This window comes from Microtus oregoni, unplaced genomic scaffold, assembly GCF_018167655.1.
Source record: "Microtus oregoni isolate MIOR12 unplaced genomic scaffold, Mior012 000016F_ref0000370, whole genome shotgun sequence".
In the NCBI taxonomy this organism is placed as follows: Eukaryota; Metazoa; Chordata; class Mammalia; order Rodentia; family Cricetidae; genus Microtus; species Microtus oregoni.
The window spans coordinates 18,411,938-18,481,741 of NW_024543075.1; the positions used below are offsets into that span (position 1 = coordinate 18,411,938).

The 69,804-nt window shown below is 46.8% G+C and overlaps 3 protein-coding genes across 19 annotated transcripts in view; 2 read left to right on the forward strand and 1 right to left on the reverse strand.

The window, feature by feature from the left end:
- Window positions 1-25,565: 25,565 nt before the first annotated feature.
- Atxn2l (ataxin 2 like) lies at window positions 25,566-38,392 on the forward strand. Of its 12 annotated transcripts, none has more exons than XM_041666012.1 (24): window positions 25,566-26,360; window positions 27,818-27,854; window positions 27,962-28,018; window positions 28,101-28,172; window positions 28,574-28,724; window positions 29,221-29,345; window positions 31,114-31,205; window positions 31,845-32,045; window positions 32,873-33,048; window positions 33,182-33,292; window positions 33,685-33,894; window positions 33,972-34,043; window positions 34,261-34,331; window positions 34,489-34,784; window positions 34,873-34,942; window positions 35,437-35,583; window positions 35,679-35,751; window positions 35,841-36,031; window positions 36,281-36,410; window positions 36,497-36,618; window positions 36,775-36,987; window positions 37,101-37,344; window positions 37,494-37,653; window positions 37,914-38,392. In XM_041666012.1, the coding sequence occupies exons 1-23, from the start codon at window positions 26,080-26,082 to the stop codon at window positions 37,646-37,648; spliced, it is 3,297 nt and encodes a 1,098-aa protein (XP_041521946.1). In that variant the 5' UTR covers window positions 25,566-26,079; the 3' UTR covers window positions 37,649-37,653; window positions 37,914-38,392. The 12 variants fall into 12 exon arrangements, with proteins under 12 accessions (XP_041521946.1, XP_041521945.1, XP_041521944.1 ...); XM_041666011.1 differs by having other exon boundaries at window positions 25,567-26,360; window positions 37,891-38,392; XM_041666010.1 differs by having other exon boundaries at window positions 25,567-26,360; window positions 37,494-38,392.
- A 946-nt stretch (window positions 38,393-39,338) lies between these two features.
- On the reverse strand, window positions 39,339-42,714 carry Tufm (Tu translation elongation factor, mitochondrial). The gene is made up of 10 exons (XM_041666023.1): window positions 42,556-42,714; window positions 42,257-42,451; window positions 41,624-41,790; window positions 41,298-41,402; window positions 41,045-41,209; window positions 40,796-40,928; window positions 40,604-40,708; window positions 40,343-40,494; window positions 40,124-40,243; window positions 39,339-39,677 (listed from the first exon to the last, which is right to left on the reverse strand). Exons 1-10 carry the CDS (start codon window positions 42,596-42,598, stop codon window positions 39,504-39,506), a joined length of 1,359 nt encoding a protein of 452 aa, XP_041521957.1. The 5' UTR covers window positions 42,599-42,714; the 3' UTR covers window positions 39,339-39,503.
- A 23,788-nt stretch (window positions 42,715-66,502) lies between these two features.
- The window catches only part of Sh2b1 (SH2B adaptor protein 1), an 8,132-nt gene continuing 4,830 nt past the window's right edge, over window positions 66,503-69,804 (forward strand). For 4 of the 6 annotated variants that reach the window (XM_041666688.1, XM_041666691.1, XM_041666693.1 and 1 more), the window contains exons 1-2: window positions 66,760-66,891; window positions 68,742-69,772. In XM_041666688.1, the coding sequence (XP_041522622.1) occupies window positions 68,831-69,772 (942 nt within the window). In that variant the 5' untranslated portion in view covers window positions 66,760-66,891; window positions 68,742-68,830. Of the gene's footprint in view, window positions 66,701-66,759; window positions 66,892-67,031; window positions 67,272-68,741; window positions 69,773-69,804 lie in introns of those variants that run through there. The other 2 variants (XM_041666690.1, XM_041666689.1) reach the window with 2 other exon arrangements.

Consider the following 69,804-nt stretch of genomic DNA (forward strand, 5'->3'; position numbering starts at 1 on the left):
TGGAGGCAGTAGCTGAGAGCTTACATCTTGTCTACAAGTAGGCAGAGAAAGACTTGAAACCTCAAAGCCTCCTCCCAGTGACACACTTTCTCTCAACATGGCCAGCCTTCTAATCCTTCCCAAACAGTTCTAGCAACAGGGTCCAGGCATTCAAATATATGAACCTATGGAGGCCATCCTTGCTCAAACCACCACACGTGGTTACAAAACTCATTTGTTTCTGGCCTTGTGAGACAGCATCATGGTGTGGGGCACATACAGCAAAATTATGGACTGGAAGACAGAAAAGGCAAGGGAGAAGGGAACAAAACTGTTGAAGGGCAATGCCCCAGTGACCTGAGCTTCCCACCACCTCCCAGTAGTCCCTAAGCTATGAATCCATTTATGAGTCAGACAGAGCATTCATAAACGATGACTTTCCAAGGGCTCTGCCTACAGATGCTCACTGCTGCACTAGGGACCAACTCTTCAGCACATGATTTGGAGGAGACAGTAAGATCCAGCCATCATCTCTCTCATTTGCAAAGTGCCAGGTTTTTTCCTAGCAACAAAAGGGAAAATAACCACAGTGAGAAGGCAACTCGTGGATGGTGTCCTCGTTAGGGTTTTTGATGCTGTTAATCACCATAACGCAAAAGCAAGTTGGAGAGGAAAGGGTTTATTTGGCTTACACTTCCACATCACTGTTCATTGAAGAAGTCAGGGCAGGAACCTGGAGGCAGAAGCCATGGAAAGGTGTTGCTTACTGGCTTGCCCCACCCCCATTCTGTTCCATTCTGTGTTGGAGTCCAGACATTTAAAGAGATGAAAGGTAAGATTGGGTACAATCATAGACCCAGTCTCTGGCGTACTGTCCTGGTTTTGGTGTATGAATGAAGGTGGTCCCTTTATGTCTGAGTTCATCTGGGCTTCCCTGATTGTGTTACTATACTGTCTGTCTTTGTCCATTGTTGTCTGTTAGGTGTGTATTTTCAAGCCTTGTTGCAGGGATGGAAATCAATCAGCACAGCCAAATTGCCCCTGAGGTACATACTACATTTTCAGGTTTCCCACAAAGTAGACTTGATCTCCCTCCTCGAGCTTCTCTGTCGCTGTTATGTTGCCTTGCTGGAGCCTACTGTTTAAGTCTGCAGGTGCATCAGGTGGTTCTCTACATTCTCCCTTTGAGATCCTTTCCTCGCCTCTGCTTCTGAAGGATGTATCTCCCAGCTGGACCCCTGCACTGTTGGGCTGGGCAGTGTGGGTTCCACTCCCTGCTGCTCACTTCACTGCTGCAGCTGGACCACACCCAGAATTTTTTTTATTTCTAATGCTTCTTTGTACTCCGCTTGCTCTGATTTCTCCCTCTGATTGCTCAATTTGGTTTTGCAAGGATTCAGGTCTTTTGGTTATGAATAATATTAAAATACTGTGTTACAAGCCGGGCGATGGTGGCGCACGCCTTTAATCCCAGCACTCGGGAGGCAGAGGCAGGCCGATCTCTGAGAGCTCGAGACCAGCCTGGTCTACAGAGCTAGTTCCAGGACAGGCTCCAAAACCACAGAGAAACCCTGTCTCGAAAAACCAAAAAAAAAGGAGTAAAATACTGTGTTACGACGTTCTAGTTTATTAAAAAGCCGACTCTGGAGTTGGGTCTATGGCCTCCTCTCGATCCAAGCATGCTCATTTAAAAATTTTCCTCAATCTCTGTCCTATGTCAGGAAGCCATCTTATTCTAGGGCAAAGGAAAAACAAAAAACAGCCCAAGAAAGACACTATGTGCTTTAATATTTTCTATACCTTAAGATTTATAAGCATATGAATACTTACTAAGCTTTTCCGGTTGTCTGAATCCATCTGTAGACACACACAAACAGATTATATAATAAAACAAATCTCTCAATAATAACACCAGATATGCTTGCTTAAACTAATCAGAGTTGGCTGGGAAGTGGTAGCGCATGCCTTTAATCCTCCAGCACGCAGGAGACAGAGACAGGTAGATCTTTGTGAATTTGAGGCCAGCCTAGTCTACAGAGCAAGTCTCAGGATAGCCACGGTTGTTACACAGAGAAACCCTGTCTCAAACAGAACAAACAAAAATCAGAGTTGGACTTCTTAAGTGTTAATATTCTTGCTGGGCCGTGGCGGTGCAGGCCTTAAATCCCAGCACTCCCAGAGTCTTTGTGAGTTCAAGGCCAGCCTAGTCTGCCAGAGCTAGTTCCAGGACAGGCTCTGAAGCTACTGGGAACTCTCTTGAAAAACAAACAAAAAAAGTAACATTCTTTCCAAGGATTGAGATAAGCAGGACACTGGACTTTCCCCTGGGCATTCAGTCACTCCTCTCAGTTGGTTGTATATAATCAGGCCGTATTTGCCTGAGGCCTCCAGGTTGTCTGGAGAAACTAGGGTACATTGGCTAAAAGCTAAGAATAAGGATGGGTCTACATGTGCAACAATGGAAAAGCCGTTATATATTGGGTAAAGGCTCCAAATGTTGTCTAGTACCCATTAGGAAAAATTTCTTAACACAAATGCTAAATTTATTTGTTATTGGTATGTCTCATGTTACTTTTTTTTTTAAGATGAAAGCATCTTTGATATTTATTTATTTATTTATTATGTATACAATATTCTGTCTGTGTGTATCCCTGCAGGCCAGAAGAGGGTACCAGACCCCATTACAGATGGTTGTGAGCCACCATGTGGTTGCTGGGAATTGAACTCAGGACCTTTGGAAGAGCAGGCAATGCTCTTAACCTCTGAGCCATCTCTCCAGCCCCTGTCTCATGTTTCTTAATTCTTTAGTCAAAAGGGATTTATATAAAAGTTGAGATGGCTAAATGTGTTTACAGATGGCTAGCTCTTTGACTTCTTCCTTCTTGGTTCATGTTTACAAAAAATGTTCCCCCATTCAAGATCATAGAATCTTGCTGAAATGGAAGCTTTCTCTTGATCTATAAGACCATTTCAGGTGAGAGAGGGCATAAAGGGACCTATAAATTACAAGCATAAAAGGGTAATTATTGCCAAGTGGTGGTGGCACATGCCTTTAATCCCAACACTTGGGAGGCAAAGAGACAGCCTTGCTTTCTTGATTTCTAACGTAAAAAAAAATTACTTTCTCTTCCCCGTTTTCCTCCCAGAGGCTTGTCTGCAGTGTTGTTTTTTTTTTCTTTTCTCAAATTTTAATAAAATTGGCCTTAAGTTTCCATCTAAAACCATTTTTATTTATTTATTTAAATGTCCTTTTGTTTTTGATTTTTGAGACAGGGTCTCACTATATAGTCTTGGCTGTCCTGGATCTGGCTGTGTAGATCAGATTGACCTCAGATTCATGGAGATCCACCTCCTGCCTCTTCCTTCCAAGTGGTGTTGTTAAAGGTGTGCACCATCACACCCACATTTGAAGGTTTATTTTTTTGTTTTTTTTTTTTTTTTCGAGACAGGGTTTCTCTGTAGCTTTGGTTCCTGTCCTGGAACTAGTTCTTGTAGACCAGGCTGGCCTCGAACTCCCAGAGATCCGCCTGCCTCTGCCTCCCAAGTGCTGGATTAAAGGCGTGTGCCACCACCGCCTGGCTTTAAAGTTTATTTTTTTAATAAGTATTTTTTAATAAATTTATTTCTTATGTATAGTGTTCTCCTGCATATATGCTTGGATGCCAGAAGAGGGCACCTTTCTTATAGATGTGAATCACCATGCAGTTGCTGGGAATTGAAGTTAAGGTTCATTTTTAGTGCGGGTGTGTATGTGCATGCTTCTGCAGATGCTCAAGGAGGCCAGAAGGGCAGACCCCACTTCGTTCCTGCCTGGAACTATAGTTAACAGGCAGTTTTGTGCCACCTGACATGGGTGCTGAGAGCCAACTCAGGTCCTCCGCAAGAGCAGTACAAACTCTACTGCTGAGCCATCTCCCCTGCCTCCAACCCTACAACACATATTTCTTTTCATTTTACATGCAAACCACAGTTCCCCCTCCCTTCCCTCTCCACCCCCACCCCCCACCTTTCCTATACCCAGCCCTCCATCATCCACTCCTCCAAAAGGGTAAAGCCTCCCATAGGGAGTCAACAATGTCTGGCATATCAAATTGTTAAAGGACCAACCCCCTCCCTGCTGTATCAAGACTGAACAAGGTATCCCTCCTTAGGGAATGGGCTCAAAAAGCCAATTCATGTACCTGGGATAAGTCCTGGTCCTACTGCTAGTGGACCCACAGAACTGTCGCTCACATTCAGAGGGCCTTGTTTGGTCCTATGTAGGTTCCCCAGCTGTCAGTCCAGAGTCAGTGAGCTCCTACTAGCTTGGATCAGCTGTCTCTGGGTTTTCCCTATCATGATTTTGACCCCTTTGCTCATATAATCCTTCCTACCTCTCTTTGGCTGGACTTCAGGAGCTCAGCCCAATGCTTAGCTATGGATTTCTTCATCTGCTTCCATCAGTTAATAGATGAAGGGTCTATGATGACAGTTAAGGTGGTCATCATCAATCTGATTACAGGGGAATCCCAGTTCAGGCACCCTCTCCACTATTGCTAGGAGTCTTAGCTGGGGTCATCCTTGTGTATTTCTGGGAGTTTCTCTAGTGCCAGTTTTCTCCCTAATCCCAGCATTAGGGAGGCAGAGGCAGATCTCTGTGAGTTCCAGGCCAGCCTGGTCTACAGAGCTAGTTCCAGGACAGGCTCGAAAGCCACAGAGAAACCCTGTCTTGAAAAACCAAAAAAAAAGAAAAAAAAAGAAAAAAGAAAAAAAAAGCGTCCTTGTTACCTAGCTTCTCAAGGGTTGTATATTGTGGGCCTGGTTATCCTTTTTTCCTGATTTTTTTTTTTTTTTGAGACAGAGTTTCTCTGTATAGCTTGATACCTGTACTGGAAGACTTGGTAGACCAGACTGGCCTCAAATTCACTGTCATCCTCCTGTCTCTGCCTCTTGAGTGCCAGGATTAGAGAGATGGCTCAGCCATTAAAGGCTAGGCTCACAACCAAAAATATCTTTTTCTTTATAGCTAATATCCACTTATGAGTGAGTACATACCGTGTTTGTCCTTCTGGGTCTGGGTTACCTCACTCAGGGTGGTTTTTTCTAGTTCCATATATAGTTGCCTGAAAATTTCAAGATGTCATTGTTTTTTTACTGCTGAGTAATACTCCATTGTGTAAATGTACCACATTTTCTTTATCCGTTCTTTGGATGAGGGGCATCTAGATTGTTTCCAGGTTCTGGCTATTACAAATAACGTTGCTATGAACATAGTTGAGCAAATGTTCTTGTGGTGTAAATGTACCTCCTTTGCTTCCTTTGGGTATATGCCCAAGAGTGGTATTGTAGGATTCTTTTTTATTTATTTATTATATATACAATATTCTGTCTGTGTATATGCCTGCAGGCCAGAAGGGGGCACCAGACCTCATTACAGATGGTTGTGAGCCACCATGTGGTTGCTGGGAATTGAACTCAGGACCTTTGGAAGAGCAGGCAATGCTCTTAACCACTGAGCCATCTCTCCAGCCCCTATTGTAGGATTCTTTAGGTAGACTGATTCCCAATTTCCTAAGAAACTGTCATACTGATTTCCAAAGTGGCTGTACCAGTTTGCACTCCCACCAGCAGTGGAGGAGTGTTCTCCTGACTCCACATCCTCTCCAGCATAAGTTGTCCTCATTGTTTTTGTTCTTAGCCATTCTGACATTTGTAAGATGGTATCATGGGAAACAGCCTTGAACACACTGGCACAGGAGACTCCTTCCTAAATATAACATCAGCAGCACAGACACTGAGAGCAACAATTAATAAATGGGACCTCCTGAAACTGAGACGCTTCTGTAAGGCGAAGGACACGGTCAATAAGACAAATGGCAGCCTACAGAATGGGAAAACATCTTTACCAACCCCATATCTGACAGGGCTGATCTCCAAAATATATAAAGAATTCAAGAAACTAGGCATCAAAATACCAAGTAAACCAATTTAAAAAATGGGGTGCAGACCTAAATAGAATTCTCAACAGAGAAACTCAAATGGCAGAAAGACATTTAAAGAATTGCTCCACATCCTTAGTCACCAGGGAAATGCTTACTATGGAGACCTTTGCCCTCCAAGTGCTGGAATTAAGGGCACGTGCCACCATGTCCGCCTTCATCTGTATCTGAGAAAAACTTACAGGCAGGTGAGATGGCTGAATGGACAAAGGTGCTAAACCTGACAACCTGAGTTTGATCTCTGGGACCAACATTTTTCGGGGAGAAAAACAATTCTTGCATCTTTCCCTTTGACTGCCACCTGCACACGTGTGTGCGCGCTCTACTCTGCGGCTCGCCAACCAGCAGATGGCAGCACTAGGCCAGCTCCCTTTGGAGGTCACACACGTCCTCACCGGGAACCAAGCGTGATGGTTAGTTTTGACTTTAATTTGGCACAATCTAGCATCACTTAGAAAGGCAGTCGTGGGGGGCTGGAGAGATGGCTCAGAGGTTAAGAGCACTGACTGTTCTTCCAGAGGTCCTGAGTTCAATTCCCAGCAACCACATGGTGGCTCACAATCATCTGTAATGATACCTGGTGCCCCCTTCTGGCCTGCAGGTGTACATACAGGCAGAACACTGTATACATAATTAATAAATCTTTAAAAAAAGAAGGAAAGAAAGGCAGTCACGGTGGTGGCACACGCCTTTAATCCCAGCACTCGGGAGGCAGAGGCAGGTGGATCTCTGTGAGTTTGAGGCCAGCCTGGTCTACAAGAGCTAGTTCCGGGAGCTCTACTGTGCTGCCCAGGCAAGGTACTGAGGCCACTCTCCTGAGTGCTGCAGCTGGTGAGGGGCAGGGACAGCCCTCCCATCCTCATGACCCCAGGCTCAGCTCCTCCACCCCTCTCAGGTGTTGTTGGGGTGGTGCCTCCCAAGTTGGGGCTTAAAGGCATGCACCACCACACCCGATGGATGTCGGTTTCTTTAACTAAACATTATAATTTATCTTCTGACTCTGACTGAAGAATCAAGGATGGATTTTTAACTCAGGTCAGCTCCAAACAGCAGGTGAAAATTACAACAGAAGCTACTGGGCCCAAGAGTATTCTGGGTAATTTGATCAAGATGACTATCACAATCTTTTATAATTGGATTTGGAGGCCATAGAGGGGGAAAGACGCAGGCTGAGCCCTACGCCTTACCAGTGCTCCGTGAGAAACTGACCTAGAACCCGGATCAATGCTTCTAGGGACTAGTGTAACTGCAGCAGACCCAACACTCCGAAAGGGCTGTTCACGGAGGAAACCTTGGAAAGCTGTCCATCCTTGAAGGTAAAGAACCCCAAGAGCAGAGGCAACCCCACAAATGGTCCCAATGGGCGGAAGTACCTGGAACTACTAAACGTCATCACTTTACAGGGGCCCTGGGTGACAGACTAGAGGGGACAAGCGTTCTCCAGCTGGGCACTAAGCCGCATACTAGTTTTTGAGCTCTAATCCTGGCCACATCTTCTCAAACTGTGACTGTGGTAGGCATTCCTGGCAGGCACTTTTCTATGCCACCTCTCAGTTACAATGGGAGAGTACTTTTTCCTGTGCCTTTTTTTTTAAAAAAACTTATTTCTTTCTGTGTATATTTATTTTACATGTATGAATGTTTTGCCTCATGTATATACGTGTACCACTTGCATGCCTAGTGCCTGTGGAGTCATAAAAAGGTGTCAGATCTTCTGGAACTGGAGTTCTGGATGGTTGGGAGCCACCGTGGGAGTGCTGGGATGGTCCTCCACAGAGCAGCAAGTGATGGTAACCACCGAGCATCGCTCCAGCCCCTCTCCTGTGTCTTTCTGATTATGCCAGAGGCTTCTTCCCATTTCTGGTGCCCACTTCCAGTCTAGATTAGGAAGCTCAGGACTGGCTAGATGACTCAGCTGCCCTTTCCAGCAAAGCACCATCCAGTGCAAAACACACAGCAAGACACCCACACACATACATCTATGAGTAAACTAGATGGGTCTATCCTTATAGCCCCTGGGCTGATGTGTCTGTCCTTGATCCAGGAAGACATTAACCCTGAGGTGTGGCCAATGAAAGAAGCAGAAGAGCGAAGGCAGCTAACCCTGTACAAATTGGTCTCAAAGATCCTAGTCCCTTTCTCTACCAGAGATAATATTCTTTGAGATGAGGTCCCAAAAAAGCCTGCCTCCAGTAGTAAACAATTTAAATTTTTGAAATCTTTGAGTGCCATGCAACAGCCCATGTAGCTCTTCTATATTGGGAGTCCAGAAGTCCAATGGGAAGTGATTAACGAGGCTGTAAGCCCATCCACTCTGTGGTGCCCACCCCCACACAGCTAGCCCAGACTCTGGAGGGAGCCCTCTGGATAGAGTTCTTGATCCAGAAGACTCTTGAAGAACTGCCCTAACCAGAGCACTGGACTTAAGCAAAAGCTTAGCTTAAGGTCACCCTCTAGACACTCCTCCTGGTTCTACACGGGCAAGCAGCCACGTGGAAGGAGGGTGTGGTTTGAATAAGAATAGCCTCTATAGGATAATATATTTGAATGCTTAGTTATCAGGGAGTGAAGCGTTACTCTATTCTTTATCAATAAACATCCAGGAGTCAGATATTGGGATAAGCTCCGAAAGATCAGAGAAGCAGAGAAGCCAACAACCCTCCCTACTTGCTGTTGCTTCCTCCAAACAGCGAGGTCGATTCCTTTCCACCTGCCTTACTACCTCCTGTCCTATCTGTCCTGTCTTCCAAAACCTCTGTGGTTAAATTTGGCTGGCTAGTAGCTAACTCCAGCCTCTGACTGCAAGCAAGCTTTGTCAGAAGACAATCAAAAGATCACGTTAAGGGAGTGACACTACTTGGAAGGTTTAGGGGTATGATCTTGTTAGGGTAGGCGCAGCCTTGATGGAGGGAGTGTATCACTGGGGAAGCACACACTGGGGATGGAGGCTTCCAAAGCCCAAGCCAGGTGCAGGGGTTCTCCTTTCTCACTGCCTTCAGATGGGAATGCAGAAAACTCTCAGCTCCAGCCCAGCAGTGGAGGCCCACACCTTTAATCCCAGGACTCAGGAGGCAGAGACAGGCAGATCTCTGTAAGTTCGAGGCCAACCTGGTCTACAAAGTGAGTTCCAGCACAGCCAGGGCTGTTACACAGAGAAACCCTGTCTCTAAAAACCAAAACCAAACACAGAGAAAACCTCTCAGCTTTTTCTCTAGCACTGTGTCTGCCAGTGTACCACTGTGCTTTCTGTCATGCTGAGAATGGACTGAACTCTGAAACTGTAAGCAAGCCTCAATTAAATGCTTTATCAGAGTTGTCGTGGTCATGGTGTCTCTTCACAGCAATAGAACGCTGGCTAAAATACAGAGATTGGGTTTCCCATGGATATCACAAATGAGACTCTAGCCATGGCTTTGCAGCGGCTCTGCCCTCTGGCAGATACCCACAAACACCTCACACATTGTCTGTGACTTCCTACCCGGATTGTGAGTTTACACCAAAGAAGTGCTACACCCACCTTCTCACCTGCATCCCACTGGGATCAGTCTGGCCTCACCTCTTTCTGTAAACCTCCCTCATCATCAGAGAGCTGTAAGAGACTTCCGTTTCTCTGACACTCTTGAGAGCCCATCAAGCTGTCTGCCTCTGGAGGTGGGGCCCGAACCCTCTTCAGAGCCTCTGCCATGCTGTTACCACTCTCTACATATGCCCATGTTTTATCGACTCCCCCGACAGATACCTTCCTCCTCAGTTAATTGTCTTAGTGCCCCTTTTCACAGCCACCCCTCATAATGATGTGGTGACCCTGATCCAACGCCACTGAAAAGGGTTACAGTTCAGTTCGGGGTCTTCGCCCTCCTCTTAGCGCTGTCTTTATACCCAACACAGGCCTTCATCCTCTCTGGTGAGTTTTTCAAGTTTTTGGGACACCTGCCAGTCTCTGGGCCAGTTACAGTCTCAGCGCTGGGCTTGGTTCGGGATCAGCCCAGACCGTACATTGTTGGAGGACACACAATGTTATCTTTGGCCTTGGGGCTCGAGGACCCTGGGGCCTCCTGCTCTTCTCCACTTTGTTCGTTAGTGCCATTCCTTCTCAAATACCTAAGGTCTCTTCCTCTCACACGCCTTTTTTTTAAATTTATTTATTATGTATACAATATTCTTTCTGCATGTATGCCTGCAGGCCAGAAGGGGGCACCAGACCTCATTACAGATGGTTGTGAGCCACCATGTGGTTGCTGGGAATTGAACTCAGGACCTTTGGAAGAGCAGGCAATGCTCTTAACCACTGAGCCATCTCTCCAGCCCCGTCTCACACGCCTTTTATACAATCTCAAAATGCTTTGTCCCAGGACAAAATCTGGCCAGTCTCAGAGGTCTTAAACGATCTGTCACGTCAAAGTCCTTAAGGACTCAAAAAAAAAAAAAAGGTTAAACAAAAGCAGCAACTGGCATTTCCTTACCTCCCTCCCCTCCAAAACCTTTCATTAAACTGCCCCTCCCTTTGCCAGTCTCGCTCTGCTTTTCAAGTTCTGCTACTCCATTAAAAACAAATAACTTTGCCATTGCTCTTACACACACACACACACACACACACACACACACACACACACACACACCAGCACTCTCCGTCGTGGCCGTGTTTCGCACAGAGCACTAACTCTCTGGGTGGCATCCTTCCCTGCAGGCGCCTGTCTTCGGGCCCGAGGACAGGCCTCAATCTCTCCAAAATGCTGTTTTCGCGGTACAAACCAGCTCAGAAATCCGCTGCGGACTCCCCGACCCAAGATCAGTTCACCCCAGACCTCCTCGCTTGCCCGCGTGCCTTGCGCTTGGCATGGCCCTTCCACCGGCCCTCCACTCCCGGCAGTCTTGCGTTCCAGCAGGTCTAGTCCGACGTCGTCCTCAGAGCACAGCCTGATCAGCCCGCATCAACTTTCTGGATGAGATTCTCTCTCCCACTGTGCCTCCTCAGCACCACTGGCACCGTGGCTCCCGTCTGTGCGGCCGCTCCCAGGGGTGCTCCCTGGCACCGTGGCTTCCGCCGGAGCGCCCACTCCTCGGGGTGCTCCCTTGCTACACTAGCGCAGCCTGGATGCCAAGACTGGCGGAGTGCCGGCTCCTCTTGGTGCTCTGCTTCGGCGGGACGCTAAACTTCAGTCCCGGTGCCGGCCGCTTTCATCCAAACCCCATAAGTCATGCCAAGGATTTAAAGCAGATTTATGCTGTTAGCATGTAATTTAGGTCCGGTGGCCAGCAGTTGTCACGTGGTATGTAGTCAGTCCGGTCTTCTTGCATTTTATGCTTAACTTTGTTTTTAAAGGTTAGTTTAAGGGGCTGGAGAGATGGCTCAAGTGAAATAGAGTTCTTGCAGAGAACCTGGGTTCTATTCCCAGCACCCACACGGCAATTACAACCATCTGCAACTCCAGTTCTAGGGTATATGGTGCCCTTTCTGACCTCTTTGGGACCCAGACACACATGGTACAGAGACATACATGCAGGCAAAACACTCATACACATAAAGTTAATTTTAATATTAAGACATTACTTCTAAACTCATGACATTCCTAAATATAAAGTATATATATTTTGTATTTCAAAGCTGTCTTCCTAAATTTGCATCTGACCTAAGTTTTCATTTGCATAACTTAAGATGCGTATATTTACCAGGCCGTGGTGGTACATGCCCTTAATCTCAGCACTGGAGAGACAGAGGCAGGCAGATCTCAGAGTTTGAGGCCAGCCTGGTCTACAGAGAGAGTTCCAGGGCTATACAGAAAAAGTGCTCCCCCCGCCCCCACAAAAAAAAAAACAAAAAAACCAACTAATTAAACAAATAAATTGTGATAGGATGCTGGAGTAGCTCTCCACAGTTGATGGCTTCTGGCAGGAGCGCAGGCTCGCCACTGGGAGTTTAACCATGCTCCAGTGAGTGTATGAACAACAGATATTGAACCTTTTTTAGGTTTATTTTATTATGTATAAAGTGTTCTGCCTGCATATATGCCCGCACGCCAGAAAACGGCACCAGAGCTCATTACAGATGGTCGTGAGCCACCATGTAATTACTGGGAATTGAACTCAGGACCTCTGGAAGAGCAGCCACTGCTCTCAACCTCTGAGCCATCTCTCCAGCCCCAGTAATTGGACCTTTTAAAATTTTTCCTTTTCTTCTTTTTCATCTTTCTTCTTAGGGGGAAACGCAGGGAGGGGCATGGAAGGACAGGGACGTTTGATGGGTGCATGACGTGAAATTCCCAAATAGTCAATAAAGATATTATGCTGGAAAAAATCTCCGAAAACCCAAAACACAGTCTCCACTCCCACATAATTCACAGTAGCCGTGTTTTCTAAGCTCGAACTACAGCTCCATAGTAGTGGACATCACTAACGTCCAGCAGAGATTTCTGCATTCCCACGGGAAACTGTAAGGCAGTAATGTCCCAGAGAGCTAGTATCAAATACTAATCCAATAAAAAAAGCAGTGCCAGGTGTAGCGCCTTTAATTCCAGCACTTGAGAGGCAGAGGCAGGTGAATCTTTGCATTCAAGGCCAGCCTGGTCTACAAAGCAATTCCAGGACAGCCAGCCAGGGCTACAGAGAGAAACTCTGTCTTGAAAAAAAAAATGGGGGGGGGGGATGGAGAGATGGCTCAGCGGTTAAGAGCACTGACTGCTCTTCCAAAAGACCAAGGTTCAATTCTCAGCACCCACATGGCAGCTCACAACTGTCTGTGACTCCAGTTCTACGGGATCCAACACCCTTACACAGACATATATGAAGGTAAAAACACCAATTATTATAAAATAAATAAATTTTAAAAAAAGAAAAAAGAAGAAAAAAAGAGAAGCGGCTGGTGGCACCCACCTTTAATCCCTGTACTCAGGAGCCAGAAACAGGTCTTAATTATAATAACAAACCAGGTGGTGGTGAGGCACACCTTTTAATCACAGCACGCAGGAGACAGAGACAGGCAGATCTCTGAGTTTGAGGTCAGCCTTTGTCTATAGTGTGAGTTCCAGGACATCCCGGCTACACAGAGAAACCCTGTCTCAAAAGACAAAACAAATAATGATGAGGATGCTGCTGCTGCTGCTGCTGCTGCTGCTGCTGCTGCTGCTGCTGCTGATAGAAAAGAAAGGGGTTGCCGGGCGGTGGTGGCGCACGCCTTTAATCCCAGCACTCGGGAGGCAGAGGCAGGCGGATCTCTGTAAATTCGAGACCAGCCTGGTCTACAAGAGCTAGTTCCAGGACAGGCTCCAAAACCACAGAGAAACCCTGTCTCGAAAAACCAAAAAAAAAAAAAAAAAAAGAAAAGAAAAAAAGAAAAGAAAGGGGTTGGGGGCTGGAGAGGTGACCAAGTGATTAGGAGCACTGGCTGCCCTTGTAGAGGACTTGAGTTTCGTTCCCAGTGCCCTATCGGGCTCACAAACTTCCTGTAAGTCACATTCAAATGAAAACAGGCGGGCTGGAGAGATGGCTCAGAGGTTAAGAGCATTGCCTGCTCTTCCAAAGGTCCTGAGTTCAATTCCCAGCAACTACATGGTGGCTCACAACCATCTGTAATGGGGTCTGGTGCCCTCTTCTGGCCTGCAGACATACACACAGACAGAACATTGTATACATAATAAATAAATAAATATAAAAAAAATGAAAACAGGTGCTATGCTCACTTCCCAGTGAACTTCAGCTCTCTCACCTGAGACCTAGTAAGAACTGTCGCTAGTGTCTACATTCCCATCAGCGGTCCATTATGGAATGTTACTTTAACTGTATAAAGATTTGTTGCATTTGTTTATGCTGCAATTGTTTAATTATGTAATGATGTATTCTATTTGTTTCACTTTGCCTGCCTAAGACACCAGAATGTTCTAATAAAAAACTGAATGGCCAATAGTTAGTTAGGAGGGGAACAGGTGCGCAGAGAGAATAAGGAGGAGAAATCTTGGCTCAAGAGAAGATGAGAACAAGGGAGAAAGGAACACACCGTGGGCCAGAAGCCAGGAAGCCATTAGCCAGATATGAGAAGCAGTCAAAGTAGGTAAAGGAAAGAAAGGTAAAAGCCCCGAGGCAAAAGGTAGATGAAGAGTAACAGGTTAAGTTATAAGAGTTAGCAAGAAATGAGCAGCCGGGCGATGGTGGCGCATGCCTTTAATCCCAGCACTCGGGAGGCAGAGGCAGGTGGATCTCTGCGAGTTCGAGACAGGCTAGTTCCAGGACAGGCTCCAAAGCCACAGAGTAACCCTGTCTCGAAAAACAAAAAACAAACAAACAAACAAAAAAAGAAATGAGCCTAAGCTAGACCAAGCATTCATAATTAATAAGTACCCGTGTCATAATTTGGGAACTGGTTGTTGGCCAAGGAATCAGCCTGCTACAACAGTCTGATCATTGTCACTTCTACTAAAATGGCTATGTGGTTCTCTGAAGGAGCCTAGCATCTTCTATCCCATGCTCCAAACTCTCCCACAAACCAGTTCCAAGCCCTGTGAACCACTCAGTCACATTTATCACAAATAAACCTACTTCTGTGGTTTTAGTATTTGTCACTTTTCCTGTCCCTATGAGAAAATATCAGATAAAGCGACCTAAAGGAGAGCAGATCTGTCCCTTGTCTTGGAAGGATACAGTCCATCATGACCGGGAAGGCGTGGATGCAGGTAGCTCCACTGTGGCAGGAAAGTATGCAGGTGGCAGATCTCTGAGTTTAAGGCCAGCCAGGGCTACACAGTAAGCCATCTTAAAATAAATAACTAAATACATAAACAAAACCTGAAGGCCTGCCTCCCCATTCACCCACTCCTTCCACGGGCCCCACCTTTGTCAAACAACCTCCCATAACAGTACCACCAGGGCCAGTAAGATGATTCAGTATGTAAAGACACACTGTGCAAGCCTGATGATGGGAATCTGATCCCCAGAACCTTTGCAAAAGTAGAACTGGCTCCACAGGTGGACTACACACACACACACACACACACACACACATACAGAGAAAGAGAGAGAGACACACACACACACACCACAAGATGGTGGTGGTGATGATGAAGGTAAATTTAAAAATTTTAAATGGTCACAAAGGGCATGGTGGTACATGCCATTAATCTCAGCATTCAGAAGGCAGAGGCAGGCAGATCTTTGTGAGTTCAAGCCCAACATGGTCTACGTAGGGAGAATTCAGATCAGCCAAGGCTACATAGCAAGACGATGTCTCTACGCCGAGCGGTGGTGGCGCACGCTTTTAATCCCAGCACTTGGGAGGCAGAGGCAGGCGGATCTCTGTGAGTTTGAGACCAGCCTGGTCTACAAGAGCTAGTTAAAGGACAGGCTACAAAACCACAGAGAAACCCTGTCTCAAAAAACCATAAAAAAAAAAAAGACAATGTCTCAAACAAAAACGGGGGAAGTCGGGCGGTGGTGGCGCACGCCTTTAATCCCAGCACTTGGGAGGCAGAGGCAGGCGGATCTCTGGGAGTTCAAAACCAACCTGGTCTACAAGAGCTAGTTCCAGGACAGGCTCCAAAACCACAGAGAAACCCTGTCTCGAAAAACCAAAAAAAAAAAAAAAAAAAAAAACACGGGGGAAAAGTCACCACCAGCAAAGGACCAAACACACAAGTCTGGGAGTAAACTTCAGATTTAAACCATGACAAATGAGGTTCCATTTTACAGGACAGAGTATACTTTAATCAGAGACCATTCTGAGATGCTGTGTTCTTCATCCAGAGCACACAAGTCACGACCAAGAGTGGAACTGGGTCCCATTCTACTCTCAAACACAACCTATTGCTTGCCTCTCATTTTGTCAACTTTGAGCCCTGCTCATTTAGAGGTCTCAGCCCCCGTGGGAGGATTTCTCCCTCCAGGAGACACAACAGTAGTTCCATTATATCAGCTGAGACATTTGGGACTGAACAAACTGGAGACAAAAGAATTACTTTATTGGCTGGAATCACAAGCCTTTGACTAGGATGAGATTAGGTTGCTGCTATGTGATAGGTGTAGGTGCAACTTTCTGTCCAGAAAGCTGTTCCCAAGTAACTACACAAAGGCTTAATATTAATTATAAATGCTCGGCCAATTGCACAGGGTTGTTACTAGCTAACTCTTACATTTAAATTAACCCATATTTCTTATATATGCTTTGCCATGTGGCTTGGTACCTTTTCTCAGTACAGCATGCCCACCTTGCTTCTCTTTGCATCTGGTCGAGACTCCTCTAATTCCACCTTTCTTCTTCCCAGCATTCTGTTTGGCTCTCCCCCTAACCTTATCCTATTGGCCAGTCAGCTTCTTTATTAAGCCAATCACAGAGACATATATTCACATAGTGTAAAGGAATATTTCACAGATGGTATTAAGAATGGTATCTGCAGCCAGTCAGTAGTGGCGCACGCCTTTAATCCCAGCACTTGGGAGGTAGAGGCAGGTGGATGTCTGTGAGTTCAAGGACAACCTGGTCTACAAAAGCTAGTTCCAGGATAGGCTCCAAAGCTACAGAGAAACCCTGTTTCAAAAAACAAAACAAAAAACAATAACAAAAGAATGGTATCTGCCAGGCACAGAGGTATATGCCTGTAATCCTAGCACTCAGAAGGCTGAAACAAAAGGGCCATGAGTTCAAGTCTACCCTAGACTACTTAGTCTGTCTCAAAAACAAAATTGTAGGCCTGGCAGAACTGGCCAGCGGATGAGATTGGCCTGCTACCAAGCCCGACAAGCTGAGTCCCACCCTTGTGGCCCATGTGGTAGGAGAGGACGACTCCCACGTTGTCCTCTGACTCCCACACACACGCTGTGGCTCATGCACCTACACACACACATACACGGAGTTTGGTGGTCTAAATAAGAATGGTCCCCAAAGCTCATATGTTTCAATGCGTGGTCACTAGGGAATGGAACTGTTTGAAAGGATTACATGGGATCAGGTGTGGTCTTGCTGGAGGAAGCATGTCACTGGGGGTGAGGTTTGAAACCCAGTCTTGTTTTCTCTGCATGAGGATCAGGGTGTAGCTCTCAGCTCCTGTTCTGTCACCACGCTGGCCACCATGTTCCCTGTCATGAGTGACAATGGACTAAACCTCTGAAACTGTAAGCAAGTCCCCAATTAAATGCTTCCTTTTGTAAGAGTTGCCTTGAGTATGCAATAGAACAGTGACTAAAACACAAATTAAATACAAAATGTAAAAAAGATATACAAAATATAGTTGGGCATAGTGGCATGCATCTTTAATCCCAACACTCCAGGAGGTAGAGGTAGGCAGATCTCCGAATTCAAGGCCAGCATTTTATACATAGTGAATTCCAGGATAGCCAGAGCTACACAGTGAGACCCTGTCTCATTAAATATATATATATGTGTGTGTGTGTGTGTGTGTGTGTGTGTCTACATATACATACACACATATACATATACTATAAAAGTTTGACATGATTACTTAACACATTCTTGTTCATTTGTATATTCAATCATTGTCTTCTTTTCTCTCACCCTTTTTTGGTAGTTGTTGGAAGTTAGTCTTACAACGTAGGGTTGAGATGCAGTCATACTTTCTTTAGACTGCCAGCTCCCAAATAATGACATGGAGACTTATAAAATATGAAAGCTTGTCCTTAGCTTAGGCTTGTTCTCAACTAGCTCTTAAAACTTAAGTTAACCTGTTTATATCAACCTACATTCTGCCACATGGCTCATTACCTTTGCTCAATACCGTGCATCCCACTTTCTCCGTGTCTGGCTGGCGAATCTCCACCTCTCTGATTCCTTCCCAGAGTTCCTATCTCTGCCCAGAAATCTCTCCTATCCTCTCTGCCTAGCTATTGGCCGTTCAGTTATTAATTAGGTCAATACACATCTTCATAGTGTACATAAAGATTATTCCACAACATTTAGGTAGCTGGATATTCAGGTCAAGGACTAATCTTTGGGAATGAGACTCCTTTAGTCTTAGAGAGCTGACCTAGCTGGAGATAATGAAGAAATGAAGAAATGGACACGTACAGAAAGCTGGGTTCGGGTGGTCTGGGCTCTCTGATGGAGAAACTGCAACACCCAGGGTGCTTAGTTTGCTTGTTATACACAGTTGAACGAAGAAGCCAGGTTCTGTAGGGGAGCAGTCCTCAGGTTGTACATATATGTTGGGGAAGAAAGCTGTGGTGGACATTTTTTTGCCACACTATCAACATCTGCACACAGACCAGAGGAGGCTTGATCATTTCTCTGTGCCTCACTGGGGACGGCTTTGCCATTTTCTCATGGAGCTGAGGCTCTAGGGTCATTGAAATAGTCATGTCTATATCAGTATCAACAGACACATTCACTCAGGGCTCCCTCTGCTTCCTACAGTTCACTGGATATATTAGTCAACAAACGAATGAATGAATTTCAACATTTTCTCACTGCTCAAAATAAGAACTAGTTCTGAAAAACACAACTATAAAGATAGGACTGGAGAGACGGCTCAGTGGTAAAGGTGATTGCTGTGCGTACGAGGACCTGAGTTTGAAGTCCTGGAGCCCAGGGGAAAGCTGAATATGGAAGCGTGAGTCTGTAACCCCAGTGCTCCTGCAGCAATGTAGGAACCTCTGCAAGTTCATAGGCCAGCATCTGTGTGCGTGTGGGAAACAAGACACCCCGTCTCAAGCAAGGTGCATGGTGAAGGCAGACACCCGGCACTCTTTGATCTCACATGCATGCTGTATCAAGCTGTGTACCTACACTTCTGCACGTGTGTGTGCACATTCGCACACATGCACACACTTGAAAAACCTGCTAGAAAGCAGAAAAGAGATTAGAGAAAATGAGATAGAGACGACTGACATTGGGCACAGAAATATCGCGTCCTCTCCCTGAGGAGAAGCTTCAAATCAGAGGTGATGGCAGAGTTGTCAGAGCCTGGGGAAAGCGTGGGGTGAGACGGATGACAAGTGTGGGCACAATGGGCATGGCTGCACAGGAGGGGCATTACCTTTCAACACACAGCAGTATACCTTTGTTCAGCAACAATTAATGGGGTATTACTAAATAACTAACAGAGGACATTTGAGTGTCCTCAACAACAAATGATGACCATCTGAGATAATGGCTATGCTGAGTACTCCGACCTGGCCGCTACACACTGTGTGGATGTCCTACAGCTCGCACGGGAAGGCTAGGAGTGGTGGCCCTTGCCCGTAACCTCAGCACTTGGGGGATGGAGGCAAGAGGATCAGGAGCTCAAGGTTATCCTTGGTTACATAGGGAATTTGAGGCCAGCCTGACCTACAGGGGTTCCAATCCAGTGAGAGACCCTGTCTCAGGAAAAAACACAGGATCTTCAGGATCCCTAAGCTGTCCTCTGACCTCTCCAATCACACATACCCGTGTACACAAATGCACACATATGTATCTGCACATACACTGCACATACACGTATCTGCACACACACGAACACATACACATAAAAACAATTAGCTAGAGACTTAGTTGTACTCCCCTACTATCCCAGTACTTAGGAGAAAGAAGGTGGAGGTTGGAAGAAGGTGGAGGTTGGAGAGTTCAAGGTCACCCTGGTTGGTTTTTTTTTTTTTTTTTTTTTTTTTTGGTTTTTCGAGACAGGGTTTCTCTGTGGCTTTGGAGCCTGTCCTGGAACTAGCTCTTGTAGACCAGGCTGGTCTCGAACTCACAGAGATCTGCTTGCCTCTGCGTCCCGAGTGCTGGGATTAAAGGCATACACCACCACCACCCGGCAAGGTCACCCTGGTTGTACAGCAAATTCCTACCTCAAACAATAAGGAGCTAGGAAAACAGCACAGTAGAATTCTTCCCAGGAGATGCACTGGGTTTAGTTAAATATTTAAAAAAAACATAGAGGGAGTTTTGGGGGGTGGAAGATAGATGGCCTGAGACATGCCTGGGACTCTAGTCCTTAGGAGGCTGGGACAGCAGAACTGAGCTCCAGTACGTTCTGGAACTACACAGTGTGACCCTAATCCTGAAAGCAGAAAAGATCAATAAATAAAAATGAAAAATAAGAAAAAGTCAGATGTTTGAGAAGTGCTGTGTGGCAGGCAGGGAAGACCTTCCTCCTGGGAGTAAGCCAGGGCTTCTGGATGAAGAGCTGCCTGCTCCTGAGACTTCAAGAACCTAACTCCCACTCCCTCCATCTCCCACACTCGGGAGATTGGCAGTGGACATAAAGTGCTCAGAGGGATGAAGACCCAGGGACTGCCATCCTGGACACTCTAAAGAGCACTCACTGTTGCAGGTTTCTTTCTCTTTTTTAAAGAAATGAGGCCAGGTGCTGGGCGGTGGTGGCGCACGTCTTTAATCCCAGCACTCAGGAGGCAGAGGCAGGCGGATCTCTCTGAGTTCGAGGCCAGCCTGGTCTACATAGCAAGTTCCAGGACACGCTCCAAAACTACAGCAAAACCCTGTCTTGGTGTTGGGAAGGTGCTGGGAAGGGGTGGGGTGACGGAGTCCTATCCAGTGTTTCCAGGTGATTGTCAGGACTTTTCTGAGAGTTCACTCATGAGGGTTTGTGGAGGCCAGTGAGATGACAAGCAGGTAAAGACTCTTGCCACCAAAGCTGACCTGATTCTAGCCCCAGGATCCAGAAGGTGGAATGAAGGAACCAACTCCTGCAAACTGTCCTCTGACCTCCACTGAAACGCCACGGTGTGCCCATTCTCCACACACAATACGCAAAGCAAAGCGCAGTGAAAACAATCTTTTTCCCTATTTTGAGTGAAGTTGCACAATGTAACCCTGACTGGCCTAGATCTTGCCACTTAGACTAGGCTGGCCTGAAACTCATAGAGATCCACCTGCCTTAGCTTTCCAAATGTTTGGATTTAAGGCATATGCAGAAAAAAATTGTTCAAAACAGGGTTTTTCTGAGTAGCCCAGGAACTCACTCTGTAGCTCAGGCTGGCCTCGAATTCACAGAGACCTGCCTGCCTCTGCCTCCCAAGTGCTGGGATTAAAGGTGTGTACCACTGCCTGGCCAAAAAATGTTTTTTTTTTTCTTATAGATTAAATGTGGGCTCTTCAAACTTTACAGGGTTTTTATGGAAGGCTTTACACTAAGTCTGGGAGGGTGGTCTGAGGCTGGAGAGAGGACTCAGTGGTTGGGAGCACTGGCTGCTCTTCTAGAGAGCCCGCATTTGACTCTCACACCCCGTGGCTGCTCAAGGCCATCTGTAACTCCAGTTTCAGGGGATCTGATGCCCTCTTCTGGAACACCAGGCACACACACGACACACAAGTATACATGCAGGCTAAACACCCATACATATAATAAACTATTTTATAAAAGATATGGACGGAAAGGTTAGAAGTGTCTGAAGCGAAGTTACTTTTCTTGCAACGCAAACTTACGTACCACTCAACTACCTCCCTAGCCCTGTCCATTCATAGACAAGAAAGATCTCACTCCGTAGCCCAGGCTAGCTTTGAATCTTCAATCTTCCTGCCTCCAGAGTCTGAGATGTGTGCAAAACCAGATCACCAAGTATTGAGTCTGCATCTAGATACTGTATGGCTTATAGATTAAAAGTTCCTGGAATGAGGGCTGGAGAGATGGCTCAGCGGCTAAGAGACTGGCTGCTCTTGCAGAGGACCTGGTTTCAATTCCCAGAACCTACATGGCAGCTCACAACTGTCTGTAACTCCAGACCCAGAGGATCACACAGACATAAATGCAGGCAAAACATCAATGAACATAAAACAAAAATAAATCATTTAAAAGAATTTTAAGAACCAGAATTGTTTTGCTTTCACATTCCTTTAAAAAAAAATTTACTTGATTATAATTTATACAGTGTTCTGTTTGCATGTATGCCTGCAGGCCAGAAGAGGGCGCCAGACCTCATTACAGATGGTTGCGAGCCACCATGTGGTTGCTGGGAATTGAACTCAGGACCTTTGGAAGAGCAGGCAATGCTCTTAATCACTGAGCCATCTCTCCAGCCCTTCACATTCCTTTTTGTAATTTTTAAATGAGTTCTTTTTTTGTTTTTCTGAGACTGTTTCTCTGTATAGACTTGAATGTCTTTGAACTCACTCTGTAGACCAGGTTGGCCTCGAACTCAGAGATCCACCTTCTCAGGCTCCCAAGTGCTGGGATTAAAGGCGTGCGCCAACACCACCTGGCCCCTTCTTGCAGTTTTTAAACTCTTGCATTTGATCTCTTTCTTTGATCTCTGTTCCCTGGTCAATTCCCATTTCAGGAATCTGTGGATGAAGGGGTGGAGGGAGAGAGGATGAGGCAGGCAGGAAGCTGAGAAGCACCAGGTTCCAGTGTAGAATGCAGTCAATACTTGATGAACCAGGGAAAGCTGCTGTGAGTCCCGAGAGCCTCAAGAGTCTCAGTGGAAACAGATCGGGAGGGATTTGGTCAGGTGTCAACCACCAGAGCCCAGAACTGTGGCATGTGACTGCAATCCCAGCACTTTGGAAGCTGAGGCAGGAGGATCAAGAGTTCAGGGCTGGCCTGGATCACACAGTGAGATCCTTCTACAAGCAGATAGGAGGGAGGGAGACATACAATAAAAGCCAAATTAAGAAGTCAAGTACTGCCGGGCGGTGGTGGCGCACGCCTTTAATCCCAGCACTCGGGAGGCAGAGGCAGGCGGATCTCTGTGAGTTCGAGGCCAGCCTGGTCTACAGAGCTAGTTCCAGGACAGGAACCAAAAGCTACGGAGAGGCCGGGCGGTGGTGGCGCACGCCTTTAATCCCAGCACTCGGGAGGCAGAGGCAGGCGGATCTCTGTGAGTTCGAGACCAGCCTGGTCTACAAGAGCTAGTTCCAGGACAGGCTCCAAAACCACAGAGAAACCCTGTCTTGAAAAACCAAAAAAAAAAAAAAAAAAAAAAAAGATGCAAAAGCTACGGAGAAACCCTGTCTCGAAAAATCAAAAAAAAAAAAAAAAAAAAGAAAGAAGTCAAGTACTGCTGTTTTCGTCACTCTGTCCCATGGGCAGCAACTATGGAGACTGAGCTTGGGTGTCTGCTGGGAGAGATGCAAGAGAGCCAGAGCCTTCTTTTGAGAAGGAGGTGGAGGATGTGCTCAGGAAGGGAGCTTATACCCACCAGGCTGGTGGTAAAGGGCAAACCAGGGCAGTACTACATTTTTCCAGGAGGCCTGAGGCAGCTCTTGGTGCCAGTTTGGGTGCAAAGATATTTAGGAACAGTATAAGGTTGCAGAGTTCCACTCTACCCGATGAAGGATAGCAACAGATCTTGGGGCTCACCCAATCCAGAGAGCACCCACTGTATGTTGCAGACATGTATTATTAGTATTTGCAGACGTGTATTATTTGACAAAATTTTCCCTCCTCCAAGTTGGGAAATTTTTAGTTTGCTTTTTGTTTGTTTTTGAGACAGTCTCACTATGTATCCCTGATTGGCCTGGAACTCTCAGAGATCTGCCTCCTGAGTGCTGAGATAAAGGCACAGACTTGGGAAGGAAGATCTCAGTGCTCCAGGGCGCCCTGGGCTATGCTGTCTCAAAGGGGAGTGGAGAAAGAAAAGAAAAAAAAAGGAAGGGGGATTGAGGAACTAGAGAGAGATGGCTCAGCTGTTGAGAGTGCTTGATGCTCTTGCATAGGAAAACAGGTTTGTTCACAGCACCCACATGGTGGCTCCCAACAGCCTGTAACCACAGTCCCAGGGGATGACACCCTCTTCTGACTTCTAAAGGCACAATACATGCATGCAGTACACATATACACATGAGAGAAAATACTCATGATGTAAAAATAAAGTGGAGAGTTCAAGACATGCCGAGGCTACAGGGTGCAACTAACAACCAAAATAGGTACCACCAGCCATTGATTCAACTATGTCTGACTAGTAATCTCTACTGGAGATTCCATAATCCCAGCGATTAAGCAAAAATCATGAGGCCATAAGCCTCACCTAAGACAAGCAGAGCGCCATCTGGAGAGGACAAACTCAGCTAACCCTCTTCCCAAAGGCCGGGGTATGGCCCAAGGAGGGGCAGCAGTGCAGAGCAGACGTGTGGAGGCGAGTGGTCCAGCCTTTGTCTCTTAACTGACTGGGGCATGTGGTGGCTGCTTCCAGGCCATTTTAATTTTAAAAGCAGCAGGTTACAAACTCAAATGCTCAAGAGGTACAGCAGGCATGGCAAATGGAGAGTGAGCATCCTGTTTACTTCTTCATTCTCTTTTGAGGCAGTATGCATTACATTAACTGGCCTCAAACTTGGCATCCTCCTGTACAAGTACCCTGTGTGCTAGGGACATTGTGCCACAATGATTGCCCTAGGAATATTCTTCAGACTAAACACTGCTTGCCTATATCAATGAAGTTTCATTTTTTTTCTTATTTAATTTGTAATGTGTGTGTGCCTGTGTGAGCGGATACCAATGGAGGCCAGAGGAACAGCAGTTATGAGCTGCCTGATATGGTGCTGGGAATTGAACCCAGGTCTTTTGGACAATACACATCCTTAACCACTGAGTCATCTCTCCAGCCCAAGACTGAAGTGTTAACATAGTCAACTGGCTTATTCTCTTTCCCCTAACTTTAGATGTACCAGTGTTATGGCTTATGCTTAAGTTCATAATTTAAAAAAAATTATGTGTATGTGTCTGACTAAATATGCAACACATGCATTTGTGTGCCAACAGTCCAGAAGACGGTGCGGAATACCCTACAGCTGGAGCTGCAGGCACTTAGCTGTGCGCTGCCCAGCGGAGAACAGAACTCAGGACCTCGGAAGAGCAGTAAGCACTTAACCACTGAGCCATTCTTCAGCCCTATTTTAAAGTTGAGACAAGGTCTGTATAGCCTTAGCTGTCCTGGAACTCACTATGTAGACCAGGCTGGCCTCAAGCGCTGGGATTAAAGCCTTGTGCAACTACTGCCCAGGTGGATTTTTTTATTTTTTTTAACAAGTTCCCATTTAGCTGTGGTCAAATTATGTAAATCTTCTACTAGCTTGAGCTCTTAAGTGGTTCAGTCCGCCTTGTGTCCAGTGTATGGAACGATGTCCAACTTTTCTTCCTTTTGAAAGAGGGTCTCCCAGGTGACCCGGAATTTACTATATAATCCAGGCTGGCTTCAAACTTCTGATCCTCCTACCTTGTCTTCCTAGTGCTGGGATTAAAGCTGTGAGCCAGTCCAGCTGCCCTAATTTTGAATGAAGGCTTCTTTCACAGACAAGCAGTCAGCCAGTTTTTGACGGAGTCTGGCTATGTAGCCTGGGCTGGCTTTTGTTAATACACTCTTAGGAAGTCTGGCCTTCAGACGGCCTGTATTGCAACTCTTCAGGGGTTCCCTACTCCGGAAAGAACAATTACTGCATTTTAATTTAGAATTGGGCACGTTTGTTAGGATGCAAATACGCTCACACGAATCATTTTAATGTGCATCCGTACGTAAAAAAAAAAAAAAAATCTCACCTGCCTAAAGTCACCTGTACTAGATTTTTTCCTGTCCTAGGGATTTTTTGGCACTTCAGGCTCCGCCCACCGGGCCCCAAGTGGCGGAAGAACCTCACGCTACGACGTGACACCTCACACCACCGCGGAGACTTTCTGACGTTCCGCTGGCGGCGTGGGAGGGGCGGGCCGGCCGACGCTTCCCCTTCACAGCTCTGGCCCCTCCCACGCCCGTTGTGAAGCAACGGCGGCCGCCAGCCTTTAAGGTGGCTCGGGCCCCAGAGCCCTAGCGATGCTCTGAGCGCCTGCGCAGCTGCTTTTCCGCTGCAAGGGCTGGACTGGCCAGAGCCACACAGCCGAGCCTCCGCTCCTTTCCGGAACTAACCGCCCGGCGCCGTTCCCCTCCGCACCCCTCCCCCGCAGGCGCTTCCGCCCGCGCTCCTCCCTCTCTCCTCCCCCAGCGGCGCGCACGCGTACGCGCACGCGCTCCAGGCCGGCTCGCGCCCTCTCGCTTTCCACCGGCCCGCGAGATCCCCCCCCTCCCCTTCCGCCTCGCGGCGCTTCCTCGCGCCGCGGTCTTCTCGATCCACCCCTGACACCGCGGGGCTCCCCCCCGCCCGCCAACGGCGGGTCCCCTGCTTCGCGATCTCTCTCGCTTCCCGCGCTCTCCAGAGGGGGCCTAGCCCCTGGCCCTCTTTCCCTTCCCTCTAATTTCTCTTCCGGACGCTGCCATCATGTTGAAGCCTCAGCCGCCACAACAGACCTCCCAGCCCCAGCAGCCGCCCCCCACGCAACAGGCCGTGGCCCGTCGGCCTCCCGGCGGGACCAGCCCTCCTAACGGCGGCCTCCCGGGGCCGCTGCCCGCCACCACGGCTCCCCCGGGGCCTCCTGCGGCCGTCTCTCCCTGCCTGGGGCCTGCAGCCGCTGCCGGGAGCGGGCTTCGCCGCGGAGCCGAAAGCATCTTGGCGGCGCCGCCGCCACCGCAGCCAGGGGCAGTGGCTATTGGCAGCGTCAGGTGAGGACGGGACTTCCTGGCGGGGGAGCGCTCAGAGGCGGCGGCGGCGGCTCGGTTTGGGCCAAGGCGCGCCCGGGCTCGGCGCCGTTGAGGGCCACTTTGGGCCCAGAACCCCACGAAGGTGGGGGTAGCCCCTGGCGCCAACAGGTCGGAGGGAAACCTCCCCGGGCAGTCTGCGGGAGCCTAGGGGCGGTGCTCGGCTCTCGGGGCCTAGTCACCGCCTGGGGTCTGGGCCCTGAGGGGAGGCGGGGCGCGTCCCGCCAGCTCGGTCGGAAAAGGGTGTTGGGGGGGTTGAGGAGGTGATGGGGTCCCCAGCTCCATTACCACGAAGGATCTCGCGGTCCCCGGCTTCAGCCAATGGGGAGTAAGCTGCATGAAGGGGTCCCCGGCTGTAGCCAATAGAGGGGGGGCGCGCGGCCCACAGTTTGACCAATGGGGAAGGAGGGACTTGGGAGCGGATTGCTCCCTCCTCTTCCCGGTGTAGCCAGTAAGAAGGGAACGGGGTGGGCGGGGGCGCGGAAGCAGCGGCGACTGGGAAGACTGCAGGCTGGGAAGATCCTGCGCGCGCGCGCGCCCTTCTCGTACGTGCGCGCGGATGCTGTCTTATGACCCGGGCATTGGCTTGCCCCGGTAACACGTAAAGCATAGGCGGGGGAGGAAGGGATTGCATGAGGGTTTAGGGGTGTCTGGTGTAGGTGAGTGGAGAGTGGGTGCCCTCGGTTTTTTCGGTGTGTCAATGCGATAGAGTGGCGCTGGACGCAGGCGCAGTGGCTTCTGTTCGGGAGGGGGTGGTAGAGGGCTGTGGGCTTTAGTGCGCAGGCGCAGACCGGGCGAGGCATCCCGGTGGATGGCTTTTGCGGCTGCGCGGTCCCCCAGCCCCGCCAACGGCCCCCTCCTCGCCCTCCTCAACCGCCGGTTACATCAGCCGTCGAGGAGCACTGTTAGCACTGTTACCTGGCAATTGGGGATCCCTCCAGAGTGGGTAACAGGCTGAATGAGTACTGAGGGAGAAAGGTGGGGTGTAGAGAATATAACCCTTCTGGGATTTGTAGCCTAAGGCTGCTGAAAATGCTTTTTTCTTTTGGGAGGTATGTGACTGAGCTAAGTAGTGCTGCATCTGGGATGCACGAGCTTTTCACCTTCGCTGCTGAATTGGGTTGTTGATTTGCTTGATATTCTAGCAGTGGTTTATTGGAAGCATGAAGTGGTGGTCTCTTGGAGAGAGTCAGAAGGTTGTATTTATTGCATTGGCTGTTCAGAGCATTTGACAGCCATTGTTTGTTGAATTTTTGTTGGGTTTTTTTTTTTAATGGCGTTTGGAGAAAATGTTTTGACAGTTAATGCCTTGGATGTGAGAGCTTCTAGTTAATTACTTGGTAGCCTAAATCAGCAAGTTGACATGGTACGTTGTTCTAAAGTTCGCTGTTAAACTAGTTTTTTTTTTTTTTCTCTTACAGGGGACAGAGCACCGGAAAGGGACCCCCACAGTCGCCTGTGAGTGCCTTTTTTTCATCCTGTAGAGACATGCAGAATTCAAATGTATGGTACAGTCTGGGAAGAAAGTATTTACCTGCTGCCTCTTATTTTCCCTTGTGTGACAGGTGTTTGAAGGTGTTTACAATAACTCCAGGATGCTGCATTTCCTGACTGCTGTGGTGGTATGTGAGAGCTTTAAATTGGGTGTTTGAGGAATGTGCTGCTTCAGTTTCCTCCAGTGACTTTAATCTTCCACCCTCTTAGGGTTCTACTTGTGATGTAAAGGTGAAAAATGGCACCACTTATGAGGGCATTTTCAAAACCCTGAGTTCAAAGGTCAGTGTACTTAAATTAGCTTCTTTCTTTTTTGGTTTTCGAGACAGGGTTTCTTTGTAGCTTTGGAGCCTGTCCTGGAACTAGCTCTTGTAGACCAGGCTGGCCTTGAACTCACAGAGATCCGCCTGCCTCTGCCTCCTGAGTGCTGGGATTAAAGGCGTGCGCGGCCGACACCTGGCATATTAGCTTATTTCTGAAACTAAGTAGGAGAATGAACTTGAGGGTGTGTGCTGGGTGACATCAGACAGTTTTGAGGCTTTTGCTAAGGTCTCTGGCTGGTGTTGCGAAAGGCAGGGCAGCATGAGAATTTGGTGTTGAAAGATCAGAAAGGATAAGAAATAGTTGTTTTTTTCCCCCTCTTTGATACTGATCCTGGAATTTTGGGAACGGGGCTTTTGTAGTTTGAGCTGGCAGTAGACGCAGTACACCGGAAAGCATCTGAACCAGCAGGTGGGCCTCGGCGGGAAGACATTGTGGACACCATGGTGTTTAAACCAAGTGATGTTCTGCTTGTTCACTTCCGGAATGTTGACTTCAATTATGCTACGAAAGGTATTATGCTAGACTGTTGTGTCTCCCTGGGTAGAAGTTCGTTCACAGGTGAACATGATGATTATATCTTCTAGCATCTTTTTTGATAGAGGTTATTGAATGGTTCTTCTTAAATACGTGTAGATGTCTACGAGTCTAGTGAATTATGACTGGTGTAGTTACTCCTATTTCCTTTGTTTAGTTTCCAACTTTTGCTTTTGAGTTAATATTAGGTCTGTGGTTTGAGGGGAGGTAGTAGGGTCTTTCTATGTAGCCCTTTTCAACCCTTAGACATCAAATTGTCTCTGCCTCCTGAATGCTGGGATTACTGGCATTTGCCACCCCATTTAGATAGATTTGTGTTTTAATATTTCTACCTGTTGCCAAACAAACATAAAATCTAAATCTGATATTTCTTAAAAATTTGTTTTGTTAACTGAAACTACACGGAGTCAGGGAGTGAGGGTGAGGAGAGTGGTGTATGACCTGACTCTTGCTCCTCCTGTCTGCCACACAGACAAGTTCACCGACTCAGCCATCGCCATGAACTCCAAGGTGAATGGAGAACACAAGGAGAAGGTGCTACAACGTTGGGAGGGCGGCGACAGCAACAGCGATGACTACGATCTGGAATCTGATATGGTACGGTCTCCCCAAGAACAGGACAGGCTGAGTGTGGTGTATGTGGGTTGATGTAGTTAGAAGGTCATTCTTTTTGCTGTGTGTGGTAGGGGTCTTTTTTTTTTAAAAGTCTGTTCTTGGAACCAACTGTTGGTTCTTGGAAAGGAAGGTGGTAAAAAGGGTCAGTTTTCCCGTCCTCTGCATTAACAACTGGTAACATTTCTACATGGCATTAACTTTTGTTTGTTGTAAAAAGTATAGTGAGGTGGTGGTGGGGGTAGTGGCATGCACCTTTAATCCCAGCACTTGAGAGACAGAGGCAGGCGGTTCTCTGTGAGTTCAACGCCAGTCTGGTCTGTAGAGCGAGTTCCAGGACAGGTTCCAAAGCTACAGAGAAAACCTATCTTGGGAGCAGAGGTGGTGGTATAATCTGGACATGGTGATTCATGCCCATAATCCAGTCTTGGGAAATTGAGAAAGGAGAACTGTAAGTTCCAGGCCAACTTGGACTATGTAACAAAAAGCTTGTCTTTAAAGAAAGGAAGTAAGATGACTGCTGTATAGATCCGTATTTCTTCACAAAAACAACTACTTCAGTTAAAGTTTCGTAAATTAGGCTGGCAAGGTTGCTCAGCAGATAAAGGTGTTTGCCACCAAGCCAAATGGTGGAATGGAACAGATTCCTGCAAATTGTCCTTAGACTTCCATGTGCCTGCTGTGCCACCCGAACAGACCTACAATGTAAATAATTTTTTGTTTATTTAAAAAAAGAAAGAGCCAGGCGGTGGTGGCGCACACCTTTAATCCCAGCACTCGGGAGGCAGAGGCAGGCGGATCTCTGTGAGTTCAAGACCAGCCTGGTCTACAAGAGCTAGTTCCAGGACAGGAACCAAAAGCTACGGAGAAACCCTGTCTCGAAAAATAAAAAAAAAATAAAAATAAAAAAAAAGTAAAAAAAGAAAGAAAGAAAACTTAGAGAACCATGATAGCATTTTTTTTTTTTTTTTTTTTTTTTGCTTTTTCGAGACACGGTTTCTCTGTGGCTTTGGAGCCTACCCTGGAACTAGCTCTGTAGACCAGGCTGGTCTCGAACTCACAGAGATCCGCCTGCCTCTGCTTCCCGAGTGCTGGGATTAAAGGCGTGCGCCACCATCGCCCGGCCCATGATAGCATTTTTGATTCCAGAGTTTAGAGTGTAGAAGTAAGATGACCAAGGGCTCAAGGCAGTCCTTAGTCTCCTTGCAATTGGGCCATGTGAGACCCTTTCTCAAAACCACATTTTGTTGGGCTGGAGAGATGGCTCATTAGGTAAAAGCTCTTCCAGAGGACTGAGATTAAATTTAAATTTCCAACACTCCCATAGTGGCTCACAAACATCTGTAACTCTAATTCCAGGCAATCTAACTCCGTTTACACAAGTAGAACATAGCACATTTAGGAAACTGTAACTGGCTCAGTGGTTAAGAGCATTGCCTGCTCTTCCAAAGGTCCTGAGTTCAATTCCCGGCAACCACATGGTGGCTCACAACCACCTGTAATGAAGTCTGGTGCCCTCTTCTGGCCTGCAGACATACACACAGACAGAATATTCTATACATAACAAATAAATAAATATTTAAAAAAAAAAAGAAAATGTAACTGTCTCAAAAAATAAAGTAAAATTGAAAAAAATCTTAATGAACATATGTTGGTTTGTTCAGTTTGTACAGGAGTTTTTAACTAGTTGGAAAGGAATGGCATGTCAGTTCCCGTTCGTGGGTTTTAAACATTCTTTCTGTTCTGTCCTTAGTCCAATGGATGGGATCCCAATGAGATGTTCAAATTTAACGAAGAGAACTATGGCGTAAAGACCACCTATGATAGCAGTTTATCTTCTTACACGTAAGTGTTTTGGAAGTTTGAGGGTGGTGGTTTTGGGTGGTTGCAGTGCAGGACTTGCTGTTCAGTAAGGCACGCCTCAGAATGGAACAGATTTTGTATGGTAATGTGTTTTTCGGTTTATAAGTAGTCCTTCATGGTTTGCCTGCTGAACTGCTTTTCTAGTGGGTAGAAGTAACTGCTGATCTGGGAATGTAACTCAGCTGTAAAGTACTTGTACAAGTGTAAGGACCTGAGTTGTGTCCTCAGCAGCCCTATATAAAAGGGCAAGTGTGGTAGTTATACCTTGTAATCCTATTCTGGAAAAGCAAAAACGGGTTGGGGGCTAGGATTTGCTTGCTGGCCAACCAGCCTAACCTAATCTGAGTCCCCAGTATCAGATTGAGAATGTATTGTGGTGCTTTGCCTAGCACTTGGTAGCTGTCTATTGAAAAATGCTGACTGAACTGCAGGTTAAATTCACTGGTGGAGCACTTGTCAGACATGAGCAAGGTACTGGGTTCAACCTGTAACCTTACAAAAGGAAAAAAACAGAATAATAGATTGAATGCCATGGACTTGACTGGTCATGGACTTAAAGCAGTGTTGTCTTTACATTGTTTTCTTACACTGGGACCTTGATCTTTTTGGGTGTATTTTTAGGGTTCCCTTGGAAAAGGACAACTCAGAAGAGTTTCGGCAGCGAGAGCTGCGTGCAGCCCAGTTAGCTCGAGAGATTGAGTCAAGTCCCCAGTACCGCCTACGGATTGCCATGGAAAATGATGATGGGCGAACGGAGGAGGAGAAGCACAGCGCAGTTCAGCGGCAGGGGTCTGGGCGGGAAAGCCCCAGCTTGGTGTCCAGGTAATTCCTGGGGGAGCTAGAAAGAAGTTTTGTTTTGTTTTGTTTTGTTTTTTGGATTTTGAGATAGGGTTTCTCCGTAGCTTTTTGGTTCCTGTCCTGGAACTAGCTCTTGTAGACCAGGCTGGCCTCGAACTCACAAGAGATCCGCCTGCCTCTGCCTCCCGAGTGCTGGGATTAAAGGCGTGTACCACCACCACCCGGCTTAGGAAGAACTTTTTAAGTTGTTGTTAACCATCACCACCTTACTGAGTGTGGTTAATACCTAGTGGCTCCCAGTTTTGAGGTTTAGACTGAAGGCCTAGAAATTTGGTAATTTGCAGCAAGAGACTTGTAGAGGTTTAAACGTTTTGGGGGGCCAGGAGGTCAGTAGGTCCACACCATTAATCCCAGCACTTGGGAGGTAGAGACAGGCAGATCTCTGAGTTCAAGGCCAGCCTGGTTTGCAGAGCTAGTTCCAACATAGCAGGGCTATACAGAGGAAACCCTATTTCGAAAAAATAATTTTTTTTTGTATGAAGTATCTCTTCATAATGTATTTGTGTGTGCTGTTTTCTTCTGTCACAAAAATGAAATTTCATATACGCAGCATCTTATAAAAGGGTCTCCTTGGACTTTCTGGTAGGTGAAGAACAGTAAAATTATGAAGCTCTTGGCCACTTGGGCTTGGTCTGGGTTGAGAAATAAGGTCGTAAATTCATAGCTACATTGGACTCTGACAGATGAGGTCTGATAGCAAAAACGTGCCAGATGCAAGGATTGACATAGGCTCTGTGTTGTTAAAGTGGTTGATTTGGGGGCCTCCTTCCCTTACTTGAGCCTTTCCGCAGGGAAGGGAAGTATATCCCTCTGCCTCAACGAGTTCGGGAAGGTCCCCGGGGAGGAGTTCGATGCAGCGGCTCTCGAGGAGGGCGACCTGGTCTTAGCTCTTTGCCACCTCGTGGACCTCACCATCTTGACAATAGCAGCCCTGGCCCTGGGTCTGAGGCACGTGGTATCAATGGAGGTAGGTTATGATGTGGCAGAAGGAGTGGGAAGAAGGTAGGAAGGGTGATTAATAGGATTTTAAGTAGTTGGCAGGGTGATGTGTCTGTGTTCATGTAATAAACAGTGATTTTTTTTTTCACAAAACAAAACAGGCCCTTCCCGCATGTCCCCCAAGGCACAGCGCCCTTTGAGAGGTGCCAAGACGTTATCTTCGCCCAACAATAGGCCTTCTGGAGAAGCTTCTGTTCCTCCAGCACCTGCAGGTAGAGAGCTTCATTGGGGATGGCTGCAGGCATGGGTAGAGGTTTATAAATGAGTTGAATTGTTAAAATGCTGGGAGGCAGTTTGTTGATGCTTGGTGTCAGGGAGTCTTAAATTTAATAGTTTTGGGGAAGAACTTGGTTTCCCTCAGTTCTAACATGTTGGTTCAAGAGCTGTAGTTAGTTGTCACTGGTTGTCAGGTGTTTCGTTGAGACTTCAGTTTTGTTAGCAACATTTAGAGCAGTGGAAACTGCAGCATCTCCAGTCTTTTGTGCTACCTGATGCTAGCATTTTCCTGCTTATATTATGACCCTGGGTGTAAAAAGCTTATTGACTTTCTTTGGGTTTTCTCCTTATTATGACTACTTCCTGGTCAGCAGTAACCATTGTGTAGCTCTCCCTTTTATTCCAGTGGGCCGGATGTACCCTCCACGGTCTCCCAAGTCTGCTGCCCCCGCCCCAGTCTCAGCTTCCTGTCCTGAGCCTCCCATTGGTTCAGCAGTAGTATCCTCTGCCTCCATCCCTGTGACATCATCAGTTGTGGATCCTGGAGCAGGCTCTATTTCCCCAGCATCTCCCAAAATCTCCCTGGCCCCCACAGATGGTAAGAACCAGGTAGATGCTTGAAAGCTGTAGAGTGTAACTGGATTGCAGGATCTTAATGTGTCTGTCTTTCCTCAGTTAAAGAACTCCCAACAAAGGAGCCCGGTAGGACTTTGGAGGCCCAAGAGCTGGCCCGGATAGCTGGGAAAGGTGAGGGTGATTTTACTCTGTGGTCCCATTTACTTTGGGGGGAGTGTTTCCCTTTGGAAGTTTGTTGGGATTCAAAAGCAGTGCCCATCTGCCTTGGGTTTTATTTATCCTTTAATTCTCAAGAGCTCGTTCTTTGATTTCTCGTCCTATTAACTAGCCTATGTAATGTTTCAGGGGAAAAAGTGTATTTTCTCCTTATTTCACTGTTTTCTCATAGTCCCTGGGCTTCAGAATGAACAGAAACGATTTCAGTTGGAAGAACTGAGGAAGTTTGGGGCCCAGTTTAAGGTGAGTGAGGCTTGCAAAGGAGCTAGGATAGAAGCAAGGTGGGGCTGTGCAAAGGCCGAGTGGATGGGAAAAGATGAGATCCAGCAAGAGTGAATGTAGGGGTAAAGCATGGGGTCTGAAGTGGACAGTATGATTTACTGATTATTTCTCCTCCCAGCTGCAACCTAGTAGCTCCCCTGAGACCGGCCTGGATCCATTTCCTTCCCGGATCTTAAAAGAAGAGGCCAAAGGAAAGGAGAAGGAGGTGGATGGCCTATTGACTTCAGATCCCATGGGATCCCCAGTCTCCTCCAAGACAGAATCCATATTGGATAAGGAAGACAAACCACCCCTGGCAGCAGTAGGGGGTACTGAGGGGCCAGAGCAGCTCCCACCATCTTGCCCCAGCCAAACTGGCAGTCCCCCAGTAGGCCTCATCAAGGGAGATGACAAAGAGGAGGGCCCTGTTACTGAGTAAGTGGTGGTGGTAGATGGGGGAACATCTTTGCTTATGCGCTGGTGAAGGGCATGACTCAAGAGCTAGCTTTACGTTCTCTTACAGACAAGTAAAGAAGTCTACTTTGAACCCCAATGCCAAGGAGTTCAATCCAACAAAGCCTCTGCTGTCTGTGGTGAGCTGGGACTGTTGCATATAGACTTGGGTATCCTTGAGTGGGGCACAGTAAACCATTGTAGGAGAGCACTTCACTGTCAGGATAGTAGACTGTCCTCTACTGTGAGGAGGTACTGCTGCAGTCTAGATAGTAGAGGTTAGACTGATTTTGGAAAAACAGTCACATCTCCAGGGTTGAGTGATGAGGCCTCCTGATTGATTCTGACAGGTTGCTTTGGTTCTCACTGTTTGCCATGACAAGTATTGGTGTCACAGGACTATGAGCTTCATCAAATCAACTGACGTGGCTTTAACTGATAACTCATAAGGCGTCTGGATTTCAGGCAGCCATTTAGGGCTCTCTGCCTATTTGCTCTCTGAATTTAAGAATGCCCATTTTGTGGTTTGCTATAAAGAAAAGTATGAGACTTGGTACATCAAATGCCATGGGTTCTAACTTAATTTTAAAAGGCTGGAATGAAATTTACACAAATAAAATGTCCTTTCTTACAGAACAAATCTACCAGTACTCCAACTTCACCAGGGCCCCGTACTCACTCAACACCTTCCATACCGGTGCTGACAGCAGGCCAGAGTGGGCTCTACAGTCCCCAGTACATCTCATATATACCTCAGATCCACATGGGACCAGCTGTGCAGGTAGGAGAGAGACTAAGTGAGCCAAGGAAAATGCTGAAAGTCCAGCTCAACGTTGATGAACAACCTGTTGAGCCCCAGTTCTTACCTATCCTTAGGCACCTCAGATGTATCCATATCCTGTTTCCAATTCGGTGCCTGGGCAGCAGGGCAAGTACCGGGGTGCAAAAGGTGAGCAGGCTTGTTGGGAAGGATGGTTGGGGTTGTCTGGTGTCTAGACATTGGAGCTTGAGTTTTACATTTTTACCCTCCACCCATAGGCTCACTTCCCCCCCAGCGCTCAGACCAACACCAGCCAGCCTCAGCCCCTCCGATGATGCAGGCTGCTGCTGCTGCTGCTGGCCCACCCCTAGTGGCTGCCACACCTTATTCCTCCTACATCCCCTACAACCCACAGCAGTTCCCAGGCCAGCCTGCCATGATGCAGCCCATGGCACACTACCCTTCACAGGTACAGAGTCCACCTCTGAAATCCAATTGGAGTGAGGGGAGCAGTGTTATGACCAGCTGTAGGGGTGGCAATGTCCAGACGATAACAAAGCATTGAACCCTTGCTTTTATTTTTTTCTCTCTGAATTAAGGTTGTTGGGATCTTTAAGATGACTATTGAGGGTTCAGACAGTTATTTGCACGTGGACACTGACAGGAGATTCCTCTCCAGGCTGCTCTGCTTACCACTTTGCTTTGTTTTTTCCTCCAGCCGGTCTTTGCCCCTATGCTTCAAAGTAACCCACGAATGTTGACATCTGGAAGCCACCCCCAGGCCATTGTATCATCCTCCACTCCTCAGTACCCCTCTGCAGAGCAGCCTACCCCCCAAGCCCTCTATGGTGAGTTCTGGTGCTCACTCTTTGACTGGGCTGTGGGTCTCTATCCATTTGTGCTCAGCACTGGGTCGTCTTCCTTCCTTTTGCAGCCACTGTTCACCAATCCTATCCACACCATGCCACACAGCTCCATGGCCATCAGCCACAGCCGGCTACCACACCTACTGGGAGCCAGCCACAATCCCAGCATGCGGCCCCCAGTCCTGTTCAGGTGCCAGGAGGGGTTGGGAGTTCTGAATGGGTGACTGGAAGAGGGCTAACTTGATAGAGCTGGGTCATTCTTCAGCAGAGAAACAAATGAGCAGGTGGTTTTCCTGCTTAGCAGAATAGAATGGGTGACACTCATACTTCACTTCTATTCTGGCAGCACCAGGCGGGGCAGGCCCCACACCTGGGCAGTGGACAGCCACAGCAGAATCTGTACCATCCAGGGGCCCTAACAGGCACACCTCCTTCTCTACCACCGGGACCTTCTGCCCAGTCCCCTCAGAGCAGCTTTCCCCAGCCAGCTGCTGTGTATGCCATCCATCCCCACCAGCAGCTGCCCCACGGCTTCACCAACATGGCCCATGTTACCCAGGTAGGACCAGGGGATACGCTGTCCCATTTCAGTGCTTGTACCACTTTGCAGCCCTCTTTGGATAAGGGATCTCCAAGTGTCTTGTCATACTGGGCACTAAATTCTCTCTACAGGCCCATGTCCAAACTGGAGTCACAGCAGCCCCGCCCCCACACCCTGGGGCACCCCACCCGCCCCAGGTGATGCTGCTGCACCCCCCCCAGGGCCATGGGGGCCCCCCCCAAGGCGCGGTGCCCCCGAGTGGGGTGCCTGCACTCTCAGCTTCCACACCCTCACCCTACCCCTACATCGGACACCCCCAAGGTGAGCAGCCTGGCCAGGCGCCTGGATTTCCAGGAGGAGCCGATGACAGGATTCGTGAGTTCTCGTTAGCTGGGGGAATTTGGCATGGACGAGCTGAGGGGCTGCAGGTGGGGCAGGATGCACGGGTTCTGGGTGGGGATTGAGGGGTCTTGGAGGCAGGGCTGTCCCAGAGGGCGCCCGCCGACCCACACCTGTCTGTGAAGTATGTAGGGTGGGCAGAAGCCACAGTCGCCGCCGCCAGGGGCTTGCTCCTGGCTCTGTCCTTTGCTTCCCTCCGTCCTCGCTCAGTTGTGATCCAGCAGCCCCCCTCCCCACTGCCTCCCCAGCTCTCAGTGACCCCGACTGTCTCCTGACTTAGCCGAGGTAAGGTCAGCGCAGCAGACAGGGCCAGACTGGGGCGTGGGGGGCTGAGCTGGGCAACTGAGTAAGGGCTTTCTGGCCTACTGGGAAACAGCGTTTGACCTGTGCTTCTGACAGCCCCCAGAGACTCCTGGAGGAGGCCGCTCCTCCCCACACCCCCCACACCCCCTGGACGCATTGACAGAGGGACAGCTGCTCGGGTTCTAATGCTCCTGCTCTCTCTCTTTCCCCTCCAACCAGTTCAATCTCATCCCTCCCAGCAGCTCCCCTTCCACCCCCCGGGGAACTGAAGATTGTCCTGGCCGCGACCTGAGACCTCCATGAGTGGAGGGAAGAGTGATCTATGTCTCTTCCCCCAGCAGCTCGGACCAGTCCTAGCCCCGCCCCCAATCCCTTTCCCTTGGGGAGCTGGGGAATTCCTGCCAAGCACCTTGAATGGGAGGGGTCCTTGAAGTGGGCAGGGCTGGGGGTCCAGCGGGGGTGGGGGAGGTTCCTGCTCTGCCCCTGCCGGGTCCCACCCAGTCTTATCCTCCCATCCTCTCATTTGTTCCCCCGCTGGAGACGGAAGATCTTTTATTTTCTATTATTTATAACCTCAGACTTGGGCCCCCTGTTCTACCCCATTGACTTGAGTGTCCTGTGTGAGAGACCGACAGACAGATGCCTCAAGGACTTTTACTTTTTATTACATAAAAAAATTAAAAAAAAACAATAAAAAAAATAAAATTTTAAACTAACTTAACCTGCCTGTAGTAAACAAATCAGGTTTTAATAAATCAGCTTCGCCTAGAACCCAGGTCCTCTGTAAAAGCAACAAGTGCTCTTAACCACTAAGCTACCTCCAGCCCCACCAAAGGTGTTCTTTGTTGAGCCAAGGTCTCTGTCCTAGAACTCTGCTCTGTACTTAAGACAAAACTCTAATCCCAAATTTAGAATTCTGTAACCCAAAGAAGCTTGGCTTCTTTAGCAGAGTAGACTATTCTCCCAGAACTAAAGATGGGGATACTATTTAGTGGTAGATGTTTGCTGTGGGGAAAGCAAGAAAAGCCCCCAGAATCTGGGTATGGCTACATACTGGGTTTGTGAGTGAAAGGGATGTGGTAAATAGGGAAGGTTGATATTCCAGCAAGAGTACTCTCAGGACAGATGGTAGAGGAATGCACAGAACTGGAGGGTGTTTCTAGCTACTGACTGCCCTTTAACACTAGAGAAGTCTGTCCTCGGGAACTGCCATGGATTGTACTGACAGCAGCTGAGCACATACCCTAATTTATCTTAAGTGTTTCAGGGCTTCTGAGGCGGGGCCTCTGGTAGGCTGTGTTGGCCTCAGTTATGTACTACCATTGTTTTTTTGCCAGTTTCCCTCTTTTCTTTTTTTTCTAGTATTGAGGTTAGAACCTAATAGTTATTCCAAAGCCTTAACATTTTGCATAATACATAGGGTGCCAGAAATTGAGCCAATACCACTAAGTGATAATCACTTTCCCAATCTAGGGGAAATAACAGTTGTATTTTGCTGAAAGTCACACAGAGCTCACTGAATTAGCTTTTTCTCAAGCACTGATGATTAGAGTCTGAGCTTGTCTGGCTTGTATGCCAGAATGGACTTAATGCTAGAAACACCCAATCAGCTTTGGGGTACTCCAGATCTAGTGTTCCTCCACATCTACTCACACAGAAGACACAGGTTGATATTCACAGAACAGTTTATTTGCCTACCTCTCCTGGCAGGCCACTCCTTGTGAACAGGAGAAATGTTCATAGCTGTACGCTGCTTGGATGCAGTGTGTGTCCACAGGAGGGAACGCTGGCCAAGGCAGCTCTAATTTAACAGCCTGAGTACAAGTGCAGACTCAGCTCCACTTGATGTTCTTGTCCTCTTCGGTCATGGCTGTTATGTCGGTGACAATACCAGTGCCAATGGTCTTGTTGCCATCCCTCAAAGTGAACCGCTGGCCTTTCTCTAAGATCATGGGCTGCCGCAAGATTAGACTGAGCTTCAAGTCCTCTCCAGGCATGGCAAGTTCCTAATAGAGGAGAAGGAAAAGGCAGTCAGCAGAGTACCTTGCTGACAGCCAAGGGTCAAGTCATGGGAAAATATAACAGGTGAAAGAGTATCTGGGCACATGTAAAGGACCATGATCAGGAATTTCGTATTATGCAATTTTAGTCAACAGCAGTTTTCTGAACTCTCCATGTTTCACAAAATACAACAGGAAGAACCAAAACCAAACACAACCTTTTCTATGGCATGTTTCTCTGGTGTTCCTAAATTTCCAACTTAATTTTCGAAGAAAGGGCTAACCTGTGTGTCATGCTGTATCTTTAGAACTCTGCTTTTGAGTTGTTTTTGAGACAAGGCGTACACAACCACCACCCAGCTATTTGTTTAATCTTTGTTTATCTTCAAGTGCTAGGATTAAAAACGTGCACCACCACTGCTACGTTTTATATCCACTAGCCCCATTCATACCTTCCCTGGAGGCAAGATGACACGACAGGCCATGTCCCAAGTCAGGGAGAACATGACTGGCATGAAATGAGATACGAAGGGTTTGTGGCGGCCACCCTCCTCCTTGCTGAGGACGTAAACCTAGAGGAAAGGAGCAAGGGTAGAATGACCTGGATGGAAGGCCTGCTTCTTTCTAGTCAAGGGACTTGGCCCAACCAAACTATCACCTGGAGCCCTCACCTGGGCCTCCACCTTCTGGTGGGGTTGGATGGAGCCTGGCTTGACCATGACCAAGCCACGTCTCAAATCCTCCCGCTTTAGGCCTCGGACCAGAGCACCCAGGTTATCCCCTGCCTCAGCCCTCTCCAGGCTCTTGTGGAACATCTCAATGCCTAGAAAGACAGGCGGGAAGGTGGTCTGAGGCAGAAGGCAGGTACAAGACCTACATGGGAAAGGGTCATTCAGAGACTGCCCCAGCGTCTGAAGTTTTCCTTCTTGTACCTGTCACCACAGTGCGAATGTTCTTGTTATGTCCCAGCAGCTCACACTCATCTCCCTTCTTTAAAATGCCACGTTCTAGTGTACCTGTTACCACCGTACCCCGGCCTGCAAAGGAAGGAACAGGGCAGGTCACCAGAGATCTCGGGTTACATGGTCCCAATAGGGAGGGGTCTAAGTGAGCATAGGCCTCACCAGGAATAGAATAAACTGACTCTACAGGAAGCAGAAAGGGCTTCTCCAGGTCCCGAGTGGGCACTGGGATGTAAGTGTCCACTGCATCCAGCAGCTTCTGCACTGATTTCACTCCCAGCTCAGGATCACGTTGCTGTTGGAGAGAGACGACCCTGAAATTTCTGCTCCTTCCCCAGAATGCTAGTCTCCGGGCACAGAGGGAAGGAAGCTCTACCCCATCTTCTTAACAGCAGCAGCCCCTGCTTTTACCTCCAGGGCACAGAGCGCAGAACCTATGATGACTGGGGCCTCCTCTCCTTTATAGCCAAACTCGGTGAGAAGCTCCCGGATCTCCAACTCGACTAGCTCCACCATCTCCGAGTCCTGGACCGCATCTGCCTTATTCACATATACCACAACATGCTCCACTCCAATCTGCAAGTGAGAAACGAGGCGGAGATGGTATCCTCGGTTACCCAATTTCTCGCTTAACTTCCATTCCGCTCCTTCCAGACCCCCGTACCTGTTTAGCTAGTAGTAAGTGCTCTCGGGTCTGGGGCATGGGGCCGTCATTAGCTGCTACCACCAGGATGCAGCCATCCAGAGGGGCAGTGCCTGTGATCATGTTCTGGGTGGAAGAGGAAGAAAGCTTAGTTCAAGGACCTCTTCAACTATGCATCATCTAACTAGGTAGCTGTGAAGATCCCCACTTCTCTGCCATGTCCTCACCACCCACAGCCACAAATCCCTGTTCTTGTATCCAAACACCACCACTATCTTAATAACCTCCTCCCCTCAAACCTCCACTGACCTGTGAAGCAGGTTCTGAGTGTTCCCAGCAACCCTCACCTTAACATAGTCTGCATGACCGGGGCAGTCGGTGTGGGCATAGTGGCGGGCAGCAGTGCTATACTCCACGTGAGCTGCATTGATGGTGATACCCCGAGCTCGCTCCTCAGGGGCATTGTCTATCTCCTCGTACTTCTTGAACTTGGCTCCACCTCCCTCGGCTAGAACTGCCGGAGGAAGAGAACACACCTCTCAACTCGGGTTCAGCGCCGCAGACGAGGTTCCGGGCACACTCCTGAATCCCTCATACATGAACAATCTGGATGGATGATGCTCTCTAATCTCCAATTCTTCTAGAAGATAACTTGGCAGGGGGAGGGAGGGAAGGAGGGAGGGAGGGAGGGTACGACAAAAAGAACTATCCAAGGGGTTTGTCCTTGTCACAGACGCTTAACTTCTCCACTGACAGAGTCTCCTTTCAAACCACTCCACACAGAATGCCACTGAGACTGTTTCAGATTGTGCCTCACAGAGCTCTTCTTGCACAGGGCAACCAGTCTCCTGCATCTTCCAATCTGAAGGGTTTTGGCGCCAGGCTAAACAACAGACTACAGACACTACACCCCGGCTCTGGTCCTTCCAGCTGACAGGGCATTGCCGGACGCCCCCAACCATAACCCAACCCAAACTCACTTTTTGTGATGGCTGCGGTCAGGGTGGTCTTGCCGTGGTCCACATGGCCAATGGTACCCACATTCACATGGGGCTTGTCGCGCACGTAGGTCTTCTTGGCCTCCACGGCAAGACCACGACACAAGAAGGGCGATGCCCGGGCTTTCAGCGGCCGCAGCCGACCTTGCAGCAATGGGGTCGGGCTGGCACAGAGACCTGCGGGGAAAAGAGCTTGGGGTAGTCAAGGGAGTGGATCCGAACCCAGCTACCTCGATGCCCCTCATGTCTCCAGGCTGCCTGCACCCAACCCGCCCCCTCACCGCTGAAGCGGGGCGTCGCTCGTAATAGGGTGGCGGCCGCCATTGTGGGAATACACGGCGACCGGGACCGAAAATTAGGCACCGGGAGCTCGCGCGTGCAGGGAAGGACGGGCACTGGCGACTACAGATCACTTCCGGCGGAAATGAGGGTCGGGAGAGCGAGTTTGGGAGCCTCTAGCCGCCAGTCTTTATGGCCATGGCCACTGATATCCGGGTATAAGGCGGAAGAGGAGGATTTTGTCTCGCGGGGAAGGACACAATTTCTACAGTTCAGCCTGAGGGGCCGTTTTTAGGAGGAAAGTGCGCAGCATCCCACAATACACCAGCGCCCTCGAAGGCTTATGGGTGTTGTAGTTTCCGTGGCGGCAGGCGTTTGCTTAGGGCTGGGTTCGATTCATAGGGAAGATCTCCCAGCCTGTGAGAAGTAAAAATAAGTGGAGTTAGGGATGGATGAGGTCCTGAGATTTCCAGTCCCCATGTCTCTTGCAGGAATCCTGTTCTCTCTCTCTTCCTTACTTTTCCCCTTCTTTCTTCCGAGACAGGGTCTCACTCACCTACACAGCTTTGGCTGGCCTGGAACTCGCCGTGTAGATAAGGCTGGCCTTCTGACTCTCGAGAGATCCGTCTGTCTGTCTCAATGCTGGGATTAAGGGTGTGCACTCCCACGCCCGGACAAATTTTCTGGGTGATAGCGCCACCCGTCTTATTTTGTTCATGTAACACCGAGGTTGAAGACCAGCTTTGAGAACTGACAACCTGAATCTTTAGTCTCCAGAGCGGAGCACATAGCAAATACCCGGTAAATGTCTGTTGGCTAAAAGTGTAAGGGCAGCAGTGACTGAACTTTCATGTCCGTGTTTTCTCACAGCTTCCTCGGCTCTCCCAAGATGATAATAGAAGCTACTCAACTCTTGGCCTCCTTTCTGAAATTTGCCCTATAAAAGCTCAATTGACAGAATTTGTTCCAAATGCTGTAGATTCCCTAATTCCATCCCTAGAGAGATAATGATTGAAAGTCTAGGCACAAACAAGGAAGCTATATCACACCTCCTTCTCAAAAAAAAAAAAAATCAAACGGCTCTATATATAGGCGCACACTTATGATCCCAGCACTTAACACACTCAGGCTGGGAATCGTGTTCTAAGGCCTGAGCACAGACTGAAAAGGCAAAAATAAAGAACAGTAAGTTAAAGTGTTAGTAGGATCTTGCACAAGACTCCTCTCAGTTTTGTGATCTTTTTATCTGAAGTATCCAGAAGAGGGGCTGGAGCGATGACTCAGTTAAGTGCACTGGCTGCCCTTGCAGAGGACCTGGGTTAAGTTCCCAGCACCTACACAGCAGTTCACAAACATCTGCAACTCCAGTTCCAGGGGATCTGGCACCCTCTTTTGGCCTCTGCGGAGTCCAGGCATGCACACAGTGCACTTAAATACATGGAGGCAAGACACATACACATAATTTTTTTTTTTCAAGAGAGGTTTCTCAGTAGCTAAGGATCCAATCCTGGAACTAGCTTTGTAGACCAGGCTGACCTCAAACTCACAGAGATCCACCTGCCTTTCCCTCCCAAATGCTGGGATTAAAGGTGTGCGCCAAGTTCAGCAGTCCTCTTTCTGTGGGTTCTTTGTGTCCAGTTTATGCAATAGCCCAGGCAAGAGCAGTTTCTTGCCCAAATGGCTACCAAACTCCATAACGAGCCTCTTCGATGCCCATCTTCCTCTTGAAGTAGATTGGTGCTGCCAGGAGCAGAGTGTCTCATTGTCATGAAAAGTTCTAAGTTATTAAAACATTTAAAATGCCATATTCTGTAGTCTTTGAAAGATATGAAGAATGCCTATCTGAAATATATCTATGCACATCTAGAAAATCTAACTAACATGACTACAAGCTTGACTATTATAGATGATTATCTATTAACAACCTATATACATTACATTTTTAAATGAACTACACAATCACAATACCTTAGTCAATATCAGAAATATATATACATATAATAAAATTGACCTTAATTTTAAATCACTAAAGCAAAATCCATATCAATGCAAATTATTCATATCTATATCATATCCCCCTTTAAATGTAAAAACATTTATAAACAATATTTGGGAACATGGGCGCAGTTATTTCTCTCCAAACTGCTTCCTGCTGAATGGGGGCATCGTTAATTAGGTCTTTCATGGTATAACCTGTGTGCTAGTTTCATCTCAGTTGGCAGTTGAGCAAAGCAATTTTCTGAAGATGTTCACAGCAACCCTTCAGGAGGACGTGGTCCATCATACCAAATCAGAATAGAAGAAATGAACAGGGTCTCATCCTCTGTGAAAACAAAATAAGAAACTCCTTTCCAAAGCATCATGGCCTTAGATCCAAATTTCAAAGTCAAGGCATCAAAATATCTATGTTGGATTAGTTCAGCAGCATTTATAAATAAATATCTTTTAGCAGCCGTTGCTCCTTCCTCAGCATTCAAACAATTCAAAGAGAGCATAATAGCATACAGTATCAAAATTCTCTGTCTATTTTCCATCTTTGTACAGCTTTGTTTTAACCTCTATTTCGTTTATTTTTACTTTTAACTCTTTGCTTTTTGAGACAGGTTCTCTGTATCTTTGACCTGAAGTAACTCTGTAGACCAGGCTGTCCTTGAACTCTCAGAGATCTGCCTGTCTCTGCCTCCCAGGCATTGGGATTAAAGACGTGTGCTACCACACCTTGAAGTCACAGAGGTCTATCTCCCTCTGCCTACCAAGTGTTGGGATTAAAGGTGTGTACCACACACAACAACCCTCTTCCTTTTTTTTTGTTACTTTAAGAACTTTAAATTTTAGTCTGCATATATTTTTAACACACTTCAAACCATTTAGAAATTTTCTTTGTCTTTGAATCTCTCTTTACTGTATATCTCTCTTTTTCTGACCACACGAGCCTTTAAATTACTGAGCAATATGGGTAGGATTAAAGGCGTGGCTTTGCCAGCTAGATCCAGTCCATTCCTTAGCTTTCCAGCCTCATGGCTGAGGTACCGGCTGTAGGCATGTTTACTGCCACAACTCTATGGCATTTCAAGGTCCCTGCCAGCAAGTGAGCTTCAGCAGCCTGTGCTTGCAAACCGCACGAACTGCCTGCGTAAAAGAGTCAGAGTTTGCCCTGGCAGGACAGCCCAGAAAGCTGGCATTTTTAAACAGCGCAGCTTTTTTCCTGCTACGGCTGAAAACCGAAAAGCGAAAAGCATGCGTTCAGCTTTTCGTCAACACCATTTAAGTGTTTTGTGGCAGGACCTCTTAATGAGCTGCACGGTTTTGCAGCTAAAGCTGAGTCAGGAAGCCTCTCTTAGATGAGGCGCTTGCTTGCCTCTAGCAAGCAGAGCAGACCCGAGAACACAGCGAGTCTAGTTGCCATCAAACAAATCGTAGCACTTTACTCCAAATGCTCCCGCAGGAGCCAGACAGAGATCACAATGGCGGCACAGCCCCAGGAAGTTGCACTTTAAAATGACACAGCGTTTTTTCTGCTACTGTTGCCGAATCAGGAAATCTCTCTACAGCATGCCACCAACAAACAGCAAAAATCTGTGTTAAACTCTCTCTCCCTTATTTTTAAGCCTTCTCAGGTTTTTTAAGTGGGTTTAGTCCATCACGTCAGACGCCAATCTGTAGTAATAAGAGCGGCGGGGCTGCGTTCCCAGCACCCCGGCAGCCTGCTCGGCTTATGCCCCGAAATAACAATACACAAACTGTATTCATTTAATCACTGCTTGGCCCATTTCTATCTAGCCTCTTCTAGGCTAATTCTCACATATTAATTTAGCCCATTTCTAATCATCTGTGTAGCGCCCCTAGGTGCGCTTACCGGGAAGATTCTAGCCTATGTCCATCCTGGGTTGGAGCTTCATGGCGTGCGTCTGCCTGGGAGCTGGGAGCATGGCGTCTCTCTGAGGCTTCTGCTCCGGAGAGGAAAGCTGTTGAGTCTGAGCTCACTTCCTCTTCCTCCCAGCGTTCTGTTCTGTTTACTCCTCCCACCTATCTTCTAACCAATAAAATGGGCCAAGGCAGTTCCTTTATTAGCCAATGACCTTCCTCCATCAACTAAACAAATATTCCACAGCATAAACAAATGTAACGTATCTCAAACTAATAGACCAGGCTTGCCTTGAACTTAGAAATTCTACTGCCTCTGCTTCCCAAGTGCCAGTATTAAAGGCATGCACCATCACTGACCAGCTCACACAAATCTTTAAAAAATGCATTTGTTTGTTCATCTATTTATTTAATATGTATGTTTATATCTGTTTATTTCCATATATGTGTGTGTATTTGTGCACATCTTGGTGTACATGTGAAACTCAGGAAACAGTTGGTTCTATCCATCCAACCATGTGGGCTCCAGTAATTCAACTCAGGTTATCAGGCTTGGTAGAATCACCTTTACTCAGTGGTCACCTCACCAGACCCTTACCTTTCTATTGACTTTTTTTGTTTTGTTTTGTTTTTTTGTTTTTCGAGACAGGGTTTCTCTGTGGTTTTGGAGCCTGTCCTGGAACTAGCTCTTGTAGACCAGGCTGGCCTCGAACTCACGAGATCCGCCTGCTTCTGCCTCCTGAGTGCTGGGATTAAAGGCATGCGCCACTGCCTCCCGGCTCTATTGACTTTTTTGAGACAGAATTTCATGTACCCCAGGTGAGTCTCAAACCCTCTGCGTAACAGGGGGTGGCATTAAAGTTTCAGTCTTCCTGTTCCCGCCCATCAAGTACTGGGATTTTAGGCATTGGCCCGTCACCAGGCTGCTCTAGTCTAAAACAAAAATCAATATAACAAAATCTACAAGTCTATAGCGCTATCTAGTATTAAAGCTGCAGAAGTGAGACTCAGGCAATATGAGACACTGACAAACCAGACTCTGTGTTTTGTGTGGTCTATCATTGGATCTTTTTTTGAGGCAGGGTCTCAGGTATCCTAAAGTGTCTTTGAATGTATAAGGGTGGATCTTCTGATGGACCACCTTGCCTCCACCTCCTGAGTACTGGGATTATAGGTGTGCCCCACCATACTGGGTTTATACCCTGCTGGGAATCAAAGCCAAGACTTATTATATAAGCTCTTCAGCTGAGTCACATTCCTAGCCTATCTGCTTGCTTTTTGAGACAGTTCTGGAACCCAGGCTAGCTCAAACTAGTCATGGTCCAGCCTGAGCCTCCTGAATGCTGGGATCTTGGGTGTGCATCACCACGCTTGTCTTTTGTCCTTTCTGTCAGAGTCTCTCCTGTCCAACCACAGGGTGTGCCGTTTAGCCCACAGGCCGGTTAGATGGTATCTTACTGCAAGATGGAGAAGCCCTCCGCAGGATATGGAGGACTGAATCCACACATCCATCAAAGGATTAACCTACTCATCTGATCAGAGCCCTCAGGACCTCTGGAAACACCATCATAGACAGAACCCATGCTCCACTATACTGTGTAATAAACTCCATCTGTATTTCTGTATTCTTGCGTGTCTCTTCTGAAATTTTTTAAAGATTTATGTGTATGGCTGGGCGATGGTGGCGCACACCTTTTTTTTTTTTTTTTTTAATTTTCGAGACAGGGTTTCTCTGTAGCTTTTTGGTTCCTGTCCTGGAACTAGCTCTTCTAGACCAGGCTGACCTCGAACTCACAGAGATCCGCCTGCCTTTGCCTCCCGAGTACTAGGATTAAAGGTGTGCGCCATGCCTCCCCTCTCCAGAGCAGATGCGATGAAGCTCCAACCCAGGATGGACGTAGGCTAGAATCTTCCTGGTAAGCGGCCCTCGTGGTGCTACATACATTAATAGAAATGGGCCAAGCAGTGTTTATATGAATACAGTTTGTGTGTCGTTATTTTGGGGCATAAACTAGTCAGGCGGCTGGGAGCAGGGTGGCAGTAATGCAGCCCACAGCTCCTTCAACAGAATGGCGCCCACGTGGATAACTACATCCACAAAAAGCCCGAGAAGGCTTGGGAAAGAATAAAGCATGTTTTCTTAGTAGCAGCAATTTCTTGGGTCTGCTCTGCCTGCTAGAGGCAAGCAAGCACTCTCATCTAAGAGAGGCTTCCTGACTCAGCTTCAGCTGTAAAACCCTGCAGTTCTTAAGAGGTCCTGCCACGAAACATTTAAATGGTGTTGATAAAAGCTGACTGAATGCTTGTTTGTTTTCAGCCGTAGCAGAAAAAAAAAGTTGTACTGTTTTAAAATGCCGGCTTTCTGGGCTGTACTGCCAGAGCAAACTCTGACTCTTTCAGACAGGCAGGCCAACTGAGTGTGGTCTCTGGGCAGAATGCTGCAGCTTGCTTGATGGCAGGGAACTTTAAATGCCAAAGAGTTGTGGCAATAAAAATAGCTCCAGCAGTACCTCTGCCACGAGGTTGGAAAGCTAAGGAATGGGCTGGATTTAGCTGGCAAAACCACGGCTTTAATCCTATTGCTCAGTAATTTAAAGGCTCATGTGGTCAGAAAAAGAGAGAGAGATACAGTAAAGAGAGATTCAAAAACAAAACAAAAAAAAACCTTTAAATGATTTACAGTGTGTTAAATATATATGCAGTAAAAATATATGCAGGCTAAAAGTTAAAGTTTTTAAAGTTAAAAAAAAGGAAGAAAGAGAGTAGTTGGGTGTGGTAGCACACGTCTTTAATCCCAATGCCTGGGAGGCAGAGACAGACAGATCTCTGAGAGTTCAAGGACAGCCTGGTCTACAAAGTTATTCCAGGACAAAGATATACAGAGAACCTGTCTCAAAAAATTAAAGTAAAAAAGAAATAGAGGTTAAAATAAAGCCACATAAAGATGGAAAATACAAAAAGAATTTTGATACTCTATGCTATTATGCTCTCTTTGAATTGTTTGAATGCTGAAAAAGGAGCAATAGCTGCTAAAATATATTTGTTCATAAATGCTGCTGAACTAATCCAACATAGATATTTTGAAAATACCTTGACTTTAAAATTTGGATCTAGCCAGGCGATGGTGGCACATGCCTTTAATCCCAGCACTCGGGAGGCAGAGGCAGGCGGATCTCTGTGAGTTCGAGACCAGCCTGGTCTACAGAACTAGTTCCAGGACAGACTCCAAAGCCACAGAGAAATCCTGTCTCAAAAAACCAAAAACCAAAACAAAACAAAACAACCCCCCCCCCAAAATTTGGATCTAAGGATATGATGCTTCAGAAAGGAGTTTCTTCTTTTGTTTTCACAGAGGATGAGACCTTGTGAATTGCTTCTATCCCAATATGGTATGATAGACCACACCCTCCTGAAAGATTGCTGTGAACACCTTCAAAAAAATTACTTCACTCGACTGCTGACTGAGATGAATCTAGCACACAGGTTATACCATGAAAGACCTGAATAACAGCGCCCCCATACAGCAAGAAACTGCTCTTGCCTGGACTATTGCATAAACTGGACACAGAGAACCCACAGAGAGAGGACTACTGAACTTGCCTAAGGTGAGATGATCTTTCGGGGTTCCTGATTCATGAAAGAGTCTGCGAGACATTCTGCAGGACACAACAGATAGTGACTGAACTGACTTTGAATTTTCCTGCTTTATGGAAATGTCTGCTGGATACCATGGGCCTGAAGGCTGAAGATGGATGCCCCAACGGTACAGAGGAACTTTGGGTGACTGTCCAGGCAGCGAGATGTCTCTGTCATTTCTAGAGTTTTAAAAGTTGCTTTTTTCTTGTTTGCTTAGGTAGTATTGTATCTTTCTGCAGTCTTTGATGGAGTTAAGAATAGTTAGTTATAGTTATAGTTTTCCTTAGTTATGATAAAGACTATTGTAACTTTTACTTGATAACTGTTTTGTTATATGTAATTTTGCTATGTTAAAGTTAAAGCTTTTTTTTTTTTTGTTTAAACCAAAAAAGGGGAAATGATGGAGGAAGGTCATTGGCTAATAAAGGAACTGCCTTGGCCCATTTTATTGGTTAGAAGATAGGTGGGAGGAGTAAACAGAACAGAACGCTGGGAGGAAGAGGAAGTGAGTTCAGACTCGACAGCTCTACTCTCAGGAGCAGACGCCTCAGAGAGACGCCACACAACCAGCTCCCAGGCAGACGCACGCCATGAAGCTCCGACCCAGGATGGACATAGGCTAGAATCTTCCCGGTAAGCGCACCTAGGGGCGCTACACAGATGATTAGAAATGGGCTAAATTAATATGTGAGAATTAGCCTAGAAGAGGCTAGATAGAAATGGGCCAAGCAGTGATTAAATGAATACAGTTTGTGTATTGTTATTTTGGAGCATAAGCTAGCCAGGCTGCCGGGGTGCTGGGGACGCAGCCCCGCCACTCTTATTACTACATTTAGTGATGCAAAGTTATGTCACATTCTTTTATGTTACATTTATTTAACCCTGTAAAGCTGTGTTACTTTGCCTGCCTAAAACACCTGATTGGTCTAATAAAGAACTGAACGGCCAATAGCTAGGCATCAGAAAGGATAGGTGGGGCTGGCAGGCAGAGAGAATAAATAGGAGGAGAAATCTAGGGCAGAAAGAAAGAACAGAGACATGAGAAAAGGCGAAAGAGAAGAGGATGCCAGGGGTCTGCCACACAGCCAGCCACAGAGTAAGAAAGAAAGATATATAAAATAAAAATGGTAAAAGCCCAGAGCCAAAACATAATTAAAGGGAAACAGGATAATTTAAGTTAGCAAAGCTGGCTAGAAACAAGACAAGCTAAGATGGGCATTCATAAGTAAGAATAAGTCTCCAAGTATTTATTTGGGAGCTGGATGGTGGGCCCCCAAAGAGAAAAAAAATACAACTGCATTTTGATATTCCAGTGTGAGGCCTGGATTTCTGCATAGGGCCTGAGAAAGCCAAAACGAAAACCAAACCAAAACAAAACAAAAAACAAAAAGATACAGCTCCTTTAAGAAACTCTGGCATACAATAGAACACAGCTGTTTTGGGGGCTGGAGAGATGGCTCAGTGGTTAAGAGCATTGCCTGCTCTTCCAAAGGTCCTGAGTTCAATTCCCAGCAACCACATGGTGGCTCACAACCATCTGTAAAGAGGTCTGGCGCCCTCTTCTGGCCTTCAGGCATACAGACAGAATATTGTATACATAATAAATAAATAAATAAATAAATAAATATTTAAAAAAAAAAAAGAACACAGCTGTTTTATGCTAAGTAGAAACAGGAAAGTGAAAACACCTGTCACGGTACAGGGCCCTGGCATCCCAGGGGGGTGGGGAGGGGGGTTGAATGCAGTTCTTGGTCACCTACTTCTGTCTGGGCCCATGAGCTCTGGGCATGGCTCTCAAAGACCTGAGAAGTGGGTGGAGCCAGCTGCCAAAGCTGAGGAGGAGGTCCTAGCTGTGCCACTTAGTGGTTTAAAGGCTCCTGTGGTAAAAAAAGGCTAGAGGTGTGAAGTAAGGCAGGTTCAGACAGAAAAACAAACAGAAAACCCCTCTAAATAGGTTTCAGTGTGTTCAAAAATGTGCATAGGCTTAAAGAAAAGAGAGAATATAGACATTCATAGAAAGAAATAGTTTATAAATAATAAAGTCTTTAAATTAGAGTAAAGTAATAAAAAAAAGAATAAGTCACATAAAGATGGGAACTACACAGGGAGTCTGGATCCTGTTATTGTGTTGTCTTTGAATTTTTTGGTTGCTGATGAGCAAACAGCAGCGGCTAGAGACCTGGGATTGAAAGAAGGACTGCTGAAATAAGCCAGTCTGGATATCTGAAGAATGCCTTAACTTTAAAGTGGAAGCCAGGGCTGGAGAGATGGCTCAGCGGTTAAGAGCATTGCCTGCTCTTCCAAAGGTCCTGAGTTCAATTCCCAGCAACCACATGGTGGCTCACAACAATCTGAAATGAGGTCTGGTGCCCTCTTCTGGCCTTCAGGCATACACGCAGAAAGAATATTGTATACATAATAAATAAATATTTAAAAAAAAATAAATAAAGTGGAAGCCAAAAAAATGTATTTGCCAGATGGAAGTCAAAAATGCTTTTGGGGAAGAGGTTATGCTTTTGTTTCCCTAGGAAACAAATGGCTGTGGATTCCTTCAGGAGTAATATGGATCAGGTTTGATCAGGGAGACCTTCTGTGTAGGTGATACCTATAGCTATAGGATACCACCTTGACAGGTGATATATATCAACAAAGGTTACCAGGACTTGATCATTATCTCAGTTTTCTCAGGGACCCCTAAAGATGTCTTCATCCACAGGAATCAGTCTAGAGAAAATAACATCCATATTCCCAAGAGGTGGGGTGGGTGGTTTTTGGTTATTTGGTGGACTTTGGATGTATGCTACCATTTAGGGGAATGTAGGAATATAGGACAAAAAGATAACTGTTAAACTCAGATATTTCATTGGTATATTGATATAAATTTAAAGTTATGTTTGGGGTATTGTGTTTATGCAGTTCATTTATAAATGCACTGAATAATTAAGAAATGAAGTTGAGGGGATGGAGAGAAGGCTCAGAGGTTAAGAGCACTGACTGACTGACTGACTGCTCTTCCAGAAGTCCTGAGTTCAATTCCCAGCAACCACATGGTGGCTCACAACCATCTATAATAGGATCTGATGTTCTTTTCTTGCATGCAAGCATACAAGTGGACAGAGCACTCATACCTAAAGAAATACATAAATAAGCCGGGCGGTGGTGGCGCACGCCTTTAATCCCAGCACTCGGGAGGCAGAGGCAGGCAGATCTCTGTGAGTTCGAGGCCAGCCTGGTCTACAAGAGCTAGTTCCAGGACAGGAACCAAAAGCTACGGAGAAACCCTGTCTCGAAAAATAAAAAAAAAAAAAAGAAAAATAAATAAATAAATAAAATGCAAAAAAGAGAAAAATTGAAAAAAATGAAATGAAGTTAGTAGTCTGTAATAATCAAACTTGTAGCCACACTGGGTATGTTTCCAACATTAAACAGGTGTATTTTAGATAGACAGGTTGTTTTCAAACCCTTCAAAGACCTATAGCATATGGCATTAAAAAATGTTTTGTTAACAAAAGACTTTTCATAACAATGAGACACATTTGCTCCTGGAAGCACCAGTTTTTTTTTTTTTTTTAAGATTTATTTCTTTATTATGTATACAATGTTCTGTCTGCATGTATGCCACCAGACCAGAAGAGGGCACTAGATCTCATTCCAGATGGTTGTGAGCCACAATATGTTTGCTGGGAATTGAACTCAGGACCTCTGGAAGAGCAGGCAGCGCTCCTAACCTCTGAGCCATCTCTCCAGCCCTGGAAGCACCAATTTACTTCATAAAAAGATGATGGACATTGAAGAAACTCCACATGGAGCTTGCTTTCAATGTGGTAAGGCTAGCCATTTGGGCAAGAAATTGTTCTTGTCTTCATGGCTGGCAGTATTCTGTACAGACTGGACAAGCAGGACACAGGAAAATGACTGACAAACTTTGCCAATACAAGGCAGGGAAGTCCTTCAAATTTCCTGCTTCACTGAAAAGTCTGCCAGATACTCTAGGCCTGTAGGCCCAAAGATGGATGCCCCAACACTGCAGAGGAACTTTGGGTGACTGTCCAGGCAACTAATGTCTCTGTTGTTAGATAATATTTCATCCTTCTGGGATGTTTTATGGAGTTAAAGACTAAATAGAGCTATAGTTTTTCTTAGTTATGATAGAAAGTACATTAGCCACAAAGAGTCACAAAGATAAGATAAATAATGGAGTATTTTCTCTGCAATTGCTAAATACATAAAGACTGAATATTCTAAATATAATTCTTGCTTGATAACTGTTTTTGTTGTATATAGTTCTACTATGTTAAAGTTAAAACCTTTCATTTTTATTTAGTCAAAAAGGGAGAAATGTGGAAAATACGTTTAAGGTGTGTTATGTTTGTTTATTCTGTGTTGTTGTTTAATGACGCAAACATATGTTGCATTCGTTTATGTTGCATTTGTTTATCTTAGTAAAATTGTATTACTCTACCTGCCTAAAACACCTGGTTGGTACCAAAAGCCATCTACAGATTCAACGCAATGCCCATTCAAATCCCAGCAAAATTCATCAAAGACCTCTAAAGAATGGTACTCAACTTCATTTGGAAAAGCAAAAAACCCAGGATAGCCAAAACAATCCTGTGCAGTAAAAGAACTTCTAGAGGCATCACAATCCCTGACTTCAAACTCTACTACAGAGCTACAGTACTGAAAACAGCCTGGTATTGGCATAAGAACAGACAGGAGAACCAATGGAACCGAATAGAAGACCACACACCTTCGAATACCTGATCTTTGATAAAGAAGCAAAAAATAGCAAATGGAAAAAAGAAAGCATATTTAACAAGTGGTGCTGGCATAAATGGATATCAACATGTAGAAAAATGAAAATAGACCCATATCTATCACCATGCACAAAACTCAAGTCCAAATGGATCAAACATAAAGCCAGCCATACTGAACCTTATAGAAGAGAAAGTGGGAAGTACACATGAACACATTGGCACAGGGAGCCACTTCCTAAATATAACCCCAGCAGCACAGACACTGAGAGAAACAATAAATGGGACCTTCTGAAACTGAAAAGCTTCTGTAAAGCAAAGGACACGGTCAACAAGACAAAACAACAGCCTACAGAATGGAAAAAGGTCTTCACCAACCCCACATCAGACAAAGGGCTGATCTCCAAAATATACAAAGAACTCAAGAAATTGGACACCAAAAGATCACATAACCCAATTTTAAAAAATGGGGTAAAGACCTAAACAGAGAACTCTCAAAAGAGAAATCTAAAATGGCTGAAAGACACTTAAGGAAATGTTCAACATCCTTAGTCATCGGAGAAATGCAAATCAAAACAACTCTGAGATTCCATCTTACACCTGTAAGAATGGCCAAGATCAAAAACACTAATGACAACTTATGCTGGAGAGGTTGTGGGGAAAAGAGAACACTTCTACATTGCCGGTGGGAATGCAAGCTGGTACAACCCCTTTGGATATCAGTGTGACGATTTCTCAGAAAATTAGGAAACAGCCTTCCTCAAGACCCAGCAATACCACTTTTGGGTATATATCCAAAGGCTGCTCAATCATGCCACAAGGACATGTGCTCAACTATGTTCATAGCAGCTTTGTTTGTCATATCCAGAACCTAGAAACAACCTAAATGCCCCTTGACTGAAGAATGGATAAGGAAAATGTGGTACATTTACACAATGGAGTACTACACAGCAGAAAAAAAATAATGACATCTTGAATTTTGTAGGAAAATGGATGGAGCTAGAAAACATTATTTTGAGTAAGGTAACCCAGACCCAGAAAGACAATTATCACATGTACTCACTCATAGGTGGTTTTTAAACATAAAGCAAAGAAAGCCAGCCTACAAACTATAATCCCAGAGAACTTAGACAACAATGTGGATACTAAGAGAGACTTACATAGATATAATCTACATGGGAAGTAGAAAGTATAAAAAGACAAGATCTCCTGAGTAAATTGGGAGTGTGGGGACCTTGGGAGAGGGTTGAAGGGGGTAGGAGAGAGGCAGGGAGGGGAGCAGAGAAAAATGTAGAGCTCAATAAATATCAATAAAATTAAAAAACCTGTTTAATCTAATAAAGAGTTCAATGACCAATAACTAGGCAGCAGAAAGGAAAAGCAGAACTGAAGAATAAATAGGAGAAATTTAGGCTCAAATAAGGGGGAGGAGCAGGAAAAGGTGAAGGAGACAAGGATGCCAGGGGCCAGTCTTCCAGCGACAAAGTAAGAAGAAAAGAAAGATGAATAGAATAAAGAAAGATAAAAAGTCTGGAGACCAAACTTAGTTAAAGAGAAATGGGATAATTTAAGTTAGAAAAACTGACTAGGAACAAGTCAAGCTAAGGCAGGCATCCATAAGTAAGAATAACTCTCTGTGTATTTATTTAGGTGCTGGGTAGCAAGCCCCCAAGAAGTAAAAATACCAACTACACAAAGAAACTGTCTCAAAAAAAGTTTTGTTTTGTTTTGTGCGCACGCGCGTTCACACACGTAGAAACATTAACACTTTTGGAAGATGCTCTTGGAATGAAATGGCGTTCCATCCCCCACCCCTACCAATTTATTCATTCTATTTGGCAGACACTTTGAGCTTTTATTTAACAGCCAAGGATCCCAAATTTTGCTCAAGATTGCCCTTTCTCTAGCTCCAGGAATAAATCCTAACAGGACTGGTTCAATTCCTGTGGTTCAATCAGATTTGATGGCACACACCTATAATTCCAGCATTACAAAGGCCAGGCAAGAGGATTGGTACTTTGAATCAGCCTGGACTATAGAAAGTGACCTTGTCTCCAAAAAACAAGAAAAGTCAAGGGTGAGGGTGTTAGTATTCAGGTGTTTCAACTGGTCTGCCCTAGGGGTTCTGACTGGCTGTGTCCTCAGCTGCAGCCACTAGGAGCATCTCCTGTGCACATTCACTACGTTCCCTTTTAAAAGGGCCCTGCCCACCTCCCATCTCTCTCTCTCTCTCTCTCTCTCTCTCTCTCTCTCTCTCTCTCATTCTCTTTCTTACTTTTGCTCCCTTTCTCTCTCTTTTTCTGCTTCTCTGCTTGTCTCTGTTCCCTGCCCCATTTTCCGCCTCTCTCATCCCTTCTGCTGTTCCTGTCCCCAGAGGCCGGCCTTCCCCTCTCCCCTTTTAAAGTTCCCTTTCCCCTAATAAAAAAACCCCTCCATGTGAGTTCTGTCGCATTATGTCTTTCTCTCTCACGCTGTTTTTTTTTTTTCTTAAGGAAGCACACAGAGTTTTTTTGTTTTGTTTTGTTTTTTTAGTTACAGCAGAGGGTAGAATGTGGAACATCTTCCTAGAGCAGATTTTCTTACATGGAAGAGGAAAATTCTTCAGATGGTTTGAGCCAGGATTGTCTGTTCTTTGCAGCCAAATACATCATGACATACTCTTTTTTGTTTGTTTACCTTTTTTTTTAAAAATATATATATTTATTTATTGTGTATACAATATTCTGTCTGTGTGCATGTCTGCAGGCCAGAAGAGGACACCAGACCTCTTTAAAGATGCTTGTGAGGGGGCTGGAGAGATGGCTCAGCGGTTAAGAGCATTGCCTGCTCTTCCAAAGGTCCTGAGTTCAATTCCCAGCAACCACATGGTGGCTCACAACCATCTGTAATGAGGTCTGGTGCCCTCTCCTGGCCTGCAGGGATACACACAGACAGAACATTGTATATATACACAATAAATAAACAAATATTAAAAAAAAAAGATGCTTGTGAGTCACTATGTGGTTGCCGGGAATTGAACTCAGGACCTTTGGAAGAGCAGGCAATGCTCTTAACCATTGAGCCATCTCTCCAGCCCTGTTTACCTTTTTTTTAAAAAAAAATTATTTATTTATTATGTATACAATATTCTGCCTACACGTATGCCTGCAGGCCAGAAGAGGGCACCAGACCTCATTACAGATGGTTGTGAGCCACCATGTGGTTGCTGGGAATTGAACTCAGGACCTTTGGAAGCACAGGCAATGCTCTTAACCACTGAGCCATCTCTCCAGCCCCCCCCCTTTTTTTGTTTGTTTGTCTTTTTTTTTTTTAAGACAGGGTCTCTCTGAGAAGGCTTAGCTGTCCTGAAACTCATTCTGTAGACCAGGCTAACCTAGAACTCACAGAGATCCACCTGCCTCTACCTCCCGAGTGCTGGGATCAAAGGCATGGGCCACCACCACCTGGCTATAATATTTGTTTTGAGTCAAAGTCTTACTATGTAGACCAGGCTGGCCTCAAGCTCACAGAGATCTGCAGGCTCTGCCTCTGAAGCGCTGAGAGTGGAGGTGTGTGCCATTGTGCCCACTTCGTTAACTGGCACACATTTGTAGTATGCAGTATTGGTTCATAAAGGCGGTTTCTTTTTCTTTCTTTCCTTTACTTGAGGTGAGATCTCACTATGTAACCCTGGTTGGCCTTGAGTTTGAGGCCAGCCTGGTCTACAAGAACTAGTTCCAGGACAGGCACCAAAGTTACAGAGAAACCTTGTCTCGAAAAAATAAAACAAAACAAAACCCTGGTTGGCCTTGAATTCACAGAGATCTGCCTGCCTCTGCCTCAGCTCACGAAGACATTTCCTGTGAGCCAATAGAGTGCTTTGAGCACATTTCCTTTCCCAGCCCTTCCAGGCACCTTGGTTTCCGCTTTTACTTTCATGCCATCAACACTGTATCTATGTATAAGACCTCAGAGAGAAAACATCGCCTATTTGTCCTTCTGAGACGAACTTAAATCATTTAATGTGGTTCTCTCCAGTTATAAGCATTTTCCTGAAAACAACATAACTTTGTTCTTTTTTAAAAAGATTATTTATTTATTTATTTATTTATTTATTTATTTATTTATTGTGTATACATCATTCTGCCTCCATGTATGCCCACATGCCAGAAGAGGGCGCCAGATCTCATTACAGATGGTTGTGAGCCATCATGTGGTTGCTGGGGATTGAACTCATGACCTCTGGAAGAGATCTCTCCAGCTCCCCATAACTTTGTTCTTTAGAGCTAAAAATATCCAGTGCTCACAGGGGCCAGAAGAGGGTATCCAGTCTCCTGGAACTGGATTCATGGGCTGCTGTGAGTGCTCAGAATGAAACCCAGGTCCTCTGGAAGAGCAGTCCATGTTTTTAACTGCTGAGCTATCTCACCAGCCCTAATCATTTACACATTTTTAAATAAAAGTATTTTGTTATGAATTTTTTTTCCAGCAGACTACTACTTTAACTAGGCAAAGATGTGTTACATTTGTTTATGCTGTGAACTATTACTTTAACTGTGTAAAGGTGTGTTACTTTTGTTTATGTTGCAATTCTTTACTTATGTAAAGATATGTTGTATTTATTTCACTTTGCTTGATCTAATAAAAAGCTGAATGGCCACTAGCTAGGCAGAGAAAGGATAGGCAGAGCTGGCAAAAAGAGAGAATACATAAGAGGAGAAATCTAGGTCTGAAAAAGGAAGAGAAGGAGAGGGAGAGAAAGAGAAGAGAGAATATGGGAAATGTCTGGGGCCAAAAGCCAGACAACTGACAGCCAACCTGTTACACGGAGAAACCCTGCCTCGAAAAACCAAAAGAAAAAAAGAAAAGAAAAAAAAACTGTGTGTCATGATTTGGGAGCTGGTTGATAGCTCAAAAGAAAAATGTTGGTACAACAAGGTCTATGTTAGTCCAGGATGAAACTTCTATATGGACCAGGCTAGCCTCAAACCTATAGAGATTCACCTGCCTCTGCCTTCCAAGTGCTGGGATTAAAGCTGTATTGCATCATGTCTGTCTGACTTATTTATTTTTATGTGTATAGGTTTTGCCTGAATGTCTGTTTGTACTATGCGTGTGCTTCATGCTCAAAGAGGCCAGAAGAGGATGTTTAGATCCCTTGGAAATGGATTTACAGTTTTGAGCATCCATATGGGTACTGGGAATTGAACCCAGCTCTTCTGGGAGAGCAGCAAGTACTCTTAATCACTGACTGATAATCTTTCCAGTCCTCATTTTATTTATTTTGAAGAGAGTCTCACTGTACAGCTCAAGTTGATCAATGGAAAGACCAAAAGTTAATGGGTCCCCTACCCTACTGGCCTTGTGGTCCAAAAGGGGACCACCAAGTCAAAGCCTATTTTAACCCCACCCAGTTTCAAGCATATTTTACAGGTCACTCCTACTGCCTGGGCCAAGACAAAGTGCTCTCCAGACAATACAAACACCCGCACTAGTTCCTAGGACTTCACCATCAGTACCAACTCTCCTGGATCAAGGACACCTGCCAACTAAAATCTGGTTTTATCTGCTATTGTGTCCCAATTATACACCCGAGCCTCACCTGTACAACCAGGGCACTTTCCTATTCCATTCTTTCTGGCAGTTAATAACTTCCATGACTAGCCCCATTCATAGGGCCAATAATAACAATATTTTTTTCTCCTAGTCACCTGCCTTCTCATCTCCCTCAAAAAGCAGCTGCCTGAGGACTCCAGGATGATAGTAAACCAGGTGCCATCCCAGCCACTCTTCTCGCCAAGTGTGAGCCCACCTTCCAGCTCTACCTTCTTCCACGTTGCTCCATGCCCGCAGAAAGTAGCCAGACTTGAATCTATGCCCCCATATCCAAGGACTCTGGGATGTTTGATTAAAAGTGAGACCCCAGCTCTCTAACACCCCTATATCCAAAGAGTCTGGGAAGATTGGTTGAAAGCGTTACCCCAGCCCCCGGCATTCATCCTTGGAGCACCAATGGAACAGAAAGCTCCATCTCAAGCCCCCTCCCCTGGGAGTGGCTTTGGTCTGGACTCCATCTCCAGAAAAGCCGGCCCAAGCGCTGACCCCTCCCCAGGGAGAGCCAGGACCACTCCCACAGGCTATTTATTTAGGCTGCGACCAAGAAAAAAGAACACATGGTTTTCGGGTTTTGCCCCCTCTGTTTCTCTCTCCCCCCACCATGTTCTCCAGCCACCCCGGAGTGCTGCACTAAACATGGGCATTGATTTCGTCTAATCTGGTCTGATCGGAATTATTTGTGTTGGTGGAGAGGATTTTTTTTTCTTTTTCGAGACAGGGTTTCTCTGTGGTTTTGGAGCCTGTCCTGGAACTAGCTCTTGTAGACCAGGCTGGCCTCGAACTCACAGAGATCCGCCTGCCTCTGCCTCCCAAGTGCTGGTATTAAAGGCGTGCGCCACCACCGCCCAGCCGGAGAGGATTATTTTAAGATTATTCCTGGGGGCTGGAGAGATGGGTCAGAGATTAAGAGCATTGCCTGCTCTTTCAAAGGTCCTGAGTTCAATTCCCAGCAACCACATGGTGGCTCACAACCATCTGTAATGGGGTATGGTGCCCTCTTCTGGCTTGCAGGCATACCTACAGACAGAAAATTGTATACATATTAAATAAATAAATATTTTTAAAAAAAGAACAAAAAAGATTATTCCTAACATATACATGATAAATCTAAAACAAAAACAAACAAAAAAAGACTCACAGCCATCTGCCTGCCCCTACCTCTGCTGGGATTAAAGATGTGTACCATCACACCTGGATTTTTTTTTCAGTATTTATTTTATGTGTATGTATTTTTGCCTGTGTGTATGTATATATGGAATTACAGATGGTTGTGAGCCACCTTGTGGGTGCCAGGAATTGAACCCAGGTCCTCAAGAAAAGCAACTACTCTCATTTTTTTAAAATCATCTTTCTAGTCTTATATAGTTTTTTTATTTGTTTGGTTTGGTTTTGTTAAGACAGGGTTTCTTTGTGTTGCTCTGACTGTCCAGAACTCTCTCTATAGATCAGGTTGGCCTCAAACTCACAGAAATCCATCTGCCTCTGCTTCCTGGTTGCTGGGATTAAAGGTATGAACTGCCAAACCAGCTAATTTAGTTTTTTTTTTAAAGATTAATTTATTTTTATTTTATGTGCATTGGTGTTTTACATGCACATCTGTGTGAGGGTGTCAGATCTCCTGGAAATGGGGTTACAGATCGTTGTGAGCTGCCATACTGGTGCTGGGAAATTAACCCGGAGGCTTTGGAAGAACAGCCAGTGCTCTTAACTGCTGAGCCATCTTTTTAGCTTCCCAATTTAGTTAGTTTTGAGACAGTCTTATTATGCATCTCCTGTTGACCCAGAAATTTCTATGTAGACCAGGGTGGCCTCCAACTCATAGAGCCCTGACTCTTCTGCCTCCAGAATGCTGCGATTAAAGCTGTGTGCCGCTATGCCTGGCTTCACTTCTTGAAAACAGAAGTCCACGCTGGTCTCAAACTCATCTCATTCTTTCTCCATTAGCCTCCCCTAGTGCCTGGATAACAGGCATGAGCCATGTTGCCTGGCTCAATTTATATTATTCATATATTTTGAGGGACACACTCAGCTACTGGAGCCTCTGCTTTAGCACAAGGGCCCGGGAATTGACACCTTCCAGGGCAGACTTGGACCAGTGGCTCAGGGAGGTTGATTTGCAAAAGGCCTAGCTCTCCTATGGCTGCACAAACCTGAGGAATAATTTATATCCTGTATTCTCTTATGGGATGCAAATCAACTGTTCACTCACTGGCACCACATGCTTACCAGGCTCCCTGGTTTCTTTTAGCCACTTTTGGGGCAGGGTGCTCCTTTGCCCCTCTTCCTCTTTGAACAAATCACACAGATCTCATTTCTAATGTTCCTGGGAAACAGGACCCAGCTTTCTTCTTCTGTGGCTTCCTGTTAAATGTTTACTGTTCTACAGAGGCCCTGGGCCCAGTCTCTTCCATATCCAATGTCTGATCAGCAAGCTGCTTTGCACAACTCCGACTGTGACTGCAGCTCCGCTAGATAGCTCCACCTGCTTGCACAGGGCTCTTCCCCTGTTTAGCGAGTAGCCACTAACTACAGGTAACTATATTTTCTTTCGTTTCTGTTTTTTGTTTGTTTTTGTTCTTTGGAGGCAGGGTCTCACCAATGTAGATCTGGCTGTCCTGAAACTACATAGACCAGGTTAGCTTCAAACCCACAAAGAACGGCCTGCCAGGACAGCTAGGACTGTTACACAGAGAAACCCTATCTGGAAAACCAAATCAAAACAAAAACAAACAAAAAACTTCAGTTCAGGGGTTGGAGAGATGGCCCAGAGGTTAAGAGCACTGGCTGCTCTTCCAAAGGACCAAGGTTCAATTCTCAGCACGCATATGGCAGCTTACCACTGTCTGTAACTCCAACTCCAGGAGATTCAACACCCTCATACTGACATACATGCAGACAAGACATAAATGCACATAAAATAAGAAAAATAAATCATTTGAAAATAAAACAAAGCAAAACAAAATAACCAGTTTGTTGATCACACCAAACCAAATCTGTGACCAAGTGACTACAATATCAAAATATTTCAATCATTTTGGAAATTTGATTGGCTGCTGGTGTTGTAAAAGGAGCAGCTGGGCTGCGTCCCCGGCACCCTGCCGCCCACATGGCTAGCTTTACCCGAAATAATTACACGGACACTGTATTCTTTTAAACACTGCTTGGCCCTTTAGCTCTAGCCCTTACTGGCTAATTCTGATATCCCGATCAACCCATCTCTAATAATCTGTGTAGCCCCAGTCTTACCGGGAAAGATTCACCATGTCTGACCTGGCGGCTTGCTTCATCGCGTGCGCCTCAGAGAGCAGAACTATGCGTCTGCCCTGGAGAGGGGAGCATGGCATCTCTGCTCCAGAGAGCAGAGCTGTCGAGTCTGAGCTCACTTCCTCTTCCTCCCAGCATTCTGTTCTGTTTACTCCGCCCACCTATGTTTTAACCTATGAGGGCCAAGCAGTTTTTTTATTGCTTAACCAATGAAATCAACAGATTGATATGACACTCCCACATGCTGGAAGTAACTTAAAATATCTAGTATGTTCCAGGCCCTGGGTTTGACTCCCCCCGCAGCACCTCCCCCCAAAGCTGGGACAATTTAGACACAACATATCCAAACACATCCTAACTTATCAACAGTCCTTTCCTCTTCTGTATTCTGGAACCATGTCTGTTGTTGATGATGGACAGGTAAACTACAGGGATAGGGAGGGTATGGTCTGCGGACCATAGGAAAGGGAACCCCTTCATTGGCTCTTCCTTTGAAGTGGTAAGAGTTGGATAATCCTGGTAACGAAGATCCCAACAAAGGTGTCTGTGAGCTGATGGTCTGGGTTACAGCCTGGGTAATTTAAGACTGGCTAAGCCATGGGGCTGGAGAGAAAGCCCAGTAGTTAAGAGTACTTACTGCTCTTGCAGAGGACCCAGGCTTGATTCCTGGAACCCACATGGTGGTTCAATTCCAAGAGTAACTCCAGTTCCTGGGCATCTGATGTCCTTTTCTGGTCTCTGGGGGCACTGTACATGCATGCAAATCACACATATACATAACAAATTTTTTTTATCTCTTTAAAAAAACAAAAGTCGGGCTGGAGAGATGGCTCAGCGGTTAAGAGCATTGCCTGCTCTTCCAAAGGTCCTAAGTTCAGTTCCCAGCAACCACATGGTGGCTCACAACCATCTGTAAAGAGGTCTGGTGCCCTCTTCTGACCTTCAGGCATACACACAGACAGAAAATTGTATATATAATAAATAAATATTTAAAAACAAAACAAAACAAAAGCCATTCAGGCAGGGGAAGGCAGAGGCAGGTGGATCTCTGTGAGTTCAAGGCCAGTGTGGTCTACAGAGCGAGTTCTCATCCAACACAGCCAGGACTACACAGAGAAACCCTGTCTCAAAACAAAACAAAATCAAAAAAAGAAAAAGAAAAGAAAAGGAAAAAAAAGAGCCAGAACTTGTTTTTTCTTTCTAAGATTTTCTAACTCCAAAAAAAAAAAAAAAAAAAAAAAAAGATTTTCTAACTCCATGGGGGTGGGGTGGCACCCTTAGACAAACATTTATTTTTAGTGCATTGTTTTGCCTGCAGTGTATGTTTGTATGGGAGTGCTGGATCCCCTAGAATTGGAGTTACAGACAGCTGTGGGCTGCCATGTGGGTGTTGGGAATTGAATCTGGAAGAGCAGTCAGTGCTCTTAACCACCGAGCCATCAACATTCTTTATGTGAGTGAGACAGGCCACTTATCCATCTCCATATTCTGGGTCATTCGCCTCTGGGTTCCAAGATGGCACTTGATCCAGTCAGCTAGTTGGCTCTGGAAGTTTTTAATTATTTTTTTAAAGACAGGGTTTCTCTGTGTAGCCCTGACTGTCCTGAAACTCGATCTATATAGATCAGGCTGGCCTCGAACTCAGTGATCCAACTGCCTCCCAAGTGCTGGGATTAAAGGCATGAACCACCACTTCCCGGCTTAAGTTTTTTTTTTAATTAATATTATTTATTTATTTTTATTTATTTATTTATTTTAGTTGTGTTTTACCTGCCTGTGTATCCCTGTGGAGGACGGAAGAGGGCACCGATTCCCTGGAACTGGAGTTACAGTTCTGAACCACCATGTGGGTGTTGAGGATTGAACCTGGGTCCTCTGCAAGAGCAGCTAGTGCTCTTAATCATTTAGCTCTCTTCCCAGCCCCATAATTTATTTAAATTTTTATCATTACTATTGTGTGTATGTGTATATGGGGGAGGCGGGGGCGGACTACGACACACAGCATGTAAGGTATGTTGGAGATCAGAGGACACCTTTCCAGCGTCCTTTCTCTTTCTACAGTGTGTTCTGGGGATAGAACTCTGGTCATCAGGCTTGCAGAGCAAACACAAGCACTTTTATCCACCGAGTCATCTCACTAGCCTGGTTCTGGAAATTTTATCGGAGATCTCAGAAATGAGGGATGTTTCTTAAACTAAGTTACTAAGCTATCAGGACTTATATGAATACGGACAAAAAGCTATCTTGCCACCAAGAGACAAGAGCCGCTCTGTGGGTGAAGACAAATGCATGAGAAAAAGTACAATCACAGACGGCGAGTTACAGATGAGCGGTAACTTGTCCCCGGTCAACGATCGCAATTTACTCTGGCTTTTTCAATTGCTTAAACCGCAGTGAAGCTGGATCAGCGCGAGCCTGGATTGCTAGAAAGTATTTGTGCGCAAGGTTTCAACAACGTTTTGTACCGTCTGGTCTCCATCCCTGAAACGTGAAGAGTCGCTTGATCTTCAAGTTCTATGTCCACGTACCTCCTGATGTCCCCCAAGCATGTCTGAAACTGACCTCGCTATTGCCGCCCCATCTTTAGGTCCTACCTAAGGTGGTGCCCTTCTGGACCACCTCGTCCCTTTCCTCTGAAAAGCCAAGGTTGTAAGTTCAGGTTTCACCCGCTCTTTCGGCTTCCCAAGGTCACCGGTTCTTCAGTCGCCCAACTCCCTGGGGGCGGTGTCCGTGTCCCCCTCAGTGCAGGGCCAGGCGCTCTAGGCTGCAGCCAGCTCTTCAAAGAGCTTTATCATCTCGCTGATTCCCCGTACTGGGCGGCTACTCTCTCCGCTCAGGTGCCTTCTCTATGGTTGCCTTCTCGCCTTTGCCTCGAATTCGCTTCAGAGGACAATCGGCCGGGACCCAACTCCTTCCCACAGTTGTCTCAGTGATCTCTTTTAGTTACAACTGCAGAGGCCACGGAGTTCGGTGAGACCCGCGTCAGGCTAGCGCCTCAAAGTTCTGCGCCGAGAACGATGGCGGAAGTGAGTACGTAAGTGCCCTCCCTCTCTCTGTTCTTCTCTATGGTCGCTTCCTTCCGCGTCGAGAAAACCCGTCCCGGCGCCTGCGCAGAAGCGCGTGCTGAGAGCTCGTCGCGGAGGCGGGGGGCACAGGGAGCGGGAGCTGCGGCCGCCGCCGCCGCCGCCGCCACCGCCGGAGCTGAGCGCGGGGACCGAGATGCAGGTGGGACCGGAACCGGAACCCCCCTATTCAAGTGTCTCTATTCTCTCCGGGACTCGACCCTGGTGCCTGAGGAACCTGGGCGGGGGTGGGCGTGGGGGTTCGGAGCTGGAGGGGTGCTTGGCTCCGGAGAGGGCAGCAGATAGGGCTCGTCCCCCGGAGTCTCCGGCCTCGGGGTATGTGGAGGGTGTCCAGCGATTAGGATCGGGTCTGAGTGATTGACCACTGGGCCTGAAGGGTCCAAACGTGGAGCGCAGCCTGCACCCTCCGCCACCCGCCCTTCTGGAATGTCAGAACTAAGCCAAGAGGCAGGTGCACCGGGAAATTGTGACTGAGCCTTCTTGGCAGAAGAGAAACTGAGTCACCAGTCCAGGAACCGCAGGGTCAGCGGGCCTGAAGGGGGCTGGGTCGGCCAGTGGTGCCGAGGGCTGGGTGGGCCTGTGTGAGCCGAGGTAGCCTCTGGCTGGGGACTGTCTCTGCTGTGCCTGCACCTCTTGGCCCGGTTCCCCTGTGCTCTGTGACTCCCGCATCTCCTGGCAGCTACTCCCTGGTTTGGAGTTGTCCCTGTGGTTGGGGCCATCGGAGTGTGTAGGGCTTAGGCCAAGGAGGATGGGGAGGAGGGTCTCTGACTTACAGCCTTGGTTGTGGGTTTGATGAGGAGATGGACATCCCTGGTAGTTTGGGGGAGACTTTCCTGAGCTGTCCTGGGCAGTCATCTTGTCTTCTCTCATAGGGCAGGACCACTCACCAAAGAGCTATTGGTTGTAAATTTCATGCCTATCTTTGCCACTTTCTCGTGGTGACTGAGTTGTGACACCATCAGAAGCTGTCCCCTCTAGTTTCTCTTAGAGCCAGCAGGACCCATATAATACTGTTCTCCCCCAAAGACATCGTGAAGAGGACAGTTGTGTCTTGTGTGCTTACTTTGTGTCGAGCACAGACATGTACCCTGTCATTTCATGTCTCCTGACAGCTGTAGCAGGTAGAGATTACTAGCTGTGTTTCACACATGCAGAAGCTGGGTGCACACAGCTAACAGGTGGGCTGAGCTGGGCTTCACCAAGTCTCACAGGCTTTAGGGCTTATTCCCCAGAGAGAGAAAGTCTTGAGCCCCAGCTTCTTGTGATGCTTTACTTATGTGGCCAGTAAAGACTTGCCCTCAACCAACACACCATCTCTTTTTCTCTAGTGCTCCTGCCAGACAGCCCTAGACTAAAGGGGGCAACCCAGAGGTTGGTCTTTAGACACTCTGAAGTTCCATACAGGGCTTAAGTGCTGGGTTGTAGGATCCGCTTTGAAGACAGATTGGGCCTAGGAAGCGAGGTCTCCAAGCTCTGTAATCTCTGCATCCCTTTGGCCCCCTGAGAACAGAGCAATAGGAGCTGTGGTTGAGGCTGGTCCAGTCAGCTCCTGGAGACTAGACCTATGCAGTGGAAAACACAGTTGACTCTGAATTCTGGAATTTGTTTGACGTCTCTGTTTCCTCATCTGAAGAGGTTATTGAGTTTTCCAGGGAATGGTAAAATGACCTTGTGGAAAGTGTGTGGTAGTTAGGGAAGGCTTTGCTTGAGAAGGGACAGTGGTGATCTGTAAGGTCCTCTCTTTCCTGGATTCCACAGCAGAGGGAGTAGTAGCAAAGGCAGCAGGAAAGATGCAGGGTGGACATTGGGCTGGGCATCCCTTATCCCTGGAGTATATGTGGGGTGTGGATCTTGACGAGGGCCAAGCAGTTTAGTTCTCTTCTTCTGTTGCCCCTGAGGAATCTGGGTGGGAGTTCCTGGCTTGGGCCGGGACACACCCCAATCTCACCTGTGCAGTGACTCAATATATATGCTTTTTTCTTCCTTCTACAGCTGTTGCTGTTCACCCCGTGTCTTCTGGCCACTTTCTCCTTTGCTGCCCCTCCTCACAGGCTGCCGTTGTCCTCCTCCTGGGGCCCATCATGAATGGTGCCCCTTCCCCGGAGGATGGGGCCTTCCCTTCTCCGCCAGCGCTGCCACCACCCCCTCCCCCAAGTTGGCAAGAGTTCTGTGAGTCCCATGCGAGGGCCGCTGCCCTGGATCTCGCCCGCCGTTTTCGCCTCTACCTGGCCTCCCACCCACAGTATGCAGAGCCTGGAGCAGAAGCTGCCTTTTCTGGCCGTTTCGCTGAGTTATTCCTGCAGCACTTCGAAGCTGAGGTGGCCCGGGCCTCGGGCTCACTCTCCCCACCTGTCTTGGCCCCACTGAGCCCTGGTGTGGAGACTGCACCACTGCATGACTTGTCCATTGAAAGCTGCAGGGTGGGTGGGCCCTTGGCTGTGTTGGGCCCATCTCGATCTTCGGAGGACCTAGCTGGCCCCCTTCCTTCCTCAGTCTCTTCCTCCTCTACAACATCCTCAAAGCCGAAACTCAAGAAACGCTTTTCCCTACGTTCAGTGGGTCGCTCGGTCAGAGGCTCTGTACGAGGCATCCTGCAGTGGCGGGGGGCCGTTGACTCTTCCTCCCCAACTGGGCCTCTGGAGACCACAGCAGGCCCTCCAGTCCTAGGTGGAAACAGCAACTCCAACTCCTCTGGTGGTGCTGGGACAGTTGGTAGGGGACTGGCTAGTGATGGCACATCCCCTGGGGAGAGATGGACTCACCGCTTTGAGAGGCTGAGACTGAGCCGTGGAGGGGGAGCCTTGAAAGATGGAGCAGGAATGGTACAGAGAGAAGAGCTGCTCAGTTTCATGGGGGCTGAAGAAGCTGCCCCTGACCCAGCAGGAGTGGGTCGTGGAGGAGGGGCAGCTGGGCTGACCTCAGGGGGAGGAGGGCAGCCTCAGTGGCAGAAGTGTCGCCTACTGCTCCGAAGTGAAGGAGAAGGAGGAGGAGGAAGTCGCTTGGAGTTCTTCGTACCACCCAAGGTGAGCCCACAGGAGAGTGGGTGGCCGGAAGT

What these genes read in the sequence shown, in the direction of transcription:
- Atxn2l (XM_041666012.1), top strand. Translation starts at nt 26,080, where the DNA reads ATGTTGAAGCCTCAGCCGCCACAACAGACCTCCCAGCCCCAGCAGCCG. An exon ending in GTGGCTATTGGCAGCGTCAG is followed by an intron (nt 26,361 to 27,817) that starts GTGAGGACGGGA and finishes TTTCTCTTACAG; the next exon opens with GGGACAGAGCACCGGAAAGG. An exon ending in ATTTCCTGACTGCTGTGGTG is followed by an intron (nt 28,019 to 28,100) that starts GTATGTGAGAGC and finishes CCACCCTCTTAG; the next exon opens with GGTTCTACTTGTGATGTAAA.
- Tufm (XM_041666023.1), bottom strand. Translation starts at nt 42,598, where the DNA reads ATGGCGGCCGCCACCCTATTACGAGCGACGCCCCGCTTCAGCG. An exon ending in GACCGCAGCCATCACAAAAA is followed by an intron (nt 41,791 to 42,256) that starts GTGAGTTTGGGT and finishes TTCCTCCGGCAG; the next exon opens with TTCTAGCCGAGGGAGGTGGA. An exon ending in GTCAGTTTATTCTATTCCTG is followed by an intron (nt 40,709 to 40,795) that starts GTGAGGCCTATG and finishes CTTCCTTTGCAG; the next exon opens with GCCGGGGTACGGTGGTAACA.